At 36.4% G+C, this 72,089-nt stretch overlaps 2 protein-coding genes across 2 annotated transcripts in view; both read left to right on the top strand.

Annotated features, from left to right (window-relative positions):
* The window catches only part of LOC132604972 (transcription factor MYB4-like), a 9,505-nt gene extending 622 nt beyond the window's left edge, over positions 1–8,883 (top strand). Inside the window, exons 2-4 of the mRNA XM_060318338.1 lie at positions 209–244; positions 8,093–8,186; positions 8,396–8,883. Coding sequence (XP_060174321.1) covers positions 209–244; positions 8,093–8,186; positions 8,396–8,852 — 587 coding nt within the window. The 3' untranslated portion in view covers positions 8,853–8,883. The remainder of the gene's footprint in view (positions 1–208; positions 245–8,092; positions 8,187–8,395) is intronic.
* Positions 8,884–48,697: 39,814 nt separating this feature from the next.
* On the top strand, positions 48,698–50,111 carry LOC132614528 (transcription factor MYB14-like). The gene is made up of 3 exons (XM_060328994.1): positions 48,698–48,833; positions 49,068–49,197; positions 49,616–50,111. Exons 1-3 carry the CDS (start codon positions 48,698–48,700, stop codon positions 50,097–50,099), a joined length of 750 nt encoding a protein of 249 aa, XP_060184977.1. The 3' UTR covers positions 50,100–50,111.
* The last annotated feature ends 21,978 nt before the right edge of the window (positions 50,112–72,089 follow it).

Genomic DNA, 72,089 nt, shown 5'->3' with positions numbered 1-72,089 from the left:
CACTGGTCTTTCTTTAGGGTGCATTTACTCAATTCTCCTTCATTCCCAAAAAAGGGAAAGAATTAAACTAACAAACAAGAAAAAAGCAGAAAATTTTAACCATTTAAAAAAAAAAAAAAAAAACAGATCCTAACTTTTATTGTTGCTTTAGTGCTTTTAGGGTTTCAGTAATGTAGTGCTTAGGCTCATATATATTTGGTTGGTACAGGGCTATCAAGAACTGGAAAGAGTTGCAGACTACGATGGGTCTGTTGCCAAAAAATAATCTGTATAAGTCTAAATAAAGTTTCTGAATCTATAAAACACTTAGTAAAAGCAGATTACACAATCTGTAAAAATTTAAAATCAGTAAATTACAGAAACTGGAAAAATGAACAGAAACAGTGCTGGAAAAAAAATATATTCAGAATATAATCGAGCCACTTAGTTCAAAGTGTGTCCTTAAGGAAATTATTCCCCTCACAGTACTCGAGGTTTGATGGAATATCCCCTCCCAGGATAGAACGATTATCTTACCAGAATAGTAGTACTGCAAATTCTGGTAGCGGCGAACCACTCAATGGCAGTATATCACACAGAAAAGAAACTTTTAAGAAGAGTAGAAGAATAGAGAATATCAGAAAAGTCGTAAAGCATAATCTGAATATTAATTGGAATTTATAGCCATTAACGCACTGGTTGGGAAAAGGTTTGCACCTTTTCAGAAAGGTTTGCAACCTTTCAGAAAATATACGTTTTTTTTTTTTTTTAAAAAAGGAGGGAAATTTAAATTAATCCGGGAAGAAACGGGTCGCGGGTCAGACACGCGGATCCGGGTCACTAACGGGTCAGGATTTGGAAATAATTAATTAATTAATTAATAATTAATTAAATTAAAACTAAAGGAATTTTGGTCCAAAAAGATTATCAATCAATCAGATCATTTGACCAAATCCAAATCCAAAGCCAAAGCCAAAGCCGAGCTGAGCGAGCAACGACGACGGCGCGAGGGGTTCTTTCCCCCTCAACCCTTTTAGCGACTAGAGAAGGTGTAATGTAATATATACACCTCTCTTTTCCTCTATTTTTTTCCTATGTGGGACAAATGCTTTAACAAAAGTACAAGGGACCTTTTACATTCCCCAAAGCAAAAAGGAACCTTTTATATTCCCTTCACTTTTCATCCCATCATTTCCCATTCACCAATATCAAAACCCAACAATCCCCCACATGAATGGGGAATGGCCATAATATAAAAGAATGCGCGGACAAGTGTGATATACAAGCGAAGATTGACTGCATCTGGATAAGTAGGTTTCCCTTTGAACTTTCCGTAGTGAACTTATATCGGATATACTCGATCAATCGGTAGATTTGATATCTTTGAACCGTCGAACTTTGTTGTATACCTAGACAACATAAATCACACAATCAACCTTCAACCATTTATGGTTCTCACGGTTGTGTTCGTTTCAGCCATGAACACCGCCTGGTTTCATGAGTGCATAGAGAATGGGCCTTCACTGTCATTCCCTTTTAAAGCGGCTTACACTTAACACTCACATAGGTGATTTCTAAACATGTGGTCCTATAGCCACATTATCTGGTCATACACTGCCAGATTTAGATAATCATTAAAAATCTTAATGCTTTATTAACTCATTAACAAGCCATAAATTTTTATCCTTATTTCTGAACATTGTCTTCAGCCGAGAATGGGTTGAGTTGTTTGACAATGTTGAACCGTCAGTCATAACTTTGTTTGATCTCCTTGAACCTAGCTCTTGAGATCTCCAGTCTGCTAGGTAGATTTACCGCCATGATGACTTGTCCTCGGCCTTAACCCCATTCCCATTGATGATCTACTAACTCCCTCTCTAGATAAGCCTTTTGTAAGCGGATCCGCTACGTTATCTCTTGAATTTACATAGTTAATCGTGATAACGCCACTAGAGAGGAGTTATCTAACGGTATTGTGTCTTCGTCGTATGTGACGAGATTTTCCGTTATACATTACGCTCCCTGCCCTACCTATTGCTGCTTGACTGTCACAATGTATGCATATAGGAGCCAAAGGTTTGGGCCAAAATGGAATATTTTCTAAGAAATTCCGGAGCCATTCAGCTTCTTCACCGGCCTTGTCTAAAGCTATGAATTCAGATTCCATAGTGGAACGGGCGATGCAAGTCTGTTTGGATGATTTCCAAGACACTGCCCCACTCCCAATTGTGAAAACATACCCACTTGTGGATTTAAATTCAGACGATCCAGTGATCCAATTTGCATCACTATATCCCTCAATCACTTCGGGATATTTATTATAATGCAAAGCATAGTCTTGAGTATGTTTCAGATACCCCAAAACTCGTTTCATTGCCATCCAATGTGTGTAATTGGGATTACTTGTAAACCGACTCAGTTTGCTAATAGCACATGCTATATCTGGTCGTGTACAATTCATGATATACATTAGACTTCCCAACACTTTCGCATAGTCCCCTTGTGATTTACTTTCACCTTCATTCTTTTGAAGTGCGTAACTCACATCAATTGGAGTTCTGACAATCTTGAAATCCAAGTACTTGAACTTGTTAAGTACTTTCTCTATGTAGTGAGACTGTGATAATGCTATACCTTGTGGAGTTCTATGAATTCTAACTCCTAAGATTACATCAGCAACTCCTAAGTCTTTCATATCAAATTTGCTAGCCAGCATGCGCTTTGTAGCATTTATATCTGCCATTTCTTTGCTCATTATCAGCATGTCATCAACATACAAACAAACAATGACTTCGTGACCTGGAGTGTTTTTAATGTAAACACATTTATCACACTCATTGATTTTAAAGCCATTTGCCAACATGGTTTGGTCGAATTTAGCATGCCATTGTTTGGGTGCTTGTTTAAGTCCATAAAACGACTTTACAAGTTTTCACACTTTCTTTTCTTTACCAGGAACCACAAAACCCTCGGGTTGTTCCATGTAAATTTCTTCCTCCAAATCACCATTTAAGGAAGCTGTTTTAACATCCATTTGGTGAATTTCAAGACCATACACGGCTGCCAGAGCCACTAATACCCGAATGGACGTTATTCTTGTTACAGGCGAGTATGTGTCAAAATAATCAAGGCCTTCTTTTTGTCTGTAACCTTTGACCACAAGTCTTGCCTTGTATTTATCAATAGTGCCATCAACTTTCATTTTCCTTTTAAAAATCCATTTAGAACCTAAAGGCTTGTTTCCAGGAGGAAGATTAACCACTTCCCATGTGTGGTTATCTAAGATTGATTGAATCTCACTATTGACTGCCTCTTTCCAAAATGCTGAATCAGAAGAAGACATCGCTGCTTTAAATGTTTGAGGCTCATCTTTAAGCAAGAATGTCACAAAATCTGGTCCAAAGGAAGTAGATGTCCTTTGACGTTTGCTACGCCTTGGATCCTTTTCACTTGGTGTACTTTCCTTTGGTTCTTCCCGCGGTCGTTTAGATCTTTCACTTGACGACTCACATTCAATTTTATACGGATAAATATTTTCAAAGAATTCAACATTATCTGATTCAATTACCGTATTAACATGAATTTCGGGATTGTCGGATTTGTGAACCAAAAACCGACAAGCTTTGCTGTTTGCATATCCAATAAAAACACAATCCACAGTTTTTGGTCCGATTTTTACCCTTTTAGGTAAAGGAACTTGTACCTTTGCTAAACACCCCCACACTTTGAAATATTTCAAGTTGGGTTTTCTTCCTTTCCATAGTTCATATGGAATGGATTGTGTTTTGCTGTGGGGTACTCTGTTGAGTATTCAGTTAGCTGTAAGGATAGCTTCCCCCCACAAGCTCAGCGGTAAACCAGAACTTATTAGTAAAGCATTCATCATTTCTTTCAATGTCCGATTTTTCCTTTCCGCAACTCCATTGGATTGTGGTGTGTAGGGGGCAGTGGTTTGATGAATAATTCCATATTCTAAACATATCTCTGCAAAAGGAGATTCGTATTCTCTACCCCTATCACTTCTAATCATTTTTATCTTTTTATTCAGTTGATTTTCGACTTCATTCTTATATTGCTTAAATGCTTCTATTGCTTCATCCTTACTGTTTAGCAAGTAAACATAACAATATCGAGTGCAATTGTCAATAAAAGTTATGAAATACTTTTTCCCACCGCGAGATGGTATTGACTTCATATCACAAATTTCAGTGTGTATTAAGTCTAAAGGATTTGAATTCTTTTGAACGGACTTATACGAATGCTTAACAAACTTTGATTCAACACATATTTGACATTTAGATATATTACACTCAAATTTAGGCAATATTTCAAGATTAATCATTTTCCGCAAGGTTTTGTAATTGACATGTCCTAAACGAACATGCCATAAATTATTTGACTCCAATAAGTAAGAAGAAGCAGATTTTCCATTAATACTGGCAACAACCATTACATTAAGTTTGAAAAGGCCCTCGGTGAGGTAGCCCTTTCCTACAAACATATCATTCTTACTAAGTACAAATTTATCACTAACCAGCACGCACTTAAACCCATTTTTCACGAGTAGTGCGGCTGAAACTAGGTTCTTCCTAATTGATGGAACATGCATGACGTTGTTGAGAGTCAGCACTTTGCCGGATGTCATCTTCAACAGAACCTTTCCATATCCTTCAACTTTGGCTGTTGCAGTATTTCCCATGTATAGCTCCTCCTCGGGTCCAGCGGGAGTGTAGGTTGTAAATGCTTCCCTAACGGCACACACATGTCGAGTGGCGCCAGAATCAAGCCACCACTCCTTTGGGTTACCAACCAGGTTGCACTCAGACAGCATTGCACACAGGTCATCAACATCTTCCACCATGTTTGCTTGACCCTTGTTTTTCTCTTTGTCCTTCTTGGGGGCACGACAGTCGGGAGCTTTATGGCCTGCTTTACCACAATTATAACAGTTGCCCTTGAACTTTTTCTTGTTAGGATACTTCTCCTTTCCAGAATGCCTCTTCCTTTTATTGTTCTTTTTCGGAGCAGCATCTTCAACGACGTTTGCCCCTTCAATCGGTGAACTCTTACGGTACCTCTTATCAGCGGTTTTGTTATCTTCCTCGATCTTGAGACGAATCACAAGATCCTCCAATTTCATTTCCTTTCTCTTGTGCTTAAGATAATTCTTGAAATCTTTCCATGAGGGTGGCAACTTCTCAATCATTGCAGCCACTTGGAATGCTTCATTCACTACCATACCTTCAGCAATAAGGTCATGGAAGATAAGTTGAAGCTCTTGAACTTGGGTTCCAACAGTTTTTCCATCCACCATTTTGTAGTCTAGGAATTTGGCAACCACAAACTTCTTCAAGCAAGCATCTTCGGTTTTGTACTTCTTTTCCAGTGCACTCCATAATTCTTTGGAGGTCTCTACTGCACTGTAGACGTTGTACAAATCATCTTCTAAGGCACTCAAAATGTAGCCTTTGCACAAAAAATCAGCTTGTTTCCAAGCCTCAGTAACCATGAACTTCTGGTTGTCAGGCATGTCGGCGGCAGGCACGGGAGGTGAACTTTTGCATACCAAGGGTCGTAAGCCAAAAGAACATTCTCTGCTGCCATCCTTTAAAGTTGGCACCGGTGAACTTCGCAGGTTTCTCAGCCGGTGGCACAGCGGTACGGGTTGTAGGAGTAGCCACTGGTGCAATACCCGTAGAGGGAGTTCCAGTCGCAGAGGGAGTTCCAGTCTCAATTGCCATTATTTCTTTGTCACTGTGAAATGGACAAACTGTTTTAGTTAATAAAACCAGAATAGCAATTAAATCACAAACTTTAGCGATGAAGATTTTATTTCTTCAAATCGCAGTATAATTATGAACTTTGGTATTCCAACGAAGTTTTTATAACTTCGAGTCAGAATACTAATATTCATATGGAGTAGAAAACTACACAAGTTTTAATCTCCTTAAACAGAATACAGAATACAGATTATAATATTATATAGATAATTTCCTTAAGATTGTTGCCAAAAAATAATCTGTATAAGTCTAAATAAAGTTTCTGAATCTATAAAACACTTAGTAAAAGCATATTACACAATCTGTAAAAACTTAAAATCAGTAAATTACAGAAACTGAAAAAATGAACAGAAACAGTGTTGGAAAAAAAAATATTCAGAATATAATCGAGCCCACTTAGTTCAAAGTGTGTCCTTAAGGAAATTATTCCCCTCACAGTACTCGAGGTTTGATGGAATATCCCCTCCCAGGATAGAACGATTATCTTACCAGAATAGTAGTACTGCAAATTCTGGTAGCGGCGAACCACTCAATGGCAGTATATCACACAGAAAAGAAACTTTTAAGAAGAGTAGAAGAATAGAGAATATCAGAAAATTCGTAAAGCATAATCTGAATATTAATTGGAATTTATAGCCATTAACGCACTGGTTGGGAAAAGGTTTGCACCTTTTCAGAAAGGTTTGCAACCTTTCAGAAAATATACGTTTTTTTTTTTAAAAAGAGGGAAATTTAAATTAATCCGGGAAGAAACGGGTCGCGGGTCAGACACGCGGATCTGGGTCACTTTTGGTCCAAAAAGATTATCAATCAATCAGATCATTTGACCAAATCCAAATCCAAATCCAAATCCAAATCCAAACCCAAATCCAAATCCAAACCCGAAGCCGAAGCCGAGCCGAGCCGAGCCGAGCCGAGCGAGCGACGACGGCGCGAGGGGTCCTTTCCCCCTCAACCCTTTTAGCGACTAGAGAAGGTGTAATGTAATATATACACCTCTCTTTTCCTCTCTTTTTTCCTATGTGGGACAAATGCTTTAACCAAAGTCAAGGGACCTTTTACAATCCCCAAAGCAAAAAGGGACCTTTTATATTCCCTTCACTTTTCATCCCATCATTTCCCATTCACCAATATCAAAACCCAACAATCCCCCACATGAATGGGGAATGGCCATAATATAAAAGAATGCGCGGACAAGTGTGATATACAAGCGAAGATTGACTGCATCTGGATAAGTAGGTTTCCCTTTGAACTTTCCGTAGTGAACTTATATCGGATATACTCGATCAATCGGTAGATTTGATATCTTTGAACCGTCGAACTTTGTTGTATACCTAGACAACATAAATCACACAATCAACCTTCAACCATTTATGGTTCTCACGGTTGTGTTCGTTTCAGCCATGAACACCGCCTGGTTTCATGAGTGCATAGAGAATGGGCCTTCACTGTCATTCCCTTTTAAAGCGACTTACACTTAACACTCACATAGGTAATTTCTAAACATGTGGTCCTATAGCCACATTATCTGGTCATACACTGCCAGATTTAGATAATCATTAAAAATCTTAATGCTTTATTAACTCATTAACAAGCCATAAAGTTTTATCCTTATTTCTGAACATTGTCTTCATCCGTGAATGGGTTGAGTTGTTTGACAATGTTGAACCGTCAGTCTAACTTTGTTTGATCACCTTGAACCTAGCTCTTGGGATCTCCAGTCTGCTAGGTAGAGTTACCGCCATGATGACTTGTCCTCGGCCTTAACCCCATTCCCATTGATGATCTACTAACTCCCTCTCTAGATAAGCCTTTTGTAAGCGGATCCGCTACGTTATCTCTTGACTTTACATAGTCAATCGTGATAACGCCACTAGAGAGGAGTTGTCTAACGGTATTGTGTCTTCGTCGTATGTGACGAGATTTTCCGTTATACATTACGCTCCCTACCCTACCTATTGTTGCTTGACTGTCACAATGTATGCATATAGGAGCCAAAGGTTTGGGCCAGAATGGAATATCTTCTAAGAAATTCCGAAGCCATTCAGCTTCTTCACCGGCCTTGTCTAAATCCAAATCCAAATCCAAAGCCAAAGCCGAGCGAGCGACAACGGCGGCGCGAGGGGTCCTTTCTCCCTCAACCCTTTTAGCGACTAGAGAAGGTGTAATGTAATATATACACCTCTCTTTTCCTCTCTTTTTTCCTATGTGGGACAAATGCTTTAACCAAAGTACAAGGGACCTTTTACATTCCCCAAAGCAAAAAGGGACCTTTTATATTCCCTTCACTTTTCATCCCATCATTTCTCATTCACCAATATCAAAACCCAACAGGGTCAACTACCTGAGGCCTGATTTAAAGAGAGGACTTCTTAGCATGGAGGAGATGGAAACCGTGATCAGAATGTATCAATCGTTTGGTAGCAGGTGAAAATTAAACCCTAAGTTTTGCATTATTGCAGATTATATTAAGTGGAGTAAATTAATAATCGTATAGTCTCTCTAACAGTTTAGACTTTTTAGATGCTTGAGTCACACGATTCAACATTTTTCAAAATTGATTGACCAGTATTCAAAGTGAACTATTATGTAATTATCTGTCTGACATATATAATTAATGTTTTGTCTTGTTGAAGGTGGTCAGTTATAGCTAAAGAACTTCCTGGAAGGACTGACAACCAAATCAAGAATTTCTACCATACACATTTAAAGAAGCAGCTAGGGACAAAGGTTAATCATGTTCAAGAAAAACCTAAGGCAAGCTCCAAAAAAGCCAAGAAAGTTAAACAAATGAAGATGGGTCAGAAGAAGAAGCCTTTATTAGCTAATAGTAGTCCTCATGAATCTTTTGATTTCACCAAGTCCTCGGCCAGCAACATCACATTTGACCCAGACAACTATGTAAGTAGTTCAATTGTCAATGATCAACAAGTTCCAACTGAAAACAGAGTTGTAGTGGAGAGTAATCCAGACACATCTGCAAATCTTGATTTTTACATACAAGATACTATCATGGATCATGTGAATGTTCATTCAACTAATGTGGATTTCTGGTTTGAGCTATATATGGCAGCAGAAAATGTGAAGATCTAGAAGCTGAATCTACTTTGGAAGGTTCAGTTAAGGAAGTTTAATTATGAATACTTGAGGAGAGTAGTTATATGGCAGCAGACTATGCTCCTTTTGTAGTCTTCTTAACTTTTTGTGTTATTAAATTAGTACTACGAGTTTTTGTTACTATCTGCTGCTTCTTGTACTTCGATTACCAATATTGATGTAGTAACTGTTTAAAATGTTTTGTTATGCTTTCTATAGTATTTTGTCATGGCTTCTTCATTTCTATTATTTCCTTTTTCAAACTGCTTGGAACTGTTTTTCTTGAGTCGAGACCTCTCCACCTCCAAAGTAGGGTAAGGTCTGCATATACTCTATCCTCCCTAGACCCCAGGGATTACACATTTACACTAGGTTTGTTGTTGTATATTTGTAGTACGAGCAACATATATGTGCCTATGTAGTATGCATTTTATGGCCACTATGTTAAGTTTTTATACCATAACTAAGCAATATGAGGTTTCAATAAGCAATGATTCAGAGATATTATACTAGCCAGACAATATTCAGATTGAATCTTAAGTTGAAATTTCATCTCTCATCAAATATAAATGCTGATATGCATTCTCCTCAGTCCTTTTCGACTTCTTTGATGCTTTTAAAATTAGTTTACTCTCCCAAAGCTTAATTTCAACTAAGCAATTAACAATCCATGCTTTTATCACACAAAAATTATCACATGGAGTTTCATGTATGTTAGGATTGGGAAGCTGCGTAGTGCGGAGTTAAAGTCAAACAACGTTATAATGACTAAGTTTAAAAAATAAATGAGGCGCATATTTAACGTGGTTTGATGAATGTGACTTACGTCTACAAGCGGAGAGGAGCAAATTTATTATAACAATTGATAAACAAAAGAGAGTACAAAATTTGAGATAAACTCCAATTAATTCCAAAATATCCCTAGAGAATATACCTCAACATTATCACTCCAAAAAAGAGGTTCACTCAAAGTATTTCACAATACGAACTGTATTGAATATAAAACACTCTCTATTGCAAAAAAGAAAAAAAAGTTACTGAAGTCGAGTTTCTTACAAAAGATGGGATCATTCAAATGAAGAAAAAAAACCAATATTTATTGGGGAAAGTTCTTGGTCCCCTAGTAAAGAAAAAAGAATCAAAGAAAATACTTTTATTCTTTGGCTCCAAGAACACTTGGTCATCACGCAAGTATTTTGCACATTATCAAATTTAGGTCATATCAAAATACTTTTATTCTTTGGCTCCAAAATATTTTACTTTGGCTCCAAGAACACTTGGTCATCACACAAGTATTTTGCACATTATCAAAGTTAGGTCATATCTTGCCATGTATATGTTAATTATATATGATTATCCAAATTAAGATCTAATGTGTTTAAAACAACTTCAGTTGAATTTCTTTCAAATCTTTACTGATGAACGCATATAACGAAGAGGGAAGAAGTTGCATGCTGGTTACTCACAAGCCCCACACCTTTCGAATTAGTCTTCCTTCTTGTTTATCGTTTTCTTTTCCTTTTGGTGAGACGTACTTTTCCCTATTATTATTATTACTTCCTCTATCCCAATTTACGTGGCGGGTCTCGGACTACGAGAATCAAAACATTTGATATTTTTTGTGAACTCTGGCATAGTTTTTAAAATAAAGTTAAAATAAAATTTACAAATCTGAATCTATACAAAAAATATCACAAATCAACATAGCTAATGATTCAAAATATTCTTAAAAAAAATTGAGAAAATTATATTAAAAAAAAAACTATTCGACTCCCCCAATCAGTAACACCTTCACATAAAATGAAATAAAGAAATTATTTATTATGTACGGGTTGGATAATAGAATCTTCCTTCAGCCTATTTTCCTTGTTTATCAATCTATACCATGTTATAATTTGAAAGATTGTAAAGACAATGTTTCCCGATATAATCATTGCGTTTCGAAGCCTTTAGGACCAACTAATCATATTTATGTTGGATAAATTAAGGGAATAAAGCGTTTTTTGTAAAAAATAAATAAAACAAAATGAAGAATTTGAATTGAAGACCTCCAATAATTAAAGTTGAACGAATCCTAACTATCCCTCGCACCCCTTGAATTGGTGTTTATAAAGATATTCTTCTATATGCTAGAATATGACCCAAAGGCCAAAGGTAACTTATCTACTACTGGTAAAAGTTAATTCCTCTGTATTCGAGACTTCCTGAAATAGGGGTGCGCAAAAACCCATTTAATCGATAAATTGAACCAATAAAAATGATATTGGTTTATTGATATCGGATTATTGGGTTAACGGTTTGTAAACGGTTTTGTAAATTTTTTTATTGGGTTATCGGTTCGATTTTCAATTTTATTTAGTTAATGGTTAAACTGATAACGCAATAAGCTTATATTAAAATTACCTTTTTATCCCTAATTATTATTAGTGGCTTTAAATTTAAATTTTTAAATACAAAACTATTTCTATATTACTTTATGCTTATTCTGTCAATTCTCATACGGAAACTAGGGCTTGCGCCTTCCGATGCCTATCAGTCTGCTGCTTATTACTTTCTTTTTCATTTTATAGTTTTTGTCTTGCTGCTGATGTCTTCCTTATAAAGAAGTTGGCCTTGTTTATGAACAAATTAACTATGAACTGGAATTGTTTTGTTTTTGAAAGATTGCTAAAGTGCATTTCATAATTTTTTGTCGTGTAACTTTTGTAGACTTTATGTATGAAAGCAGTGTATATATAACAAATGAAAATAAGAGAAAGCAAAAAAAAATAAAAATTAGCGGAGCATTTTCTTATTGGTTAAACCGAAAACCGAACCGTTAAGGACCAAAAATCGATAAATCGAAAACCGATAACGAATATCTTATCGATTGGATTTCAGTTTAGCATATTTACAAATCGAAAACCGATAAAACGAACCGATAATTCACAAAACCGAACCGAACTGACCGATAAGCACCCCTATCCTGAAATGCTTATTTCAGCATCAATAAGAATTTCAAGGAAAACTCTCTCTCTCTCTCTATCTCTCTCTCTCTCTCTACTTTAACGGCTAGAGAACGCTCCCTTCATCTCAGATTATCTGTCATAATTCTCTTTTATGTGCCTTTTAAGAAATATTAATTAGGAGGAGTTTAAATATGTTATCCTTTATTGGTATTTGAATAATCATAACATTGCCCAGCAATGAAGATGTTTGTAATTTTCAAGAACAATAGTTACTAAAGGCGAAATGGCTGGAAAAATATAATCAATTTTCTCTTGAACTTCTAAAATGATAAATAATTTGAGACAACTATTTAAAAAAAATCACGATGGATAATTTGAGACGGAACAAAGTCAACGAAATAGCTTGTAGCTAACAAAATTATTTGATAATCAGTCACTAATTTGTTACTCTACTAAATAGAATTAGCAATGGATTGTGTTGTTTAGGTATTGCATTTGTTCGTCACTAATTCCTGTTTTTTTAGTAGTGTCACGTCTCTTACAAATGTGCCAAATACTAGTGCAATAAAACCGTTAAAATCGAGTCAGGGACGATAATTTAGAGAGATACCAGAATAATGAGAGAATTCTTTCTGCTTTATATTCATCATCATGACCTCCTAATATACAAGTAAGGTCCTCCTTACCCTAGTCTAATAAGGTAACTCTATTCTAGTAGAACTACAAATTCTTTATTACCATAATTACAAATTCACCATAAATAGACCAAACCTATTACAATTAGACTAGAATAGGGTTCCCGCCGACTCACCTATAAATCCGGTCTTAATACCCCCTCAAGTTGGAGCATGAGGGTTCCGAGTGCCCCACTTGCCAAGCAAATATTGATGTTGCAATTTTCCAAAGCCGTAGACGCATCGGCAAATTGCTCACTAGTTACCACATAAATAAGAAGTATTATACCGGATTGGAGTGAGTCCAGGAGATAGTGACAGTCGACTTCAATGTGCTTAGTCCATTCATGAAACACCGGATTTCGTGCAATATATAATGCTGCTTGACTATCACAGTACAATTTCACCAGAGATTTATGTTCAACGCCCAACCTATGTAAAATTCCCTTTGACCATTTTAATTTACAAACTATCATTAACATTGATCGGTATTTCGCCTCCGCTGACGAGTGAGATACAATGTGCTGCTTCTTAGTTTTCCATGATATGGGTGACATCTCGAGGGAGAAAAACCAACCGGTAAGTGATTTTCGAGTCAACGGACATCCGTCCCAGTCTGAATCACACCATCCATGCAGCTGGAGATCACAATCTTTTCTCATAACAATGCCTTGTCCTGAGTTCTTCTTCAAGTAGCGCACCACATGGAGAGCCGTATTCCAGTATGTTTCCTTTGGTTGCTGTATGAATTGAGAAAGAACATGCACGCAATATGACAACTCAAGTCGCGTAAAACTGAGGTATATCATTCTACCGACGAGATGTCAGTATGGTTTCGGATCTCCCAAATTGGCTCTTTCGGCCAACGCCAAATCGTGATTCTGTTCCATGGGAGTATAGATTGGTTTAGCTCCCAGTAATCTGAACTCGGAGATTATATCAAAGGCATATTTCCGTTGACAGAGAAATAACCCAGTTGGTGCACATGCAACTTCAACTCTTAGAAAATACTTCAGAGGGCCCAAATCCTTCATGTTAAAACGTGCGCAGAGATAGTCTTTAAATCGTTCAATGGCACTATGATCGTTTCCGGAAATAATCAAGTCATCCACATAGACTAAGACGTTAAGTTGCATACCTATTTGATGCATCATGATGAGAGAATAATCCGAGTACAACTTTTTGGACCCATATTTCATCAAAGTACTTGATAATTTCCCAAACTAGCATCGCGGGGCTTGTTTCAAACCATACAAATATTTTCGAAGTCGACATACTTGGCTCGCACAAGGAACACGAAATCCCTATTGAAATTTCATATAAACTTCATCCGTAATGTCACCATGCAAGAAGGAATTATGAACATCCATTTGATACAACTCCAATTTCGCGCAACGGCAACTACCGGGAAGGTCCGAACGATTACTACCTTAGCAACCGGAGAAAATGTTTCATTGTAGTCAATTCCTTCCTCTTGTTTATTTTCGAAAATGACTAACCGAGCTTTATATCGCTCGATTGTGCTATCACAGTTGTACTTGATCTTATACACCCATTGACATCCGAGCTCTTTCTTATCTGGTGGCAATGTTTCTAATGTCCACGTTCCATTGTCCTCCAATGCTTGGATCTCTTGCTGCATGGTTTTTCTCCAATATTCCTTTTTTATTGCCTCTGAGAAGATTTTTGGCTCGGTTCCTGTGGTGATTGCTGCAAGGAATCTTTGGTCTTGCGAGGAAAACTTATGACAAGATATATAGTGAGCTAAAAGATAAGGTGCACCTGAGGATTGGGCGGACGCGTTGATGGACTTTCTTTCCGGAATGTTTCAGTGACGTAGTCGTGCAATCGAATTGATTCATTCTTTTGACGTTTACCCTGACCCAATGCATTCCGGTGGTATTTCATTGGTTCCGGACACCTTCCGTCTGTACTGCCTCCATGTTCTTACATCTCCTTTTTGATTTCCTGACCACCAATCCAGATAGCCAATGAGTCGAAAACATCTGTCCACAACGTGTCCGGATCTCTTGCAATGTGTGCAGAATGCACCATCATTTTCCCGTCACCTTGTTCATTGTAAGAATTTCTCCCTTGTATGGCAAAAGTCATGGTTTCACTCCGATCTTCCGTTTTTCGTGTGATTTCTCTCACACGCTCTTCTTGCACCAGCTTCGAATAGGCCTTGTTCAATGATGGCAACGGTTCCTGGGCTAATATGTTCGACCTCACCGTTCCATACATTGTTTCATCCAATCCCATAAGGAAAAATGCACTTTTTCTTCTTATCTTTTAGCTTCTAGGATTGTTCCTAGATTTCACGTGCACTTTCTGCACTTACTAGTTGGAATTTGTTCGTAATTCGCTAATTCCTCCCATAGCATAGTGGGTTTTCCATAGTAATCCACTATGGTCCTTCTCTTCTTCTTGCACTCAGTAAGTTCTACTTTTAGTTGTTTCATTCGAGTGCCGTTAATAACGGCGAACCACTCTCGGATGCTCGTCCATTATTTTTTCGCTTCCTCTTTATTGAAATTGTTGAGCGAAGTGTTGGTTCTATGGTGTTGCGAATTCATGACACAACAGTGAGTTTAGAGTCCACTAGTCTTCCAAGTCCGGCGACTCTTCTTCCGGCTTCTTCATCGTACCATCAATGAAGCTGAATTTCTTCCTTGCTCTTAGGGTTGTCCTCATGGATCTAGCCCATTCTTCATAATTTTCACCTTTCAATTGGATTTGTGTCACCACAATTCCAGGGTTATCATTCGATGTAATGTCATAGGGTGAGATTGTTTTTCTTTGGGTTTTGTTTTCTTCACCGGCAATTCCTTTGCCTTTATCGCCGGTTCTCTGTCACCTGCCATTGTTTTAGCTTTTTTGTGTTCTTTCTAACGTGGATCTGATACCATGTTAAAATCGAGACAGGGACGAGAATTTAGAGCGAGCCAATAATAATGGGAGAATTGTTTCCTCTTTATATTCATCATAATGATCTCCTTATCTATAAGTAAGGTCTCCCTTACCCTAGTCTAATAAGGTAACCCTATTATAATAGAACTATAAATTTTATATTATCATAATTACAAATTCACTATAAATAGACTAGAATAGGGTTCCCATGACTTAGGGATTCTCCGACTCACTTCGTGATCGGACAAACTGGTCTGATCATATCCGATCTCAATAAAAACCAAGCTTCACAATGATGGTGCGATACCTACAATCCACAATGGCAACGCGATACATATAATCCACAATGGCATACTGACAGGCATATCCCAGACTTCCGACTACTATGGGTGTAATGGCAGGTGAGTGCAAATTAACAGGGTAAATTCATAGATGGAAGGCCTCTAATTGAAAAAATTAGGCCAAAATTCTTGAAACAAACTCCATTAAAAGAAAAGTATGAATCGGGGCCTAAGATTATATTCATGTATTCATTGTTTTCAATCATAAAATATATTTCAGTGAGGTGTATTTCAAGCATTCATGAGCATCACAGGCTCAAAAATCAGGATGTTTAAGTAGTCGCCAAACTTCGATCGAAATGGAGAAGAGTTAGTATCTAAAAGTCCCCCTAAACTATCTATATTTTGTCTGTTTAATACTTAAACCAATTCTTGTTGTTCTTATCCCCTTGAATTATAATATTTCATATCTAGAACCCTCATGCAGTGCTAAGTCGCATCGAGAGTGGCTTCAGTTCTCTCTTTGTAGGATGTGAGAGCTATAAAAAGTAGGCCAAAAAGAGCATCCATATGACATTTTATATTCTTTAAAAAAAATTATTTATGTTTTTTTCTCTTATTTATTATTCCATTAGTCCAAATTTAAGTGTCTTAGTTTGATTGGCCAAGAAGTTTAAGAAATAAAGGGAGACTTTTGAATCTTGTAGTCTTAAATTAAAGATATATGTAGCCCTTTAAATCTTGTGATCTTAAACTTTCCATGTAGAATGTTGAAATTGGAAAACTTACTAAATATAGAAAGAAACATTATTTTTAGAACAGACCAAAAAGGAAAGTAAGACACTTTAATTGGGACGGATGAAGTATTTATTATTTATTACTTTTTCTTGTGTAAAAAAAGAAATATTATTTTGACCTGGCTCAACATGTACATTGTCCAACCCACAAAATCAAGGGAATTTTACATAGTGTAGAGATTATATAAGAGATATTTATATTTAGTAACTACACTTTATTTTAATTACATCTAGCAGCTAAATGTTGCATTTCAGTTACACAAGCTAACTAATACAATAACTCCTCTACTTCTTCTCTTTTCACTGGTCTCTTCCCTCTTCTCTCTCCTTCTCTCTCGTCCATCTTCTCTCGCCCATGAAGATAAGCAACTACTCCGGCAAATAACTTGTCGCATACCCTATCCACATCTACCAATAATATCAATCAACTAAATCTCTAGTAGCAATCAGCTTATAAATAATGTACCCCTTCCGTTCTTGAAAAATTCAGCATCATTATATCACTCCTAATCGTTAACACAAGAGCAACCATCCTTCGTCATCCAACATAATTAGATTACTCATATGCTCAACTCTAATTTTGTGTAAAGCAAAATAATAATATGGACTCGTTTCCTCTCCATCTTCTCCGGCGAGTTCTAACCGCGGTCAGTAAGGCCCAGATCTGACCGGAACAGTGGGCCCCTATGATCTCCGACGTATTTTATGCCTTGTATCTCAGATTTGAGCGCATTTTATTTCTTGTATCTCAGATCTGAATGTATTCATTATTTTTTTAGTGTAAAATTCAGCGTTTCTTTATGTATTTTTTGCCTGTATTTCGCAGGAGATTTTCTTTGTGTACAAATAAATACAATGAATTTTGAATACAGCTGAATATCTCTGTATTCTTTTGCATTATTGTTGTTTGAATGCAACTGAATTTAAATACAATAAGTTGAATACAATGTAAAAGCAGCTACAAATGAATACAACCGAATTGAATATAGCGAATATAGCCGAATTTGAATACACGCTACTGTAGCTACGAAATGTAATTAGCAAAAGTGTAGCTATGCCTAAATAAACTTTAAAGTGTAGTCATTTATGTAAGTTGCCCCAAAATCAATGCGAACTATTTGGCCCAATTAGTAATATCTAAAAATCATTTAGATCATTTTCTCAAAACAATTTTACAGGTCAGATTTGCCCCTTTACTCTCACAAATAAGCTATATTTGCCCTTCGTTATATTTTTTGGATATATTTGCCCTTGTCATCCAACTTTAGAGCCATATTTGCCCCTGTACTCTATTTTCAGGTCATATATACCCTACGTCCGTTAAATCTCCTTGTCCTCATCTTTATTTTCCTATGTGGCGCCTATGTAGAATGTTTTTCTCCCAATTTAAATTAAAAATAACCCCCCCCCCCCCCCGGGTCGGTTGTCTTCTCCACTTATTTTATTGAACAGTCTTTTCTCCATGGCAAAAAGAAAAAAAAATGTGTTTCAGCGCTGAAAAAAGTGCTGAAGGAAAAGTCTTGTGTGGGTTCTGAACTTCCCTGCCAAAGTACTCACATTATTCCTAAATTTCAAATGCCAAGACAGAGAATTGAAGAACAATGATACATAGATTAAACCGGTACACCACTATAGAAATGTTTATTTTTAATTTAAATTGGGAGAAAAAAATTCCACGTAGGCGCCACGTAGAAAATAAAGGTGGAGGCAAGGAGATTTAACAGAGGGAGGGCAAATATGACCCGAAAATAGAGTACAGGGTAAATATGGTCCTAAAGTTGGATGACAAGGATAAATATATCAAAAAAGTAAAACGAAGGGCAAATATAACTTATTTGTGAGAGTACAGGGGCAAATCTGACCCTTTTCCGTAATTAAAAAGTATGTCTCTTTTCTTTTTTGACAACACTTTAATTCTAACTTTTCAAATGACATATTTAAGACCACCAGATTGAAGGGCATTTTGGTATATTTTACATATTTCTAATTTAAAGCCACAAGATTAAAAAAATTTCTTCATCTCCATACCAAATCAAAACCGGACAAACAAATTGAAACTGAGGGAATAGCAAAATATCACATGAATCAACAATTCAACAAAATAAGGAAAGCAACGAAGAGAATTTTGCAAAGCAAACAAAAAGGTCAAGCCGCGTTAAAGATAAATTAGAGACCTTCCCCTGATTAATACCCTTAATCAGTGTTTAAAAAGACTCTTTAGTATTTACTTTGACTTAATAATTATTTATGGGAGGACAGACAGAGAAGGACAACCTTTTTTTCATCCATTCATTTTTTTTTTTTTTACCCCAGCAGACGAAACACAAGGTATTACAATCACAAATTTAATCCTTGTTAAAGATATCACTGGATCTTTCATTAGTTTAATAAAAAATGCTGAAAGACAGTTGGCTTTTGTAGGAATATAGATATATTTGGTTAAAGTTGAAAAAATAATATGTGAAATTGAAGTTGAAAAAAACATTTTGGCGGAAGATGGTGTTACCAGAAACTCTTGTAGGATAAACAATTGTTTCACTTCAAATATTTCTCAAACCAATGTCTCAACTTGTTTATCAATATTTCAAATATTGAAGTTCTCATATTTGCAAATAGGCCAAATCAATATTCAGAATACTGAAATTTTGGTATTTGAAAGATTGAAATGATATTTGATGGCCAAATGTGACCTTTAGAAAAGGTTTAGAAACAAATGGTTAAACTTTAGTACTTCCGTGGAGATGCATGATACGGCAGGTATATTGCTATTTTTGCAAATAGGCCAAATCAATATATCGACTTTACATAGGTTCACATGTTCTTGCTTATGTAGAACTTTTAATATCTTATAATATATCTGAACATTATTTTAGAGTAATTGTTCAAGACGAGGTATTTTTCTATCATGATCAGAGCGTTAGCCGGGAGGCGAGGTTTAATTCGAGTCCGAGTCCCAACTTGTTTCCTTAGTAAATCACTTTTTATTACTAGTGTGTATGCATATATATACTAGTGTATTTGTCTGCGCTTGGCACCGTTATAAAGAAAATAAAAAATAATTAAATAGTTACGTTATAATTTCTAAATACAAATATGTTTGCTAATCATACATGTTTTTACATGATATTACCATATTTTCATGTTTCATTTCAAACCTTACATAAGTTTTTGATAATGAAATCTTTCTTTGGTTCTTTTTGATTAAACTCTATATAAAACTTTTTGATAGAAAGAAATTATAAGAATTATTCAGGTTAATATGAAACAACTCATTTAGTTCAATATATGTGAAATTGAATTGTAAAATATAAAATAAGAATAAAAACTAATGAAAAAGAGAAAAAACGATAATGTAAAAATCTTGAAATCTACCCTAACATTTTCTTTCTCAAAGGCCTTTTTCTTACTAATACTAGACGGAATATGCCTGTGCTACGCACGGGCCCAACACTTTAGATTATAGTGCATCTATGTGTATGTAGTTGTCTTTGAATAGTGATATATATATATATATATATTATGTTCAAAACACGATTAATATAACATTGTAGTTTGTGCTCCGTATCTAAAATTTTTTTTACTTTTTTTTTTAATATTGGTTGGTGTTTTTATAATTTGACTAATTTACCTTATTCATTATTTGATCTCCATTTGATATATATTTTTTACGACATTAATCTCTTTTCACATTTATTAGAGTAAGAATAAAAATAAAAAAGTAATTAAATTCTATCTTATTTTAAAATATAAATATTTTAAGTATACTTATTTTAGTAAACATAACAAATAAATGACATGGCGGAATAGCAAATACAACAGTTTAATATCTAGATTAGATCTCAGGCTAATATAAAAAAAGAAAAAAATTATATGGTTTGACTACTTAACCTTTTGAAGAAAAGCAATTTCATTTGCTCCCATTAATGGATTGATATGAACGTGGTAATGAATCCATCATTATTGACTTAATGAGATACTTTGGAAATTACATGAATATTGGTTGATTTTTTAATATGTGGTGCACTTTTTTTTGACATTATTAATTTGCACTATATATACTATGTTCAAAACACGATTAATATTGTAGTTTGTACTCCGTATCTAAAACTTTATTATATTAGTGTTTACTACGAATACAAAGTCTGCACTTTTTTTTTGACATTATTTTTTTTTAATATGGGGTTCACTTTTTTTTTTTTTTTTGATATTGCTTGATTTTGTTAATATGGGATCCACTTTTTTTAAGCGTGAGTTTAGAGATGGTGGATTCCACTTTTTTTTTTTTTTTTTAATACGGCAAAGGCTCAAATATGCCCCTGAACTATACGAAATTGCACACATTTGCCCGTCGTTAAAAGGTTGGTGCAAAGATGCCCCTAACGTTTTTTTTTTTTTTTTTGCCATACATGCCATTGAGTTAACGGAAAATATTGGAGGGCATATTTGTTCAATTCGCATAGTATAGGGGCATATTTGAGCCTTTGAAATTCCAGAATATTATGGCACAAAATATCATTGCATTCCAAAACATAAAAAAACATTTGTAATTACAATCCATCCACCATTGTATTACATCAAAATGATACAACTAAAAGAGCAGATGCAATTACAAACATCTTTTAAAGACTGTTTTCACAACAAGAGCTTCATTTTCCCTTTTCAAAAGATTTTTTTTACTAATGATAATACCATTTTTATTTTTCAATTTATTGTTCTTTCTGGATATTTTGTCTTCTCAGTCCCAATATCTACACAATAATGGATGCAACAATTACCGCAATAAAACATAAACATAAAAAAGGAGATAACTTATATTAGACTTATGACATATGAAAAAATGTTTCTCGCAGTGCTCAAAATTTTGATAATAATAATAGAAAGAGTATCACATCTTAAGCATTTATATAGTTTCTTACATAACATTCAATGTGGTTTGGCTCTTTCGTGAATTTCACGCATAACCGAAATTTAGTAGAATTATTTGAAGCTCATAAGTGAGATGGAGTGCAGTAACTCCACATCCACAAACCCTTCCATAGCTATTTGAAGAACTCGAAGCTTCCGACATTTCATAAGCAAGTGAAAGAATAAGAGAGAAAAGTGAGGGGTTGTACGATAAGTGTGGAGTTTCAAAATGCAGTTGCAATAAATTATTGGCAAGCATAAAGTGCACTACGAAAAAATCTGAGAACTATTTGTGCCGTAATATTCAGGAATTTCAAAGGCTCAAATATGCCCTTAATGTTTGTGAAACTGAACAAATATGCCCTCCAATATTTTCCATTAACTCAAGGGCATGTATGGCAAAAAAAAAACGTTAAGGGCATCTTTGCACCAACCTTTTAACGACGGGCAAATGTGTGCAATTTCGTATAGTTCAGGGGCATATTTGAGCCTTTGCCGTTTTTAATATTGCTTGATGTTATGTAGTATGGGGTCCACCCTTTATGGGGTGCACTTTTTTTTTTTTTTTTGGGACATTATTAGTTTGCACTATTTTTATGCATATAATATATATACATATACTATGTTCAAAACACGATTAATATAACATTGTAATTTGTGTTCCGTATCTAAAACTTTATTATATTAGTGTTTGCTACGAATACAAAGTCTGCACTATTTTTTTTAGCATTATATATTTTTTTAATATGAGGTTCACATTTTTTTTTTTGATATTGCTTGATTTTGTTAATATGGGGTTCACTTTTTTCCCATGAGTTTGGAGATGGTGAGTTCCACTTTTTTTCTTCCTTTTTTTTTATTGCTCGGTGTTATTTAGTATGGGGCCTACCCTTTTTTTTAAGGGATAGCGGACGACGAAGCATGGGTCTAAATCCATGCTTTATATAATTTTTTTTTATTTTATTTTTTATATTGCATGGTGTTGTTTAGTATGGGGCCCACCTTTTTAGACATTATTAGTTGCACTATTTTTATGCATATATATATATATATATATATATATATATATATATACTATGTTCAAAACACTATTAATATAATATTGTAGTTTGTGCTCCGTATCTAAAATGTTGTTATATTAGTGTTTGCTACGAATACAAAGTATGCACTTTTTTTTTTACATTGCTTTTTTTTTAATATGGGATTCACTTTTTTTTTTTATATTGCTTGATTTTGTCAATATGGAATACTATGTACAAAATACGATTAATATAACATTGTAGTTTGTGCTTCGTATCTAAAACTTTATTATATTAGTGTTTGCTACGAATACAAAGTCTGCACTTTCTTTTTTTGACATTGTTTGTTTTTTTAATATGGGATTCACTTTTTTATATATTGCTTGATTTTATTAATATGGGGTCCACTTTTTTTTTTCCTGTAAGTTTGGAGATGGGGGGTTCCACTTTTTTCTTTAAATATTGGTTGGTATTTTTTTTTAATATTGGTTAGTGTTTTTTTTTAATATTGATTGGTGTTTAATATGAGGACCACACTTTTTTTTAATGCATTAACGGACGACTGCAGAATTGCACCGACGAATTCTAGAAGAAGCACATTGTTCTCGGTATTCTATTCATCCAGGTGCAACCAAAATGTATCATGATCTCAAGGTGATTCTTCTCGTCTTCATTTTTAGCTGTAATTTTCACAGATCTCTCTTTGGACTAAGTCCCCCATCTGTTGAATTATAGTTTCTGGCAGAGTCAAGGTTTTTGTTTGTAGTTTTGTCTCTTTGTACTTGTAGTCAAACACAAAGAATCTTGAAAAAGCATGGGTTTATATATAGTAGCAATAGCAAAACCGGAACATTAATTTACAAATGAGTTTCTTGAGGACAAACGAAAAGTTGTAGTAATTCAGATTAGCTCAGTCATTTTATTCTACAATAAATAAACATCAAATTAAGAGTAAAATAAAAAAGGAAACTATATGTGTCATTACTACTCTACACGTGGAAGTATTTCAGTATAATAAATTGTTATGTGTTACTACAAAAAGTCAAAAGGGACAACACAAATGAAAAGTAAATAGAGCAACCAGAATAAATTATATGTGCAACCAATGGGAAACCACAAGTTGGAGCAGGACGACGACGATCCTATGACGACGAAAAAGTGCCAAACCCACCTTTCTATACAGTAGTAATTTTATTTGTTACTGTTAATTGTTCACTCACATGTTACATAAAGTTGACAGTTTCTCATTTCTCTCAAATTAAAATTAAGCAAAAACTAAAAGAAAGGACGCAAAAAAGAATAGGGAAAAAGAGAAGAAACTGAAAAGAAGAAATAAATGGAAGAAAAGTACATAAAAGAATATAATAAGAATTTCATTTTTATAATTTCAATTTTTTTTAAAGAATATCTTTATTTCCGTTCCATTATGTTGCTCCTTTTGTCGCGGAGTGCAGACAATTTGATTAATTTGATCCAATTTTGCATTATCCGATTGCCTAAACTTCCAAGGAAAACATAAGAAAGCAAAATTAGTGTTAGCGTGAGATGTTTCAGAAGTAACACCAAGACAAAATAATATTTAGATGGTTAATTGAGATAGCAAAAGAAAAATAATATAAAAATTGAGGTGAAATCCTATGAGAAATTCTAGTACAATTTTTACAACCAAAGTGGAGTTTTAAATAATTTTATTGCTGGTCCTCCCATAGATTCATATATTGCTAGTGAGAAATTAAAATTAAAATTAAAATACAGAGAATAAGACAGGGCACAAAAAGTAATTTTCTTGGTACTCAATATTGAGAATGAAACCTCCTTACCACTTACCACTATGCTGCACTAAAACATATTAAGCAAATTAGTATTAAGACAAGGAAAAAAAGAAATGATCATACCTTCATGAATGTAAAAGGTCACAGAAAATTCTTAAAGATAAGCTAACACTAAACCAGAAACCCAATTAATATTCAGTACAATTCAAGTCATTCCAAATAAGTTTAAACTCAAGAAACAGAAAAAAAAGAAAAAAAAGGAATAAATTAAAAAGCGAAAAACACAAATTGAACTACATAAAGCAAAAACTTTGAAGACTTATTAGTTCCAAACCGGATATTATTATAAAATAATAATATCCAGAACCTAGGTTGTTGGTGGGCCGAATTACCGGGCTAAATGACATGTCCGGCCCAACCCCCTAATTTTTTTCACTAGCCCAGCCCACCACCCTCTTATTAGGTTGGGGGCCGGGCCGGTTATGGGCAGGGTTAGGTGGGCCGGTCCCGGGTCGACCCGACCCAATTGACAGGCTTAGTTTAATCTCTCTCTTTGTTAAGCATTATATTCAACCATTCCCTCTAAAAGGTGTGATGGAAATGACTTACGTTATGTTATTCTTAATTAGAGGTATATATCGATTTCGAACCTGACTGAAAGAAAAAACTCTTTATAGAATAATAGAAAGTGTTTTATTCGTGAGCCTACCTATGGATTAGTGTGTATTAAATACCAAATATACCGACCTTGTTACTGGTAGCGTTAAATTCTTTTGGCTAGTTATTCGTTGCTATCTTTTTTTATTCTACAATTCAGTATTTAATTATTTTCCTCTGCTCGTTATGATTATTTTCGAGGAAGCAAAATTAAAATTACAACTTTTTTGGGTATTCGTAGTGTTAAGTAAAATGAAACGATGTACATTTTTTTTTTGTCGTCCCTTAACGTGAAATAAAGTGATTTTGTTATCTTTCTGTATTGAAGCAAATAAACATATAAAGGAACGACGAGTTAGTTATATAAAATTAATTTTCGAGCCTACAAATTGTACTGTCTCCTTAAGGAATTTAATTTCCTCATTGTTGTTTTAGGTTTTGGATTAATTCCTCCCAAGATAGAACGGTAAATTGTTTTGTAATAGCGGCACTCCGAATTACAGAACTTCGGCGAACTCAAAGAACGGAGAGAATCACACTTGACACTTACTTTTATTTTCGAAAGTAATGGAGAAGAAGAGGGGAAGATGAACTCGTTTTCAGTGTGTAAAATTTGAGGCAAGGCCGATAAAGTTATAGCCAACGAATTTTGGAATTTGGTGTCTGTTCGGGAAACCATTGGTGTCTTTACTGGAAACGGGAAGTGTCTTTTATAATAACAATGCAAAAATTAAAAAAAAAAATCAATCAAATCATTAATTTGTTCAAAGCCGAAGTCAAGGGAGTGACGATGAAGACGCGAGGGTTTGCCATCTTCACAACTCTTTAAGCCAGAGTAAAAGTGATTTTTATTACCCAACAAATTATTTTCTTCTTTTTATGTGGGACAGAAGTCCCTTCATTTCCCACTCCCACCTAAACCAAAAGTCATGGGATTGAACCTCATTCACATAAAAAAAAAATGAATTTTCATAATTTATAATTTAAAGGAAATCTATGCAAGGTGAGGCTCTTCGAGGGTTAATCATGTGTTTGAATTGACTTTTTAAAATAGTTTATAAGTTAAAAGATAAAAGTCATAAGTAATTGAGACTACCCAACTTTTGACTTTTAGCTTATTTTTATACTTTTTTGCCTAAAAGTAAATGCTTAAAAGTACGTTTTATCTTTTTTTCTAGAACACCATAAAAAGTAGAAAAGGAGCTTAAAAGCCAAAAAAACATTTAAATAAGCCAATCCAAACACCCCAAGTGCACCCTCAACACACGTTTCCATCCTTACCAAAATCGTTGCTTGCATGATCTTGAAAGGCCGCAATGACTTGTAGGCCTTTATTTTTGGATTCAAGGACATCAGCCATCACAAAATTTCACTGGCGATAGAACGGGGACAATGACATTTATATTATAGGTCATATACTTTGACCTTTTCACGGTTTCATGAGCTTGTGGAATTCAAGTTTGGAGTGTCTTTCGTAGTAATCGAATGTGAAGGATTAAAATAATTGGATTGTTAAGACACAGAGATTAATTAAGCTGGTAAAAGTTCAGTAAATAGATATGTCTGGCCTTAGTTGTATGTACATATACTATTTAACAAATGGATCGACTCTGCCTTTTTGAGATGTACTTCCTCGGCTGTATGAACAATTTGGGATCAGTTCCGGGTTCATAACTTATAAGAACCTTCATTCGAACATTTAACCGAGCAACTTGTGGGCATGAGTTCGTAGGCTTCTTATTAGTTCAATTTCCCATAGAACGCTATCATTTTCTACTTTTCTACTCCTAATCCTCATCATAATTCATCCAACATCCTCATAGATTCAATTCATACTCTTAAACCGTGTAAAACAGCCCACACAACTAGCCATGATCATAAGAGTTCTTAAAGATTTATAAGAACTTGTTCTATGGAATTTCTTCTTCAATTTCTATGTTTAAACACTTGTAAAAGCTTAAGGAGATTATGAGAAGGGTAAAACATACCTTAATTTTCAAGAATCATTCCAGAATAGAAGTTGCTTCAAGTTGAAGATTTTTTTCGAAAGGTGAGGCGACGAAGAAATGACGATTCTACGAGTACCACGGGATTCCCTATGATAAAAAGGACTTGATTAGCTTTTGGGTTTAGTCTTGATTCATGGAGAATTGTTTGAGTGTATTCAAGGGCTGTTTAGGGTTTGAAAGGTTGAAGAAATGAAGGTTCAATTCATTTGGGGGTGATTTTATAAGTTTGGGAAAGCTGTCCACTGACCAGGCCTCTCTTGGCCTCGCGGCAGCTCGCACCCTCCGACGAAAATGCTAATATCTCTCTACTCTGATATCGTATCGACGAACGGTTAAATGCGATAGAAACTAGACTCGTAGACCTTCAATTTGGTGTATCAATCACCACGTAACTCCAAGTAGATTGAGAGAAAAGCTATGCGACATCTGACCCTAAATTTCAGCAATTTTATAAACTTAACTTGCGGCGACCTTTGTCGACTTCCGTATTATAATCCGTTTGACTTCAAAACTTAACATACGACTATCATATTATTTAAATACCTCAGGGCATTACCTTCTTAGCATATTATCCATCTTATGATACGATGACGCATGAAAACACAAGGTGTAACATCCTCCCCCTCTTAAGAACATTCGTCCTCGAATGTGGAGGGATATCCTGACTACTAGGATTTCTAAAAATTTCGGCAGAGTTTTCTCTGTAAACAGGACTGTCTAAAACCTTCCAAACAGCACAAACTAATATCCAAAGCCACGCAGGGCTACACAACAACATGATAATTATCAATTTGGCCTCACACGACCATCTAACTATGCAGAAATCAAAATAAGTTAGCCATAACTCACCTCAATTATCATCTGCTGCGGTCTGGAATGTATTCGCCTCATCAGACTCAGCAATAGCACCTAACACAATTATATGGTGTAAGTTCAATAGATAGAGATAGGAAGAGAGGTATCGTATCGGACAAATATCACTATAAACCTGAGGACTGAAACAAATAAGGGTATCGAGCTTTCATATCTTCTTCTGCCTCCCATGTCATCTCCTCCACATTATTATTCCGCCAAAGTACTTTGACTGAAGCTACCTCTTTGATTCTCCACTTACGGACTTGACGATCTAGGATGGCGATAGGAACCTCCTCATATGAAAGGCCCTCATTAACCTAAATATCCTCAATAGGAGTGATGCGAGAAGGATCGCCTAAGAATTTATGAAGCATAGAATACCGGATGGACCGTTTCTAGTTCTAGTGGCAAGTTAAGTTTATAAGCTACCTGGCCAATTCTCTGCACGATCTGATACAGCCCGACATACCTGGGCTAAGGTTTCCCTTCTTGCCAAATCTCACTACACCCTTCATAAGCGATACTTTCAAGAACACCCAGTCTCCCACAACAAACTTTAAATCTCGACGCCGATTATCTAAATATGACTTCTGCAGACTCTAAGCTGTTAGCAAACTTTCTTGAATAACTTCACCTTTTCTACGGCCTGCTGCACTAACTCGGGTCCTAACAACTTTGTCTCACCGACACCAAAACAACCAATAGGGGACCTAAACTTTCACCCGTATAAAGCTTCATATGGTGCCATATGAATGCTAGAGTGATAGCTATTATTGTAGGCGAACTCAATAAGTGGCAGATGATCTTCCCAGCTTCCCTTGAAATCTAGAACACAGGCTCGTAACATATCCTCGAGCGTCTGAATAGTGTGCTCGTCCTGCCCGTATGTTTGTGAATGGAAAGCTATACTGAGACTGATATGAGTGCCCAAGCCCTTTTGAAAGGACCTCCAGAAATTAGCTGTGAACTGCGCACCTCTGTCAAATATAATAGAAATCGGGACTCTAGGCAGTCGAACTATTTCCTTGATATACAATCTGGTATAATCGTAGTTCTGACAGGTAAAAAGTGAGCTGACTTTGTGAGCCTATCCACAATGACCCATATAGAATCGAACTTCCGACGAGAACTAGGAAACCCTGTGATGAAGTCCATATTAATAGCCTCCTATTTCCATATTGGGATCTCGATGTTCTGCAGTAACCCACCAGGTTTCTGATGTTCAACTTTAACCTGCTGATAATTTGGACACTGAGCTACGAACGTAGCAATATCCTTCTTCATATCATTCCACCAATATAACTGCTGAAGATCGTGGTATATCTTAGTGGAACCAGGATGAATCGAGTATCTGGATTGATGAATTACTGTCATAACTTTCTTGTGAAGTGCCCCAACATTAGGTACACACCATCGTCCCCTATATTTAAGAATCCCATCATCTGATAGCTCGAATAATTGCTTCTTCTGTAAAGAGATGCATTCTTTAATTTTGACTAACTCGGGATCCTCAAACTGCCGTGCTTTTACTTCGGCCACTAATGATGACTCTGCGGCATTCTAAACTACGTCGCCCTCATCAGCTGTGTCAAGTAGCCGCACACTCAAACTGGCCAATCGACATAGATCCTTGGTCATCTCTAACATATCAGCTCTCACATGCTTTAGCCTGCCCATGGACTTGCGACTCAAAGCATCAGCTACAATATTTGCCTTGTCAGGATGGTATAGGATATCAACATCATAATCCTTTAGTAATTCAAGCCACCTCTGTTGTCTCAGGTTCAACTTTTTCTGCTTGAATATATATTGTAAGCTCTTGTGATCTATAAACAAATCAACATGAACTCCGTATAGATAATGACGCCATATCTTCACGCAAATATCACAGCGGCCAACTCAAGATCATAAGTCGGATAATTTTGCTCGTGCTTTCTCAGTTGCCTTGAAGCATATGCAATAACCTTACTATGTGGCATTAAAACACATCCCAATCCAACTCTGGACGCGTCATAATATACCACATAACCCTCAGATCCTTCAGGAAGTGCTAGAACAGGCGTTGATGTTAGTCGATTCTTTAACTCCTGAAAACTCTTCTCACAAGTTTCTGACCACTGAAATTTAGCTACTTCGTGCATCAACTTCATTAAGGGAGCGGCAATAAAAGAGAAATTCTCCACAAACCTCCGATAATATCCTGCTAAGCCCAAGAAACTACGAACTTCTGTAGGAGTTGTGGGCCTCGGCCAATTCTTTACTACCTCAATTTTTTGACCATCCACTTTGATACCTTCATCTGAAATGATATGCCCAAGGAAAGCCACCGATTTCAACCAGAGCTCGCACTTAGAGAATTTAGCATACAACTTACGATCTTGCAGCGTTTACAATACTACTCGCAAATGATCTGTGTGCTCTGATTCTGACCGAGAGTATATCAGAATATCATCAATGAACACAATCATGAAGATGTTGAGAAATGGCTTGAAGACCTAATTCATTAAATACATAAAAGCCGCTGGAGCATTAATGAGATCGAAGGACATGACAAGAAATTCATAATGGTCATATCTGGTCCGGAAAGCCGTCTTCGGGATATCTTTCTCTCTGACTCGCAACTGGTGATACCCAGATCGAAGATCGATCTTAGAAAAGTACTTCGCGCCCTGTAACTGATCAAATAAATCGTCGATCCTGGAAAGGGGATACTTGTTTTTGATAGTTACTTTGTTGAGCTTATGGTAATCGATGCACATTCTCAATGAACCGTCCTTCTTACGAACAAACAGCACTGGTGCACCCCACGGAGAAGTACTGAGCCTAATGAAGCCCTTATCCAGAAGATCCTTTAACTGAGGTTTCAATTCTTTTAATTCAGCAGGGGTCATTCTATACGGAGGAATAGATATAGGTTGAGTATCTGGAAGTACATCAATATCAAAGTCAATTTCCCTTTCGAGAGGAAGAACAGGAAGTTCATTAGGAAATACATCGGGGAATTCAATGACAATAGGAACTGATTGAAGAGTAGGAGGTTTCGCCTCTATATCCTGCACTCACAGCAGATGATAAATATACCCTTTTGCAATCATCTTCCGAACCTTAAGGTAAGAAATAAACTTCCCTTTAGGCGCTGCACTATTACCCTTCCATTCAATAACAGGCTCGCCTGGAAAATTAAAATGAACAATCTTCATCCAGCAATCTACATTAGCATAACAAGAAGCCAGCCAATACATACCCCTGATAATATCAAAATCGACCATCTCCAGTTCATGCAAATCAGCTAACTTATGCGGTCATGAATCATCATATCACAATCTCGATATACCCGTCTAACTATCACAGGTTCACCTACGGGCGTAGATACCTCAAATGGCTTACGCAATAATTCAGGCTCTTTATTGCACTTGCCAGCAACGAAGGGGGAAATATACGATAATGTAGAATCGGGATCTATCAAGGCATACATATCAATGGAAAAGACGGATAATATACCTGTAACTACATCTCGAGATGACTTTAAGTCCTGACGACCCGATAGTGCATATATGGGATTTTGCTGATGTCCTGAACTAGATGCTCCCTCTCTGCCTTTGGCTCTACCAGCCGATGTCTACATACTCTTCCAAGGGTGAAGAAGAAGAAGAAGAAGAAGAAGAAGAAGAAGAAGAAGAAGAAGAAGAAGAAGAAGAAGAAGTCGCTGCAGATGCTTTCGATTATGCCACACTACCTCAGTCTCTCGTCGGACAATATCGCATAATATGACCCAGCTGTCCACACACATAACACATATCAGAACCCTGACGACACTGCCCTAGATGATTCCTACCACATAGATCACAACGGGGTAACAGAGGCCTCATCTGATTGAACTCTCCTCTGAATTGCGGGCCTGATGTCCGCGAACTCTGACCCTGACCAGAATAAGTGGTGCGATCGCGTCGCTAGCCCTGAAACTGTTGTACCGCACTGGCTACCAGATAAGATGGCATCTAGAGAACTGCGGCCTAGGTCTACCTCTGAAATCTCCCGAATCACCTGCAGACTAGGCCCTCTTATGCTGATCTCTATCCCTCTCTCGATAAACCCGCTGCTGCCTCTTACGATCCTTTAAGTTTTGGGCATAGTCCTGAATGCGAGCAATATCCATTCCCGGATTCAGAGCAGCTGTAGTACATTCATTAATCAAGTGTGGTCCCAAGCTACCCATAAACCTTTACACCCGATCGGTCATCTCGGCTACAACAGTAGGAGCATATCTAGCCAAGGAGTTAAACTGAATGCTATACTCTCGAACACTCATGTTGCCCTGCTCCAAGCTAAGAAACCTATCCTGTTTGGCTCGGCGGATCTCAATAGGTAAATACTGCTGTAAGAATGCCTCAGAAAACTCTCTTCATCCTGCTGGTGGGGCGGGAGGTCCCTTAGACTGCTCCCAGGTCTCATACCAATCCACAACAATAGCCTACAATCTATAAGAAGCCAGCTCTATCTGCTCAGTATTGGTAGCGTGCATAACTCGTAAGGTCCGCTGCATCCGATCTAGAAAAATCTGTGGATCCGCATTTGGATCAGTCCCTCTGAACACCGGAGGGTCCAGGTTGATGAAATCCTGGACTCTTGCACTAATAGCTCTATCAGAAAAACCAGGAGCCTGACGTTGGGCCTAAGAGGCCACTAATCGAGTCAATAGTTGTACAGCACTCCGCATGTCCAAATCCTGATCTAGAGCAACCAGGGGAGGAACTAAAGGTACATTAGCTCCCCTATGCTCCTCTGGTGGCGGTGGTGCTGCTCCGGAGGCTTGAGAATCTGCCTCATTCTGAAGCTCGTGCTGATCTACATTAGCGGGTGGCGCTCGACTGGTGCTTTCCCTCGCCTCAGTCCCTAACCTTAGGGTACTCTTTTGTCATCTAATCGTAGGCATCGCTGGAAATATAAACTAAATAAAGGTTAAGAGTGAATAGTTATGACTTGGTTTTGTCGCACGATCTAGATAAAAAAAAAAGGTAACCATCCTAAATGCCCTATAGCCTCTTATTTATAAGTGTAGTGCACAACAAACCCATAAACAAAACACTACTAGACACGGCTTGCAGACTCCCATGGAAAGCCCTGCGCTAATACCAAGTTTGTCACACCTCAACCTTCGGGGGTGTGGCCGGCACCCGGCTTCGAAGGCCCGAGCCAACAACCATGGCATTTATAACCTAAGACATGAACATTGGGACGACAAGGCCACTAAATGACAATAGTAAGGACTAAATATGGAAACCTACAAACAGAAGAAGCCTAATAACTTATATATACATATTCAAAGCTGACAAAGCCATAACGAAAATGACATCGACTATCCAGAAGGCCGGCGAGGCCAGACAAAATAAATATACACTGACTGCAAGTCTGCAAGTTTCTAAGAGTATTGTACGACATCTACTAGTCGGGAAAGGGCCCCGTCATACCTAAACCATATATACACTTATGCAGTTGTACCTAAAGACTCAGAACCAGCAACTCCAGAGAAGTGGAGTGCGACACCCATCAAATGATCTCGGTATCCTACAGAGAAGGCGTGCCGACCTACTTATCTGCACTTGTGGGAATGAACACAACGCACAAAAGGGACGTTGGTACAAAATATATACTGAGTATGTAAGGTGGTAAGTATAAGCATAACGAATGTAATAACATAAGAAAGAGGTGCAGAAACTACCTAAACTTAGAATAAGGCCACTGCAGGCATCTAGAGAATACAACATGACTATAAATACATGAACATAAAATTATTCCTCACTGTGGAGGCATATACAATATCATTTAATAATAAATCCCTCTTTGGAGTGAACTCATCGTAACTGCCCGACCATAAAGGACGCGGTAAATATCTGCCCAGCTGATCAACGGTATGCACAGCTACATCCCTGCCCGATTGTCTATGACACGATGCGAAAATGAAAGAAATACATCTAGGTGCACATCTACGTGCCTGCCCAGCCGACTATAGCTCGGCGCGGTAATGAAATAAATAAATACATATATATATATATATATATATATATATATATATAAGTGCAGTGCAAGACCGACCTCAAAGGGATATCATAGAAGGAGTCGGAGTGACCTATCGTCGTTATCCTCTGACTAACGTTATTGTCACTATGTCTTTTATCTTCAATTCAAGAGACAATAGACATGGAGAACATGTAAGATATTTGACATGAATTACACATAAAGAAGAGTTCAACTCAATCGGATAGTAGATGGTCAATTCAAGTTTAGCGGAAACATTACAATTGATGGCTACAAGAGATATAGAAGCATGAAAGGTGCGTGAGAGAAATAATACATATAGGGCAGAACTTAGTTTAATCATGATGAGGCGTGTTCATCTCATATTTATCGGAAATGTTTCAATGGAAAGTTTGTCGAGTTCTAGTCATGCCACAAAGAAGAAGGAAAGCCCTACATATCTTGTCGATAAAGCTATATATGTTTCCCAAGTCCGTGGACACCTTACGAATGGCTACCTACAGTATATGAACAATTCGGGATCATGTTTATAAGTGTGGCGCGCTTCACACCCATAACCAAGACTCTACTAGACACGGCTCGTAGACATTCCCTAGGACGAACTGCTCTGATACCAATTTGTCACACCCCTACCAGGAGTATGACGGGCTTCGACCCGTAGGCCGGGAACCACCTGACTTATTCGTTACTTTGAATATTATAAACCATAACTCAAGAACACCTGCACGCAGAAAAGGTCTAAAATAGGAATATCCGCTCATTCAGCACATGTGTACATATGCGGACCGACAAGGTCGCCACAACATAACGTATATCATAAAGCCGTCAAGGCTAACAGTAAAGCGCCAAGAGCTCACAATAAGGCCGACAAGGCCACTAATATATATATATATATATATATATATATATATATATATATATATATTATACAACATCATGAATCGGTGGAGCTATAAAACATCTGACTGTACACACACACGTCTACGAGCCTCTACATGGAATACAAATGATCATAAGGACAATACCAAGTAGACTGCAGCTCCGAAGAAAGTGGAGTGCTCATGAGAATCCGCTGATAGAAGACCTACGGGTCTGATCCGTCTCTCTGCCTACCTGCGGGCATGAGCGCAGCGTCCACAAAAAGGGACATCAATACGACTAATGTACTGAGTATGTAAGGCATGAAATAACAACATAATATAGATATGAAAGGTAACATGGAATAAGAGAGATAACCTGTACATCTGAATGCCTCATATGGCGGATGTCATGCATGCTTAGCCTTTAAAAAAAACATTTCTATACATATACATAGTACCATGCCCGGCCATTAAGGCTCGGTGTCATATATATAGTATCATGCCCGGCCATTAAGGCTCGGTGTTATCATCATTAGCCCGCGTCCGGGGCAATATCATAACATGCCCACTGTAGTGGTGTGCACATCTACGTGCCATGCCCGACCGACTATAGCACTGCGCGGTGTGAGAAAATACATACATATATATAAATCATGCATGAGAGCCAAATAAAAGCTATAAGTACATCGGAGTGACGTAAGGTCGGTAACCTCCGATTTTCATTATGGAATTATCATCATCGCTATATATCACCTTGAAGGAACAATTATTATAAGGTGAGATCAACAACAATGAATAAAATCGACATAATCATGAAATAAGCTCAATAATCTCATAAAAGCATTGATCTCATAACTTGAGACTTTTAACCCTAAAATCATCATCATAATCATCATAGAAAATATCCTCATCTTTGACATCATCATTATCATCATAAAAACATGTTCATCGCTGTTATCATAAGAGCTCACAGAATCATAAATCTCTGGTTTGGAAAATACGGCATTTTGGAAAAACATTTATGGATTATCGGGAAAGGAATCATGCCTTGGAGTCATCAACTTCTAACTTTTAAAAACAAAGAATTTACGGAAACATTTATGAAATCGTACCATAGGAATCATGCCTTTGAAAGAAAGGGACAAGCCTTAACATACCTGGAAGATAATTTCTCGACTTCCAACTTACTTCATGTCTTGCAATTCACTTAAGATTATTCGTAGCCTCGTAATCTACATATACAACCAATCATACTATTGTTAGGATCATCATACGCTCGTCTTAAGCCCTTAATTAAAATCCTTTTAGATTCTGTCGAAATTCGGGCAGCATTTCCCCTGTTTATATGCCTAGCCCGAAATTCTAATTCAGCAGCCAACAACATCAACAACAATATCCTCAACATTCTACAAGATAAATATATGTATTTTCATCCAATATTCTCTTCAAACATCAATCCATAAGCCAACACATCAACACAACAAACTATAACTTTTATTCTTGTAAATATTCCTTAATCAATGTTGACAAAGAAAGAAATTCAATGATTCATACCTTGTATTTACTAAAGTAACAAGATCTTCAATATTTACTTGTTCCCAAGCTACTCTAACACAAAAATGAAATTATAATCGCGTCTACACGTTGTCCGGACTTCGATTAGTATTCCGTAGCTTGAATTTTGCTCAAGATCCTCACTTCTATGTGAGATTTAAGAGCCCTTTTTGTTGCTGAAATTTCTAGAAAAATTTGGAGAATTATGATGATGAAAAAAGAGGGTTTTTAGCCCTTTTATAGTGAGTTGGGTCGGCAGTACTGTAGCAGTACTGTAGCGGTATTGTAGAGGTACTGTAGCAGTCCTGTTTCTGCTTTTGTCAGCTCAGTTTGTAACGTTCGTAATTCTCTACTCCGATGTCCTATCGATGAGAGGTTTATTGCGTTAGAAACTAGACTCGGCGAACTTCATTTTAGGCTTTTGAAACACCTTAAAACTCCTAATATACTAGGAGATATACCCCTCCGAAGTTGATTAAAAATCTACCCAACATTTCTCAAATTTTCGTCAAACTTATTTTCTTCAATTTGCTTGGTCTCGAAACCTTCCGAAACTCTCCATACATGATATTTATCATTTATTATACATGATAATGGCCATGTTCTTGTGTTTCAAAATAGTCTTTCCCGATTGCGACTTACGAGATCATAATCATCCTTTACTTAAACAATATACTTAATAATGCCTCGTTCCTCATACTCCAAAGTTGTTTTACCTCGCCATAACTCGACATACTTACATTCAAATTTAACCAGTGCTTCTCTGAGGTACGGGGTGTAACATATTCCATGTTACCTTTTATGTCTATATTATGTTGTTATTCATGCCTTACATACTCAATACATTATTTGTACTGACGTCCCTTCTTGTCGACGCTGCGCTCATGCCCGCAGGTACGTAGGAAGACGGATCAGACCCGTAGGTGTTCTATCAGCGGATTCTCAGGAGCACTCCACTTACTTCGGAGCTGCAGTCTATTTGGTATTGTCCTTATGATCATTTGTATTCTATGTTGAGGCTCGTAGACGTGTGTGTATAGTTAGATGTTTTATAGCTCCACCGGTTCATATTGTTGTATAATACATTGGTGGCCTTGTCGGCCTTATTTTGAGCTCTTGATACTTTACTGTTAGCCTTGCCGGCTTTATGAAATACATTATGTTATGGCGACCTTGTCAGTCTGCATATGTACATATGTGCTGAATGAGCGAATATTCCTATGTTGGGCCTTTTTTGCGTGCAGATATTCTTTGAGTTATGGTTTATAATGTTCAAAGTCACGAATGAGTCAGGTGGTTCCCGGCCTACGAGTCGGAGCCCGTCATACTCCTAGTAGGGGTGTGACAAATTGGTATCAGAGCAGTTCGTCCTAGGGAATGTCTACGAGCCGTGTCCAGTAGAGTCTTGTTTATGGGTGTGAAGCACGCCACACTTATAAACAAGAGGCTGCAGGGCATTTAGGAACCATTTACCTTTCTTTCTTATCTTAGATCATGCCATAGAGCTAAATCACAGGATATGATGTCTGTTACATTCGACATTTTTGAATATTCGGAGAAATTCGAGATAACTTGACTTGTAATGAATGAGGTTATATTTGGATCTTACTTAGTATGAATGTGTTGGCTATGACAACATTGGTGTGGAAATACGAGAGGAGGCCAAGGGCAAAATTGGAATTTTGGAAATTAGTTTCGGAAGTTACAAAATAAGATTTATAGTCAATTGGGCTAAAAAAAAAGAAAATGAGGCCCAACAAAGGGAAGCCCAACCGGCCAAATAATGGCCCAAATCCATGGAGAAAATTTATTTTCCATGTGATAATTAAGAATAAGGGACCATATTATATATATATATGCATCATTATCCTTAGATCTTTCAAGAAACAAGGAGAAAGAACAAACCAAAAACAAGAACAAACACAAGGGACCATTCAGCCCTCCCTTGGAAATTCAAGACCAAAATTTAGCCATCAAGAAATTTAGTTCTTCAAGTAAACTTGCTAATTCAAGGGTGCTAAGTAACGTGGAGTCGTTGTTTCGGACAATCGGCGGTTCGTTTTATCTAGCTACCAACTTGGGTCAAGTTAAGAAGTGAAGAAGAAAGGTGAGTTTGAATCTTGTTTTATGTGTTATGCATGGTTTGGAGATGTTGTAGTAAGCTAAAAAGGAAGAAATTCATGATAAAAATAATGTTGAAGTTTGGCCGTGTGTGAGGTTTTGACCGTGTGTGTGTGTGTGTGTTGTATGCTTATGATGGGTTGAATTTATGTTATAGTCTAGTTGTGGTGATGGTGGAATTTGTATTAGAAATGAAAGTTGAATGAATTAGTGGAAGTTGGAAAATATAGGAATGTGGCCGTGTGATGTAGGGATTGAAATGGAAGTGAATTAAATTTCTTTAGTATGTTAATTGTGTTATTGTGAAGTGAATGAAAGAATAATGGTTCTTGTTGTCATGGAAACCTTGTTGTTAAGTTGTTGTAGGAAATTATGCAACTTTATCGTAGTTTATGTAAATGTGGAAATGAAAGTAGAAAGATGCAAATTATGATTATCATTGATGAAGTTGGAAGATAGAAATATGTCATGAACATGTTTGCTAAAGATTAGAAGTTGTGGGTAAATTATGCCTTTGGTAGGAAGCTTGTATATTGTGTATACCTTATGAATATTTTGTGGAAATGATATGATATGCCTCCGAATCATGTTGTAATGATCTTGATGAGTAACGAATATGAAAATAGTAAGATTGGTTTGGAAGTGTAAGGTCGGAATGAAAGATATTGTGTTATGTCGGAAAGATGGCTAGTTATGCCATATTGTGTATTTTGTAGTACTTGTTGTTGTTGTTAATGTTGTTGTTGGATTGTTGGGTTGTTGCTGTTGATATATTAAGCCGAGCTAAGTCTCGGGGATGTTATATGTATAGGGGAAATGCTGCCGAAATTTCGATAGGCAATTATGTGATTAAGTATGGATTCTTAAAGGCTTGAATTTGACAATTGGTAAACATGACCATTTGTAGATTCTGGGCGAAATTGGAATTGAAGCTAAGCGAGCGTAAGGCGCAACTGAGGTATGTAAAGCCTACCCCTTCATTCTTAGGCATGTTCTAAACGTAATAGGCTCGGCCGCGAGCCTTAGATACGACTCCGTTCCTCGGAATTCGAGATTGAAATCCGCCCCAATTCCTTCAGTAAGATTGAATCAATTTCCTTATAACTTGTCTTTAAAGTGAACTTTAAGTATGCAACTTTCCTAAACGGAGTCGGAATACTTCCAAATGATTATGGACGACCTCATAAGGTCTACTATCTGTAATTTACGTACGCCGCCTCGGGTTGGTCCGAGGTGGGCCCACGAAGCCTCGATACCTTTTTTTATGACCTTAATTGTCGTGTTTCTGTCCGATTTTCACAGGCAATATCTGGACTATTATTCTGATCATGATATGACTACTTTTTTTTCTATAAATCTTACAAAATGATTCTGACATCGGGAAATCTGATTCTGGTAATAATCTGTCGTGCCATCCCAAGTGAGATATAGGCGCGAATTATGAATACTGTTCGAATACTTTGGTTTGACTCGCCGTTTGGCCTACTTCAGTTCTATTGAGTCTGTATAATGATCTGTATGTATGTGGTTTCTCATTAATCTGTTCGTGGATGCCTCAACGCTTCCTTCACTACGCCCGGGCCAGGTTCTGTTATCGTGCATATTCCACTGCATTGTTCACCGCGTCCCTCGGTGTGCGGGCCGGGGTCTGTTTACATCTGTATATGATATTATGATGTGTGTATGGGGATGGCGGCCAGGATGGCATATGATCTGATCTGTCTGTCCACCGCGTCCCGTACTAAGAGGGCCGGGTTCTGTTACCGCGTCCCTCATGAGAGGGCCGGGATCTGTATGTATGTATGTATGTATATGCTATCTGCATCTGTATAAGCATATGACTCTGTATGACTCTGCATGCATGATTCTGTCTGTCCGTCTGGATTATGATTCTGTCTGTCCATCTGGATTATGATTCTGTCCGTCCGTCTGGATTATGATTCCGTCCGTCCGTCTGGATTATGATTCTGTCTGTCCGTTTGGATTATGATTCTGTCCGCTATACTTCTGTGCTTCTGGTTTAGACTATGATTATGTTTGTTATATTTTCGCTTTACATACTCGGTACATTTTTCGTACTGACCCCCGGTTCTTCGGGGGCTGCGTTACATGCCCGCAGGTACAGACGCACCCGGTGATACGCCGCCAGTCTAGGGCTCTGATTCTGCTGTTTTGGGAGAGCTCCTTGATCCGGAGCGTGTACTTTTGGTATATATCTTCCGTCATCTACATATTCTGTATATATAGTAACTTGGGGTACGGCGGGACCCTGTCCCGTCATCTGACTCTGTATGTCTGTTAGAGGCCTGTAGATATGTATGTGGGTTACGGATTGCTACTGTTCAGGTAGGTACGTACGATTTTGTGACTCTGTCCGTTATGTTAGCCTCATCAGCTTATGTGTAAGTTTCAGTGTGCTTATGTATGTATATATTTTCGCGCGCGCCGTATTTGTATTGGCTTGAATCTGAGAACACCTATTATGAATTCTCTGTCTGGTTCGCCAACTCTGTTAGGTAGGTACGTATGGGTACCCATTTAGGGTACCAGTCGCGGCCCACGGGGTTGGGTCGTGACAATGTCCCTAATCCTAACCCAAATGTTTTGATCATGGATAAACAATTAATTATGCCGCTACGAGGAAATTGTTGAGAATTGAAGTTGTTCATTCGAAAGGTATGCTTCCTGTTTTATTAATATGGATAGACATTAATATAAGAACTTGAGCAAGATATTATGGCTATTTGGATTGCTCTGTAGGGCATTGGATGTGTTTTTTAGGCTGTGTGCAGGAATGAGGTAGTAAGAATTATAGAGGAAACTCTGCCGAAACTTTTACGAATTGAATTGTTTGCATTTCTATAAAGAAAGAGTAAAAGGGAAACTGTGACCATCAGCTATTTGGTAAGTCATGATTGAAGGAACAACTATGCGATGCTTTCAAAGAGAAGTTTTGGAGTGATTTTTAATTTAATTTAAAGGAGGAACCCTGGAGGGAAAATGATTAATAGTTAAGAAACTGGGATGAGTTGCATCCGAGATTTCGGAGGATTGGGACCTATTGGAAACATAAAGAAAGTTGACATTACGAACTCAAATACAATATTATGGTTTATAGATTAGATTGATAACAAAGAGATATTGATATGGGAAAAGGAAGTTAACGAGTACGGGAAAGTTCCACCCTAGAAATATATATATATATATATATATATATATATATATATATATATATATATATATATATATATATACGAGATCAAGTTTGGTTTGTACTCATAGTGGAATGTTCTGCAATTTTCTAGGTAGATATTATTAAGTGGCAAACGGGAAAGAGAACTTTAAGAGCAAAGGAAATCAAGGAGGACCTTGAGGACAGAAGTACGAGAAAAATGCGGTTATAAATTAATTAAAGGAAATTATGTGATCGGTGACGTTAAGAGGAAGCTTAATAAATTAGTAAGGTTGGTCAAAGGTAGATAGTGATGGCATACGACAGTGGATTTGGAATAGAGATGCGATTATAAAGGAAACAGGACGAATATACGAGGAATAGACATACATACGAGCAAGCTATGGTATCGTAAAGGAAAAAATAAGAAATGAACGAAGGAAGAAAGAAAAGGGCATATTTTTCTATAATTTCATGATGAGAATGAGAATCGACGGGACATTAGAAGTATTATGACGCATGATTATGATACAAACAATTAGTTAAGAGAAACTATGGGACACTATGAGCTAAATTAAGGAAATGGCGAATCATGAGAATGAATGAGAGAGAATATCAACTTTTACAGTATGGTATAAACCTAACTCAGAATCGGGAACCAAGAGTAAGAGAAATCTCAAGGGTACTGGGGGAAGGATGTCTATGAAGGAAAAAAAAATTACAGCCGAAGGAGCATGGTATAGTCGGGCATCCTATAAGGAGCCTAACGAATTCCGATGTAACCATTGATTCATTAACCTAGGGACTATTAAGCATGAAGAAAGGAAGTGGTTTGAGTTGTGTCCAATATGTGTGGACATTTGACTTGATACAAGAATCCAATTAGCAAAAGAGAAATAAGTCAAACCATGCGATGAAAGTAGCTCTGGCATTATATGGACTAGAAGAGTTGAAGGATCGTTAGGCTCGGCCGAATGACTACCAAAGCGGTCAATAATCAAATGTTACTATTATATGAGAACATTCTTAGACGAATTAGAATATTCCCAAGTACAGAAGAAGGAAATGTACTGGTTTAAAGGAGTCGAAATTCGAGATGAACTAATATATCAAGGATGTGCTAAAGAAAAGTGGAAATGGACTAAATGCAAGTATATTATGAGACAGACATGGGAAAGGAGGCATGACAAGATAATGAAGGTTTAGCAAATCAAAGGAAATAAGTTTTGTCAATGCAATACGTTGTGTTCCGGGCTATGATTCGAATCGCTCGTACCAGAGAATTTTTTTGTTACAATTAAATATGCAGCAAACGTACCCCAAAAAGGTAACGGAAGAAGTGACAAGATCTACAAGTGATCAAGGATAAGTATCAGGGACAGACGGGATTACTAAAGAAAAATCGCAACGTTGGAAGAGATGAGAGTTTTAAAAGAGGAATATTTATAGGAATCTCAATGATCGTCAAAAGAAAGAAAGACAGTATGCCTATGGATAGCATGACAACAGTACTACCTAAGATTAGAAAATATCTCCTGCATCGGGAAATTATAAGTCACAGTTTATATCAAATCGTGAGAGTATATGTCATAGGACCATATAAATAATCGTCCTGATAAAATGGCTAGTAAAATAGTGTGGGGACGACAATAAATATTTGAAGAGGAATGGAAGCTAGTTAAGTCTCAATTAGCCGCTGCTATAGGAGAGCCAAGGACTTAAAGAGGGAAGCACACTTGTTTTGAAAGGAAGTTGTGATTAAGTAAGATTTTATTTTAGTCTCCTGCTTATGAGTTATTTTGTAATGATGTTAAGATTAGAGGAGAGGAAATTGGAGGAAAGATTCAAACAAGGATTTGAAAATATTTTGAATAGTGGATTAATATGTTGTAAGTATAATCTTGTGATAGGGGATTACAACGATGATAAGAAAATGTTGTATACAAGTGTATAAGGAATGGTGCTGAAAATTGTTGTATGGGTCGAATTGAGTCTCATTTGAATATAAATCCCTTGGCTATGATATTTTTGACGCATTGGATGAGTAATCTGAAGTAAAGTAATTAATGAGAATAATAACTCATTAGCAAGGAAATGCTATTGCAAACCATATGGGCACTCCCATAGGTGGAACTATGATGACAATGCAAGGAATTAAGGAGTCCGACCAAACAATTGACAAGGAGATGAGATGATATGTATGTAAAATCGATTAGTACTAAGAGGGATAATCTAAAGTAGCACTAGAGAAGCAAGCAAGGAAAAGTGCCACAGCCGAATAAGAAAGTTGTTCACTAGTAGAGAAATAAATGGCTACGAATCAGGAGGGACTAAGTCAACGGAAGGTGAAATCATGGAAGTAGACGAAGATAAGATTGCAGGAAAAGAATTCAAGGACATAAATAAAGGAGATGGATATTTAAGGAATTAAGAGATCCGCTTGATTGATAAACCGAAATGACAGATAATTGCGTCAAACTATGGGAAAGACTTATTAAGTGATAATCGGGTAAAGATTAAAAGTAGAAGGAGAACCCCAAAGGAAATGATCAAAGGATATTGCGTTTGATTAGATCAATCGGGTGACAATGAAACCTCGTGGAACAAGCAACATGATGGCGCTTATTGGAAAAAGAACAAATGAATGTTAAAGACAAAAGAAAGAATGAAAAGATCCGAATTCGCTGCATGACTAGGAATCTTGGTTATTTTTAGACAAACTTCTGAATTCACCCCTAATTTATTAGCCGAACTAAGGATCAGCAACTTTAAGAGTAAATTGAAGGAAAGGAATCATTAAAGAAGAAATTTGAGATGTTTTTGATATAAGTACAAGAATTACCGTTAGTTAGCCAAGTGCCAGAAGTCCAATTGAAGGAAAGAGAAATTAAGCGGGACATTTCGGTGTTAAACTAGTTGAAAGATAAAGTACCGCAAAGATTAATTTGATTGCTATAGAAAGCAAAAGATGCTAAAATGTGACCAATCTTGAATTTATCTTTAAGGGAGGAAGAACAAGAATAAGTAAACTCCAAGAAGACAAAAGGCCTGGGACATCTGTAAAACGTAAGAAAGATACATGGAGATCGAAGAGAACAAGGATCTCTGAATAAAAAGAAGATGGTATCAAAATTGGATAAAAGTATGTGGTAAGTACGGGATGAAAGGGCATACAAGAGTGTAAACAACAAAGGCTGAAGAGGCAATGAGAACGATAAAGCATAAAGAGTTAGTAGACAGACATATAATAAGAAAAGGGACGACCTTGAGTACGAGCGTAAATTTGGCCACAAAATAAGAAGGACAAACTACTTAATTCGGATAAGTTCAGTTTTAAATGAGCAAGTAAGACTGCAAGTAAGTAAAGTAAATACTGACAAATTACCTCGGAGCGAACTCTACCTCAACATTCGAGGACGAATGTTTTTGAAGGGGGGGGGGGGGGAGAATGTTACACCCCGCACTTTCACAGCATGAGCATGCCACGTACATCACCGTATTAATGGAGTATCGGAGACGTCCCATGATGTTTTGGAAGGTACAAGCCATGGGAAGTATGTAACAATGAAGTAAAGGATGAATTACGATCTCGTAAGTCATAATCGGGAAAGACTATTTTGAAACACAAGAACATGGCCATTATCAAGTATAATATATGATAAATATCATGTATGGAAAGTTTCGGAAGATTTCGAGATCAAGCAAATTGAAGAAAATAAGTTTGACGAAAATTTGAGAAATGTCGGCAGGATTTTGGGCAGATTTTTAGTCAACTTTGGAGGGGCATATCTCCTAGTATATTAGGAGTTTTAAGGTGTTTCAAAAGCCTAAAATGAATTTCGCCGAGTCTAGTTTCTAACGCAATAAACCGCTCGTCGATAGGACATCGGAGTAGAGAATTATGAACGTTACAAGTCAGGATGACAGAGCAGAAACACGTGCTACAGTACTGCTACAGTAACCGACCTGCTAGAGTGCTGCTACAGTGAACCCGACCCGAATTTGACCCTTATAAAAAGGGTAAGAACCCTCGTTTTCACCAGATTTTAGCCCAGAAAATTCTACAAAATTTGAAGAGAGAGTGAGGGAATCAAAAAGTAAGCAATTTTCAAGTGACGGAGTATTAATCGAAGCTTGGATAAACGCATAGATGTGATTCTAGTATGGTTTTGCGGCGGATTCAAGGTGGATAGTGAAGATATCGTTGTTTTAACAAAAATAAGGTATGAATCTCTCCTTATTAATATTACTTTTGGTTTATTTACGAAGATAGAGTGATGAAATGGTTGTATAATAATGTTGTTGGTTGAGAAATTGGACAAACATCACGAGGGATGTTTTATGGAATATTTTGGTATTGATGATGATGTTGTTGATGTTGGTGCTGTTGTAGTTGTTGTTTTGTTGGTATTGTGATTTCGGACTGAGCATATAAACAGGGGAGGTGCTGCCCGAATTTCGGCAGATTATAAATGGATTTATTTGAAGGACTAAGACAAGCGTATAACGATGAGTCTAACGATTGTGTGAATCCTCTTAAATGTAGACTCACGAATTCGGATGAATAAGTGTGGATAACTGGAGGTTGAACAGGTATGTTAAGGCTAGTCCCTTTCTTCTAAAGGCATGATTCCTTTCTTATGAATCCAATAGGTGTTTTCCAAATGTCCCATGATCCCTTTATGTGAATCCATAAATATTTTCCAAGAATATTCTTATTCTCAAAAGGTAGAGATTCATGATTCATAGAGTTCTTATGATGCTAAAGATAAACATGTTTTATGATGACGATGATCCTATTTCTAGAAACTCCTATGTTATAATTCCCTACATATGTTTCATAACCTCCTTACTTCCAAAAGTTAGAGTTCATGATTCAAAGGTATGACTTCTTTCTTGATAAATCCATAAATGTTTTCCAAAATGTCCCTATTTTCTGAGTCAAAGATTTATGATTCTATAAGCTTTTATGACAACAACAACAACGGACATGTTTTTACAATGTTAATGACGATGCTAAAGATGAGAATGTTTCTATGATGATTACGACGATGATGATGATTTCATATTTTAAAGTCCCAAGCTTATGAATTCAATGTAAATATGAGAATGTTGAGTTATTTTCATGATTTTCTTGATTTTTATTCATTGTTGTTGATCTCGCCTTATAATATTTGTTCCTTCAAGGTGAGATAGAACGATGATGATTATTCCATAATATAATCGGAGGTTACCGACCTTACGTCACTCCGATGTATTTATAGCTCTTATTTGGCTCTCATGCATGCTTTATGTATATATGTATGTATTTTCTCACACCGCGCCGCGCTATAGTCGGTCGGGCATGGCACGTAGATGTGCACACCACTGCAGTGGGCATGTTATGATATTGCCCCGGACGCGGGAGGCCCGGACGCGGGCTAATGATGATAACACCGAGATTTAATGGCCGGGCATGATACTATATATATGACACCGAGCCTTAGTGGCCGGGCATGATACTATATATATGACACCGAGCCTTAATGGCCGGGCATGATACTATATATATGACACCGAGCCTTAATGGTCGGGCATGATACTACATATATGACACCGAGCCTTAATGGCCAGGCATGGTACTATGTATATGTATAAAAATATTTTTTTTAAAGGCTAAGCATGCATGGCATCCGCCTTATAAGGCATCCAGATGTACAGGTTATCTCTTTTATTCCATGTTACCTTTCATGTCTATATTATGTTGTTATTCATGCCTTACATACTCAGTACATTATTCGTACTGACGTCCTTTCTTGTGGACGCTGCGCTCATGCCCGCAGGTGGGTAGGAAGACGGATCAGACCCGTAGGTGTTCTATCAGCGGATTCTCAGGAGCACTCCACTTACTTCGGAGCTGCAGTCTATTTGGTATTGTCCTTATGATCATTTGTATTCTATGTTGAGGCTCGTAGACGTGTATGTATAGTTAGATGTTTTATAGCTCCACCGGTTCATATTGTTGTATAATATATTGGTGGCCTTGTCGGCCTTATTTTGAGCTCTTGATACTTTATTGTTAGCCTTGCCGGCTTTATGAAATACATTATGTTGTGGCGACCTTGTCGGTCTGCATATGTACATATGTGCTGAATGAGCGGATATTCCTATGTTAGGCCTTTTCTGCGTGCAGATATTCTTTGAGTTATGGTTTATAATGTTCAAAGTCACGGATGAGTCAGGTGGTTCCCGGCCTACGGGTCGGAGCCCGTCATACTCCTGGTAGGAGTGTGACACTTAACACCCTTTGCTTGTCAAATTTAAACATCATGTCTTTCGTCTAGTATTTTCATTGTATAGGAGTTTAGGTATTTGATTTTGAAATATAAAAGGATATATCTGCAATAGAATATCTGCAATAGAGTCACATAAATAGGGCAACATCCTTAATTTTATAATATTGTAAATTATACTCCATCATATAATGAAGGGGTTTGAAATACGAGAATCAAACCTTCAAAATTTTTTTTTAATCTTAATTCGAACATTTCATAATTTTTCTATAATAAAAATATAGACACTTCTTTGTAGGGCTTTACCCTAAAGGAAGCCCTTTAAAAACTTCTCAACGGCCAGAGGCGAACCTTACTTCAACTAGCAATGGTCGCGCCTTGATTAGAATCGCAGTCATTGGCCAAGCACAAAGATAAATAAAATATAGTAGATAATTAGACACTATACAGAAGGTTCTATAGCTTACAACTTTTTCTAATTAAGAATATTTAAATAATATTTTTAAAAGTATTAGTTAAATTTTTTTATTATCCCTTCGTCTCATTTTATGTGATGTATTTTGATAAGACATGAAATTTACGAAAGAATGAATGACTTTTGAAATATGTGATCCTAAATAAGTCAAAGAAACTTGTGTGTCTAAAAGTTTATCTCATTAAGGGTAATTAAATTGAAAAGTTGAACTGTTTTTAAATACAAAAAAGTATTTTTTTTTAATAAATTTAAAAGAAAACTATATCACATAAATTGAGACCGATAGAATAATACTTTTAATAGTAATAGTGTCCTTTTAGAAGGAGAAGGAATAGTAAGTAAATGGAATTTAAAAAGGACAAATTAGGAAGTTGTGAGGCTTGTGGGTGAGGGAGTATGAACTTTCTTGGAAATAGTAGTCTTTGAACTAAATATTCCACAAGCTTGGGCGGAGCCCCCATATATGTATGTAAGCAAATCAAGCTTTTTGTATTAGGTCACTCTTGGTTATTTGAAGCCATAATTATGGCAGAACAGAAACATGACAAAAGCATGAACTATGTCAAGAAGGGGGCATGGTCTCCTCAGGAAGACCAAAAATTGATCTCTTATATCAAGAAATATCGTATTTGCAACTGGAGCCAAATGCCCAAATTTGCAGGTATATCCACCACAACAAACCCCAATTTCATTCACTATCTTCTATAATTCTAGAACAACTCTTTCCCTTTCAAACGGGGCATATAATTAGACAAAAACAACAAGCAAAAAGAAGAAAGTCTTCATCCTTTACTTTTTTTTGTTGCTTTAATACTTTTAGGGTTTCAGCATGTAATATATAGTACTGCTTAAGCTTAAGCTCACATGTGTATTTTTGTTGTTATGGGTGTTGCAGGGCTATCAAGAACTGGAAAGAGTTGCAGATTAAGGTGGCTCAACTACCTGAGGCCTGATCTAAAGAGAGGACCTTTTACCTTGGAAGAAACTCAAACTGTGATCAGAATGTATCATTCACTTGGTAACAGGTGAGAATTATGTACCTTAGTTTCAATTTAATAAATAAAAGTGTATTCTCTTTAACAGTTTATACTTTATAGATGATGCAGTCGTAAATTCTGACATTTCCAGAATCATGAAGTATAAAACTCACTGTATCAGTATAGAAACCAAGTTCCTCCCGGAGACCAGTAGAGTTGTAGTTACGAGTTCGGCAAAACCCAATGGCTTTAGCCAAAAATTTGTATTTGTATTAAGAAATCCACTTAATATCTATAAACAATTTATCTAGAATTCAGTAAACTAACGTTTCTAAAATCTAGAAGTCATAAACTCAAAATTTTGAATCCGCCTCTAGTTCCTTCCTTCCCGAAAATGATTATTAAACAGTAAAATTGAGCTATACTCATAATTATCTGACATTAGTGATGTTATGTTTTGTTGAAGGTGGTCAGCTATAGCTAAAGAACTGCCCGGAAGAACTGATAACGAAATCAAGAATTTCTACCACACACATTTAAAGAAGCAGCTGGGGACAAAGGTTAATCATGATCAAGTGAAACCTAAGGCAATAAGATCCAAAAAGGCCCAGAAAGCTAAACAAATGAAGACGCCTTTATTAGCTACTTGTCCAATTCAAGGTTCTGCCAGTATTTCTCGTGAATCTTTTGATTTCACCAAGTTCTCCTCTAGTGATGTCACATTTGATGAAAACTACCAAATATCGGATTTCTTAGAAATGTTGGATCAAGACAACGATGCTACTTCAGTTGTCAATCAAGTTGAAAACATAGTTATATTGGAAAGCAATCCAGACACATCCTCGAATCTTGATTTTTACATAAAAGATTTCATGGATGTGAGTGTTCATTCGTCTAACGTGGATTTCTGGTTGGAGCTATATATGGCAGCAGACAATGTGAAGATCTAGAAGCTAAATCTATTTTGCAAGGTTCAATATATATACTCTCATATATAGATCAAAGGTTGATGTCCTTTTAACATTTTGGTCTTATTATATTTGATTAGTAATAAGACGTGCAACATATATGTGGTAAATATATATATCATAATGCTATGTATGATTTTCATATTCAGTATGCTAAGTTTAAGTTGATACCATAAGCAAGCAGTATGTTCTTGCAATAAGCATCGATTTGGAGATATAACACTAGCCAGTGCCATTATTCAGATTGAATACTCAGTTTAAATTTCATCTTTGATCATACATTCTCTAATTCTATTAAGTCCTTTTAAAAAAATTTGATGCGTTTAAAGTTACTTTTACTTTACGTCAAAGCCCATTTCAATTAATCGATTAACAAGCCATGTGCTTTTAGACAAATTTTCCTACGGATTTCATGTATATGGTAGTATAGCATTTTATATGGACATCCAAATTAAGCTCTAAAAGTTTTAAAAACAACTTCGTTGAATTTTTCAAGTCTTTATTACTTCAAGCATATGAGGAAAAACGAACAAGTTGCATGCTTCTTTGCAACTTGTATATGGGAGATCCCCCTTGCTTTGTTGTTTTCCTTAGTTGTCCTACATGTATTTTGCAAGGAAGGCAACTTTTTATGACACCTGCTATGTAATGTTGTAGAGTATTATAATAATATACGGGATAGGAATCTGTGCCAAACTACCTACTACCATGGGAGATAAGAGCCTGAGTGAATGATTTTAATTAAAAATAAAGTAAGTTAATGAACTACTAGACATTTTCTTTTTCCTAATTCCCTTTAGAGTGTTTCTGTACTTTCTTGTAGTGAAGTGCTGTGGCACGACTTTGGTTCGACGGTTCTTTATGTGATAGTAAAATCTCTTGGAGAAATAATATCCAAATACATAATCGATCAGGTGAAATTTCCGACAAATTAATTACTAACAACGTACTAATTTTCAATAGGTGGTTAGCGATGGGTAATTATCGTGCGGTGACTAGAGTGATGGTCGTGTGGTGGTGATTGGCTATGGGAATTGTGGCTGTTCGTTGGTGATTGATGATAGTGGGTATGCAGGGGAAGCTGGTACTGAAACCGGTAATGATGTTGATAATAGTAGTCAAAGGTGGTGGTTGTACGGTGAAGATTGATGGTGGAAGTAATTGGTGGTGGAGGTGGTTGGAGTTAAATGATTCTTTTTTTGGTTTAAAATGAAATTTTATTAATAACTAGAACACTACATCCATAGTAGTAGTTACACAAGCACTATCATTGATAGTGAGCACACTAAGATTTAGCCAACTTATTACACATAGAAGTGAGTTAAGTGATTCACTTGAAGTACTCCTCGAATAAATTCTGGAATTCAGCAACTATTAATGCTTTATATTGATGGGATATTTTATTGAACACGATAGTTAAATCTCCAAAAGCATGCACTTACATATAAACCCATGCATGTTTTTATTTACTTGAATCTATAACCATGCAAATCGAAAATAGCTCAAAAGTGTTGATTTGATTCGGTGTCTCTATATGCAGCCAATGTAAAATGATCAACAATTCTGATTAATTAATTTATAATATGTATTTTGCTTTTTAAATAAAGTCGTAACATATTGTTTATTATATGAGAATTATTTGTCATTTTAGTTGTTTTGATCCATGGACCTCTAATACCCTACTAGTATTTCATAAACATCCTACATGAATTAACAATACAAAAATTGTCTTAGAATGTTATAAGAATATTAATTATGCAGGAAAAAAAAATCAAATACTGTACAAATGATATGTATGTAGAGATCAATATCTGTCCTAATGTTACCATTTTATTAGTTGATGAAATTCTTTTTATACCATCATTATATTTAATTACATTAAAACTTTAATCTAGGATAAGAAGAGTAATTATGAATTTAGAAAAGGTAAAAAGGATTAAAGCAGTCGTTCTTTTAATAATATGATGTTTCATGATTGAAGATATAATCAATTAAATAAAAGTGGATTTCTGATTTTTAATGTTTAAACTTTTAGATAAAATTGTCAAATAATTTAATATGATATAAAAATAGGCAGAAATAGACTTATAGGTTATCTCCAATAAATGAAGAGGATTTGAAGATTAATATTAACTAGATAAAAATGTATCAATTTTGGATAAGATGATTATGAAGTCATCGAAATTAATAATTCCTTACGCGTCTCGACATTAGTACATGCATGTCTTCCTCACATATTGAACCGTTCATCCAATTGGACAAAAGGAAGACTTTGGCAAAGATTCTTAGATGTCCTACATACTGAATTACAGATCATCATTATTCAAAGTGGGGTTTTGATAAATTGATAGTAGCATATCTAATTGGACAAAAGGAAGAGGCTTAAATTAGTATTTCAACTTATTCTTAATCATAAAAATGAGTAGTATGTACAAAGAAAAAGAGGCAACGTCATAGAGTCGGCGTCATGCTATGGAAAAAAGGAGAAAAGTATTTTTAGATGTCTAGTACCATGTTTGATAGTATTTTAGTTTCTATGTATAAAATTCAGCATATCACAGTGTTTGGTTACCAGTTACAATCCCCCATAACTATTTGTACAAGTTATGAGTCAATTTATGTATTATTTTGTGCATAGTCGAAGACGGATTAACTAATACATGAATAACTAAATCTTGCATAACTAATTCCTGCATTACTGTATCTTCTTAACTTGGAGTTTAGTTGTCTAAATCTTGTCGTAGGTTTTTTGGGTTGTAACCTTATTCGCTTATTCAAGAAGTGTTGTTGTGAGGTTTTTTAATTAGAGAGAAACTTCAAATTAATTATAGGCTAAGAGTTTAGCTCGGAGATAGTAGCTACAATCTCGTTGATCATAGGTTGTTAAGTGGATAGTATTTGGTCTCTTAGGGTAATTATTTTGTAACCTGAAACTGCTCATTGTTTTAGTGAAGTGTTTGAATGAAATTCTAGAGGTGGGAGCAAGGAGGTTTTTCACGTAAAAACTCCTGCCTTATTTGCATTCCGCACTTGTTATAGAAGTTAGTAAAACCAGTATCAAAAACCTGGTTCTGTGTTGAAGGTTGTACTGCTGGCTGTTTGAAGGGCAAAATTTTAATAGGTCGAAGATTTATTAAGACATTATTCAGCCTCTCTAATGTCTAAGTGGTGTACCAAACTAACAATCAATCATAAATCCCATTTGCTCAGATCAACAAGGCTTTTGAGCTAATGCTAATGAACAAGGTCCTCTATTAATTGACTTTTGAATTAAGACAGTGCAGAGTCCAACTAGTTTCAAGAAGGCTAAATGGTGAACTTGGTTGAATGTTGAGTTATATACCTAGAGAATTAGGGATTAATTCCAGCTTAATACATTTTTTCCTTCTTCTTTTTAGTGGTGCACCCATGTTTTAGAAATCCTAGATTCGCTTTTGTTCGCGACTATCAAGCCTTGGAGATATCACATTCCATAAACATAAGGTCTTGAAACTGGTGGAGTTACCTATCTTATGGTGGAATGCCTTAGAGGAATCTTTTCCCCTGTTCGAAACACTTGTTATAAGAGGTTAGAGGGTGTAACGAGCTTGAGGAGATACCCCTCAGCTTTTCAGAGATCCTATTTTCAATTAGATGCTTGTTTTCTCTTAATTTCTCCATGTTGATCTCAAACTAGCAAGGATGTGTTTGAATTTGACAATTGCTTAGACAATAGCAGCAAAACCACAAGCAGGGTGGATGGAATTCTTTCTTAGCTAATTGTTGTAGCCATGCTCATGCTAAATTCTATTGTACAGCTACTCGAAATGCCTATCCTCTTATTCAATGTTTGTTCAATTACTCTTGTACCTGCAAATGCAATGTAGGCATTGGGGGGTATCGAGGAGTGGAGGAATTTAGGGAAAAATACCAAATGAAAGTAGATCGATTTTTTTCATTACTGAATAGGTGCCTATTTTTACCGGATCTTCTTCCATAATGGTACGGGACACTAGTATCGTTGGGGTAGATAAGGCGTCCTTAGGGTGATCTCGTAGTTCCTACGGGGTGGAGATGATGGGGTGGGTCCATTGATTACTAAGTTTGTTTTGATTGATCAACTGGGACTCATGCCCTCTTCTTCTGTATTTTTTAGATGAATGAAGACCAATAAATAGTGTGATTTCTTGCTCCCTTTTATAAACATCATGCCTTTCTTATGCAGCTTTATAATTTTAGAACCTGTCGTTTGATTTTATAATTTGTGGTTGTTTTCCTCGTTAATTTCCTATAATCCCTTCATCTCACCCCTTCTATGCAGCACCTGAAAATTCAATTAAAGATATATGTACAAATTTCAATTTCTTGGTTGAATATAAGTACACCTCCCAATCATCAACCAGCAAATTTAAAAAATTTGCAGCAAAGAATACTAAGGTGAATTGAAAGATGATACTTCCTGTACAAAAGCTGACTTGATCTATGACAGGTAAATTCAAAGGTTTTGTGCAAAACCTTTTGATTCAGAACCTGATGCTTAATACCAAATGATTTTGGAGCAAAATATCTTTGATCTTATTTTCTTGAACTCTTTTTAATATATAGCTGCCTGGTATAGAAGATCTAAGCTGGGATGGTAGCAAGGAGGTAAGGGTTCCTCACTATTAATAGAAGTTAAGTAGATAGCAGCTAAACACTATTAAAAGTACCAGAAATCAGAAAGCTCTGAGAATTGGCTGTTTCTGGTACTTGGTTATCCCTAGGAAAGGATTTGCGTGTTTATTATTCTCCCAACTTCAAAATGTTTTACATAACAAAGAATTAAACTTGTGGATATGCTTACAAAGTAAATACCTAAGGAAATGTTTAGAAATTCTCAACCAATAGATTGGAGTTTGTCACAAAAAAAATGCCAAAAAGTGTTGAAAAGTTAGCATTTTAGTTATTGTAATGAAGATACTTAGTATATACTTGGCTCAAATATGTGTACATTGAAATCGAAATTAAGATTTTTCACTTTACAAAAAAGCTACAAAAAAGAACGTTAGTTAATTTAACGGCTATATTGTCCCATTCTCAGCGCGTGAGCCCCACGTTCCGTTCCATTGGGACGCCGGCGAGGCTGGAACTGGCGCGTCCGATGGAGAATCAAACATAACCGGCCATGATGAACAAAGAGAATACTTCAATTCCATAAACAAACAACTATGCAAAAGCATTTCAAACTGCTCCCACCCAGATCACCAACAAAAAACGATATGGAAATACGGATGTGAAAGCTTCATATACAAACCATGATGGAAAAACTGCTATCTTATTCAAAACAAGAGAGTTCTATGGAGTCATGGCGGAAGATTGTAGGCTCACTCTAGTGGGCAAATTTATCAAGACTCGGCCTCAAATTGAAAGAATCAGAACTAAATTTGCCGAGAAAATTACCATCAAAGGTAAGGTGCAAATTGGGGTCTTTGATTATCGTATTGTTTTCTTAGATTTCGCAAATAAGGATGATTTTAAATAGTATTGTATAAAAGATCAATTGAAATCAAGGGGCAGGTAATGTGGATTGAGAAGTGGACTTCGAATTTTAAACCAGAGGAAGATTCTCCGATAGTTCCTATGTCACGATCCAACCCCGTGGGCCGTGACTAGTGCCCTAGCTGGACACCCATACTCATTCACTTACCAGATCGACATATCAAAGACTTATTCACATTTAACATACGTTATTTTGCACAGATACTGAGAACAAACGTCGTCTTAAGCGGTCACCTGTAACAGAAATATCATACAAAAGCCGGCAGGCTGGCGGAATGCACATCGCCCGAATATACATACATATACAAACATATGGGCCGTTTCGGCCATAATAACAAACGGGACCGCTTAAGGCACAAGTCACAGACATAACCGAACAAACACGACCCATGAACCACATATATGTCTACAGGCCTCTACAAACCATAACAGAAACATATGACGGGACAGGGCCCCGCCGTACCCCAAATAGTCATACATATACATACAGAAATATGTACAACGAAAGATATGTACCAAAAATATGGGCTCCGGATCAAAGGAGCACTCCAAAGTAGCAGAATATGTATCCTACACTGGCGGGTCACCAGAACGAACGTCTGTACCTGCGGGCATGAAACGCAGCCCCCGAAGAAAGGGGGTCAGTACGAAATAGGTACTGAGTATGTAAAGCATGAAATACAGTAATTCAAACCATAACTGAAATAAGGAGTATGGAAGGCGGTTACAGAATCAGTATATCAAAGCCTGTTTTAAAAACATAAGTAATGCAAATAAAAATCATGCATAAGGCTCAGGAACGTGGTCGCCACTCCGATGCTGGCGCCACAACACATCATACTCTAGAAGGTTTCAAATCTCCGTACAATCCCCGAACATATCATATCATCATAACATATCACAACATCAGAACACATCATATGCCATATCACATCATAACGCCGTATATAAGCGGTACCCGGCCCTATGGCGAGGAACTCGGGAACTCGGGAACCGTAACACATCATATTACCGAATATAACATAGTGCGCACGAAGACAAAACCGGCCCGGGACTCGGCGAACGATATCATAGTAGTATGCACGAGCAGAGTAGTGAGAAACTATATGCATATAAATAAATAAATAAATAAATTCCAAAACTCGATGAACAAATATATTTACCGACATTCGAAGGCTCAGAAACAAGTTTCGGGTCAATCGGAATTAGTATACGAAAGTTACAAACTTTTGAAGTACAGAACTTTCTAAAAGCGTTTCAGAAGCTCTTTTTGGAAATTCAAGTAACAATCATATTGGGTAACTTTCAAATATCCTTATGGATAAAACCAAATAGAGTCTTTAGAACCATATGTGCGAATCAAAATATATATCCACGACTTTAGTCGTATCAATTATCTTTCGAACAACATTCGGAAACATATCAACTGGAATCTTCGAACATCATAAATACATGTCAACCCACATGGAGTAGCTTATGGAAGTCAAAGACATCGGCCATCCTAGTGGCTCTAAGAATAGGATTTTCGTGAAATTATACGTATATGTCGAATGCTTATTTCATAAAGACCATGCCACAAGAAAGAAATGTTAGGCTTTACATATCTCGATCGCCCGCTAAACAAATCTCGACTCAAGTCTCGGGCTCTCCAATATCTACAATAACGTTATTAATTACCAAACATTAGCTACAAGTACTTAGAAATCCAATTCTAACTAGTACTTGTCTACAGAAATTTCGGCAGCATCTCCCCTGTAAATTCAACATCCCCGAGAATTTAACTCGGCCAAATTCATCAACAACCATACCAACAATACCAACAACCATACCAATAACATCAACAATCAATTTAAAACGCATTCTAACATTGTAACCTTCTTCTCTACGTAGCTTATCACATTCAATTCAACTACGTACATCCAAGCCAATATCAACGCTCACATATTCATTACTAATCCGAGATCATTCAAGCACAATTCAAGAACATTTAAAATAATCTATACAATATTCAAACAATTCCACCACACACCATACTCCACCCGAAATCTCCACAAATGCAACAAAACTACAACGTCGCATTTTCTTCTTCCAAATTCATAACTATCACAACAATGCACACTTTAGCAACTCCATTTCCACAATTACATAAAATCATATTAAAATCACATTAATTTCATACAACAACCCACAACAAATTTCAATGCCGACTTGAACCATTAAACCTTCATTTACATCATAAAGGCCACAACAACACAACTATCATACTAAATAAATTAATTCGTCTTCCTTCCACCATATGACACCACACGGCCACAAACACACACACACACATAATATTTCCATGATTTTCATTCAATTCTACTTACTACAACATACCTAAACCTTTCATAGCATGTAAAAGAATGGGAATTCTTACCTTTTTCCACTTGACTAGAATTTTTGGACTTGCCACAAAAGTAGTTTTCATACTTCAATGATTATGCCACGTTAAAGAGGGTCTTGGAATTAGTAGGAATTCAAGAAGAAATAAAAAATTTTGGACCAAAGATGGAAGGCTTCCAATTTTTTTTCCTTTTTTTTCGGCCGAATGGCCCTTTTTGTGCTCTCAATCTCTCTTTCTCTTGAAAGTTCTAGAATGGTGGATAATGGTGGACCTTTGTCTATTTATTTGGTCTATTTAATTTTCTCCATGGGCCTTGGGCCATTGCCCTATGGCCGGCCACCTCTTGGGCTTTTTCTTTTTTTTTTTTTTTATTTTCCAAGCCCACTTACTTATGTTTAATATTTGTAATTCATGAAACCATTTTCCAAAATTTCAATTTTTCCCTTAACCTTCCTCAATATTTCCGCATCCACATTTATCATGAACGACTTATATATTAAATAAGATCAAAATATTGCCTTATCTCTTACTAGTCACAATTATTTCAAATTTTCCGAATATGCAAAATACGGGATATAACATCCCATTTGGGTGTTGTTATCGGAATTACCTTTTCATTGTCACTCATGGAATTATATCAAACAGATTGTAGCTCCACCAGGAACTCCTTTAACGATGGATTATGCTATAGAATACAGAACGAGACCTAGCATGACAAAAGTAAGATTAGAAATAGACTTGACTAAGCCCAAGATTAATTCTATTAGGATGGGATCGGAAGATGAATCTTGTCCTCGAAAAGGATTCACTCAGAAGCTCGAATATGAAAATCCTTCTAAATTTTGTACTTATTGTAGGATTTTGGAGCACTCTATTCTTCAATGTAGGAGAGTTGATCAAAACAAAAGTGAAGAGAGAGATGTTAATGTGGACAAGGAGAAACCTCCAGATCAAGTTGGAACAAGTGCAATGGGAAATAAAGAGGAAGACGAGAAAGAAGGGGACGAAAACAAAGAGAAGCACTCTGAGAAGGAAGAGAATAAAAAGATAAAACAAATCTGAGAATTCTGAAAAAGAAAAAGGGAAATATAAGGGAACAGAAAAGAACAAGGAAAAAAAGGATGAGACGACAAAAAATCAGTCCAAAGGAAAGGATAAAAAATAACAACATGAATAAAAAAAGGTAGAAGAGGAGGACCAACAAGGGGATAGAACTATAAAATTCAAGGCAGGATTCTCACAACAAAAAAAAGTAAGAACATGAAAAAAGGAGGAAAAAAGCAGAAATACAAGAAAAAGAAAATTCCAAAGAAGAAGAATGTTGTCCTTGGTTTCAGTTGCTTTGCCTCAGAATATAGCAAGAAAAAAGAGAAAGACAAGAGAGGAAGGATCAGACAGACAAGAGGATAAGGGTGATATTGAGATAGACAAGAATGCTACTCCTCAATCCACCATTGAGAGAAAAAAGGGAGAGGATATACAAGAAAGTAATTATCACGCCCCGAACTATGGCCTGGGTGTAACACAGCACACGGTGCCTTTCTGTATGTGACCGAGCGAACCACATGGCTTGCTGAACCAATATGGGACATGTACTGATGCAAAATATAGGTTAAATTATGAAACTCTGAATAAACATGAGATTTTGTAATCATAAGTCTGAAAATAATGTTTTAAACCGAAGTACGGAAATCATGATAATGTAGCCGACAAGGCTAAACACAACTGAGTATCTGAGATGACATGCTAGACTAGTCTATGAAATCTCTGAACATGAATCTGAATGCTAAACTATTTACCGGGACAAGGCCCCCGGCATACCTCTACTGCATGACATGGACATAAAATAATAGTAACACCCCGAATGAAGTGGGGCTCACCAATAGCCGATACAAGAAATCCTAATGAGTAGATCCGCTGTCCTGTAAATCAATGGCCCCGGGTAAAAGGGACGTAAGTACAATTGAATTGAACTTGTATGTAAAGTAACTGAATGAAAGAATAATAAGTGGGGTGCTCGGGGAATGGGCAACCCAAATTACTAATATGGATGCATTTAGAAACATCAAACTGCAACTGAAAGTATTAGCTGAGAATGAACATGAATAACATCTGACATGGAAATAATATAACATAAGTAAAACATTTTTAAGAGGGAGAGCCATAGTATAACCGACAACATGAAATCACCACGTGAGTATATGGAGTCTGGTACCTGGCCCGACCAGCAGAGCAATCTTATACTGTGACACCTTGGAAATCTCCCCGTTAGCGTACAATGAATAGGCTAGCGAAGAGTACGAGGTATACGATGATTCGGATAAGTAAGAAGTAGCATTTGATGATCTTAATCGAGACTCGAAGACGTTAGGCGTAAAGAAAGAAGTTTGACGAAGAAAGTAAAGGATATGTTATGTGCCAGGAGAGAATTACGAGTGACGAGTTAATGATGGCATAATGATGTCTTAGAGACATGTGATAACGTCCCTTAGATTGGTATTGAAGTTTTGAACTAGTGTTAAGAAGGTTCCATAAGGATCGGAGGTCAAACGAGTCGACGAAAACAAGTTCCGGAAAGCTGGACATTATACGGCCAGACATACTGGCCGTATAAAATCCATGGACCGTATGTCCAACCGTGGATTCAGCCCAGCATCACATAGCTCACTGGACCAAACATACGGTCCAACATACGGTCAGTGAAAATTATACGGACCGTATGTTGGTCCGTATAATTTGATCCGGCCAGCTTTTGTGATTTAATATAAGGGGCCTTCCTCACTTTATTTTCATTTCACTCCCACTCTCCACAAGTCAAGAGACCTCTAGAACATTCTCTAACATTCATCCACAAGAAAATCAAAGGAAATCCATGATCAATAACACCAAATCCATGAAACAAAGTGCATGAAACCTAGCTAAAGTTCATCTACCTCAAGAAATCCCAAGAGAGGTGAAATAGGGTTTTGGTGCTAGAAGAGTATTTCCATTCAAGGGTTGTTCAACCATCATCTAAGGTAAGTTTCATGACCATATCATGTTGTTTAAGGTATTGGAAGGTTAAGACACTTGAATTGTAGAAAGACATAGAAAATGGGTCATAAATGAGTGAATAGTATCATGGTTGAATGGTAGTTGGATTGAATCATGAATGTTGATATGTTGTGATTATGAATACGTTATAAATGACGTTTAGACCATGAAATAAGTATTATATATGAGAAAACGCGATAATGATTTATGATCATAAATGTGGAGAAATTGAAGAGAAATGGTGAATTGTGGTCAATGTATATAAATGATGATTATTGATTGCAATATTGTGGGTATTGTTGTCAACGTTTGAAGGTTGATATAGAACATGGGAAAAGTAGTATAAACAAAGGAAATGCTGCTCAATTTTCCCTAGAAATAGTAGCGCGATCTTATAGTCGACTAACTAACGTTAGCGTGAATTCTCTCTTGAAGGTAGAAACGTGATATCGAAGGAGAACAAGCAAGCGATAGCTTAGTTAAACGTCAAAGGTATATGAGGCTAGTCCTTTCTTTCTAATGTCATGAATCCTATAGCATGACTTTATTTCCTCTTCATGAGTTCTTGTATCCTGAAAAGTTAAAAGCCTATGTCTATGAATAGCAATATAAGATAAGAGACATGTTATGAGCCCTATAATGATGATGATGAGTTAAAGTATAGAGATTATAAAATGTGTGATATGATGCCATTTATTGCGTACACTCACCTTATATGTTGATTCCTTCAAGGTGAGGCAGAACGTCAAAGAATGCTCCATAATGAAATCGGGGGATCACGACCTTACGTTACCCCGATAGAGTATAGTTGTCTTTGAGCCTTATGCATGTACTATGATAAGCATATTATGATAAGCATATTATGATGAGCATGCTATGATAATGATATACACCGCGCCTATATGGCCGGGCAGTCACCGCTAAGGAGGGCAGCGTATACACCATGGCCAGACGGCATGGACAGACACCACTAGTGGGCGGCATGAGATGATACCCCGGACGCTGGAGGCCTGGACGCAGGCTAATGTTATGATTATCACACCGATCCGATATGGACGGGCAGCTTATACATTACTACACCGTACCTATATGGGCGGGCAGTTTATACATTATGCATATATGATATGATGATGAGTATGAGTAAGACAGTATGACTTAATTCCTTTATACTTGACAGTCAGACATAGATGTTCCATATTGATATTTCCCTTATGTCATTGTCTTATTTCATTGTTTATGCCTCTCATACTCAGTACAATGTTCGTACTGACGTCTGTTTTCTTTGGACGTTGTGTTCATGCCCACGGGTAGACAGGGAGGTGAGCTTGACCCAGATTCGTAGAAGTTGTCAGCTGATTTGAGAGCACTCCATTGTTCCGGAGGTGCTTATGATTATTCTTTTGTGTATATAGTCATGTATATGTATTTTTGGGCATGACGGGGTCTTGTCCCATCCTTATGTTTAGCACTCCAGTAGAGGCTCGTAGATACGCAGTGTGGGTTAGATGGTCTCACGAGATGCTAATATGTATATATATTATTTTGATGGCCGAGAGGCATATGTATATAAAACTATTTATGTTTCAATATGAAATATGATTTTCCTACGATTTGAGTATAAATGTGATAAAAGAGCATTAAATAAGCATGATGAGAAATAGAACGAGCGGTGCTCGGTGGTTAGCCCCGGGTACCCGTCACGGCCCCTAGCTGGGTCGTGATAAATACCTTGTCGGGGTATGAGACATAAACATGACATGAAAGGATCTAATCAATAGTCTGAAGGTATCGTCCTAACTGGGCGAAGCGAGACTTACCCTACGTTGGCATACGTAGTTTCAGGTGGTTTGCACCTTCTCGATAAACCTATACGACTCCCAAAACATGAACATGAATATAGGTGGCATCTGAGCCCATGGTGTTTATAACATGACTTGTAAGTATAATATTACATGTATATAGATATATAACTTGTGCAAAGCATGGAAACATGTAAAATGCATAGAGTAGAGTAATCTTGATTCATGACTTGTAACTGAGAACCCATGAAATTTAAAGCATGGGCATTCAGGGATTATGGATTGGTTCATGACAATAATAATGACGTATCATGAATACAATTAACGAAACTGTAGAAGAAGCATGATATATAGTTATACATGTATTTAGGGTTTTCTTGAACTAAAGCAAAATCCTGATTCTGAAGCGAAACGTGTTTCATGGATTATACGTGGCGTGGGGAAGAACAACAAGGTTCCCACATGTAGATAGAAGCCCTAAATACCTTAGTTGCTCCAAAAATTGAAGAAAAAGTCTAAACTTTTGAAGAAGAACCCCAAGAATCTGAACTTGAAACCTTGAGAAGAAAACCCTAAGATTGTAGTGTAGAATCTTGTTAAGAATCCATGTATAAGTGTTAGAATTACTTAGGAATATATGGGAGAGACTTACCTTGATATGGGAAGATTAGGAGAGGAGAGAAAAGTCATGCTAGGGCTGGAGAACTGAAAAATGGAATAAAAAAATCGAAAAAACGCAATTTTAATGAACCTCGGGTGTGTCTGCGTTGGCATCTGTGCCGCACATGGCCTTCTGCGGTCGCAGATGCTAACACCGTTCCAAAATAGAATGTTGGAAACTTCAGAATGGAAAATTTGACCAAAATGCTACTCAAATGGCAATCTGCATCGTATTTCGCATTTTGCGGTCGCAAATGCGTGTCCAATGGACTGCTCTGCAACCCTTTAGTAAAATAATCATAACTTTTTGTACGGACGTCTGTTCGAATCTCCACCATATATGGATGGAAAGGTATTTCAAAGGGCTACAATTTGATGAAGGAAGTTTTCTCAAATCCCCAACAGAGTTTCACTAAATCAGGCCGGAAGACAGACATATCGAAAACTTAGTGATTCCATCGAATCTTATGCACCTCACTATCCGTCTTGATTCCAAAACAACTATTTCCACCTAAACTCTTCCCGGTGAGACTTCATATGGCTAAAATGTCACGGTGACACACATTTAACCCATTCACACCTAATCCGAATTTAGGGAATGTTACAGTAACATACATGTTGATAAAAAGGATCATGAACAAGAGGAACCTGAAGAAGCTGCAAATAATAATGGGAAAAATTAGCAAGACACCAACAATAAGGATGAGCAGAATGAAGAACTGGACATCAAAGAAATGAAGAAAGAGAATAATATAAATAGATCTGAAGGGGAAGGATATGCTGATAGCTTACCAGCGGAAATCAAAGATATGAAAACCATAGATTTTTATGTGGAGATAAACTGTGAACAAGTTGTTCATAATATAAAAAACTAGAAAGACATTCAAGAAGAGGAAGATCAACATGGAAAAGAAGAATCAGTAGAGTCTAGAACTCAAAGCAACAACAGTGAGCAGACTCAAATCAGTGAAAAAAAACACTAGTAGAAGAAGTAGAAGCAAACACAAAAGTGGAGGAAGGAAACAAAAAGATGGTAATGATGATCAAGAGGAGGACAAGAAAGAACATGAGAAAAGTAAGGAAGCAAGTCCTAGAGGAAGAAGCAAAATAGGAGAGGAGACAATAATGACAGTGACAAAGTTGCTCCACTTTCAAAAAGGGGAATAGCAAACAAAAAGCACATTCCCTAGTTTCTAATGACTAATACATTCTTTTGAAATATTAGGGGAGTGAGGTCCAACAAAGCTATTCATAGACTTAGATTACTTGTCAAAATTAACAAGCTGGTTTTTATAGCAATATTTGAACCTTTTGTTGATAAAACCTAGATAGAAGGATACAAAAAGTTTCTTGGATATCAGCATTGTGTTTCCAACTCAAATGGGAAAATCTGGTGTTTTTGGAATTATATCGATCAAACTGAAACTGTGGACAACAATGAACAAGAAATTACTCTCAATATGAAGGATAAGGATGATTCTGATTCCTTTATTATTGCTATTTATGCAAAATACACATCTGCAGAAAGAAGGGATCTCTAGGATAATATTGATAACCTTAACAACTTTATAGATGGGCTTGGTGCACTGGGGGTGACTTTAATGTCATTATGGATCATGCTGAAAAGATTGGAGGTAAACCTTACAAGGCTAGTAAAAGCTTGGATTTTATTAGCATAATGGAAGCTTGTGGTTTTATGGACATTGGCTACAATGGTCCTAAGTTTGCTTGGTGCAACAATAGAATACCAAGAAAAAGAATCTGGAATAGATTAGACAGAATCTTGATAAATGATCAGTGGGCTCAGTTTCTTAATCACAATGAGGCCAAACACTTCTCTAGAACTGGATCAAGCCATAGACCTCATTTAATGAAGTCTGACAATGATCAACAACAACATATCAAGTACTTTATATTCCTAAATTTCTGGACCAAACAGCCATATTTCATGAAAGTTGTTCAACAAGTGTGGAAAACCAATGTTCAAGGGAATCCCATGCGGATTTTACAAAGCAAATTAAAGCTCCTTAGTACCAAACTAAGCCAATGGTCAAAGGAAAGTATTGGATATATTCATGAAGAAGTCAGCAACTGGGAAGCCAAGATCCTCATTCTGGAGGATATAGATCTTCATAACAATGATGAACAACATAGAGAATAGCTGAATAAAGGGTATGATGAGTATGTAAGATGGTTGGGTCTGCAAGATAACTTACTCAGACAGAAGACTAAGACTAATTGGTTCAAGGAAGGGGATTACAACTCTAAATACTTCCATAGTATTTTAAGAGACAGGAGAAGAAGATTCACATTCATTCTATTAATAATTAAAAGGGTGTATGGGTACAAGAAGATGATGAGATTGCTAAAGCTATTGTCAAGGACTACAAAAGTTTCTTCAATTTACGACAACATGCAAGAGGAAGCAATGTGATAAATTGTATCCCTTCTATCATCAACACTAAGAAAAACCAGAATCTTACCAAATTACCTGATGAAAAGGAGATTAAAGGAGAAATTTTCAGTATGAGCACTGAAAATAGTGCAGGTCCAGATGGTTTTAATGGAATGTTCTATCAACAATGCCGGAATATCATTAAGAAGGATATTATTGCTTTTGTACTGGATTTTTTCAATGGAAAAGGGATAACCAGGTTCTATACTCATACTTGTTTGGCCCTAATCCCAAAAATTGATTCTCCTGTTACTTTTAAATATTTCAGACCAATCAGTCTAAGTAATTGATCCAACAAGATTATTTCTAAGATCCTTGCTAGAAGACTAAACCTTCTTCTCAGAAAACTTGTCTCCCAGAATGAGAGTGGTTTTGTAACTGGCAGGCTAATTACTGAGAATGTTATGCTTGCTCAAGAGATTATGCATGATATTTCAAAGCCTAATCAAAGAGGTAACATGGTTATAAAACTTGATATGGCCAAGGCCCATGACAGGCTATCTTGGTCTTTCCTGTAAAGAGTCCTGCATAGATTTGGTTTCAGTGCAGATTGGATTGAAATTATTATGAGGATCATATCCAATGTATGGTATTCTGTACTTATCAATGGATCAAGATATGGTTTCTTCAGTCTTCACAAGGTTTAAAGAAGGGAGATCCCGTATCTCCAGCTCTATTTATTTTACCAGTTGAAATTCTATCAAGGTCTTTGCATAGTGACAACAGGTTCATTCCTTTTGCAATGAATACGAAGAGGCCTAAGATCAATCATTTGGCTTATGTTGATGACATTGTCATCTTTTCAAGTGGCAATTCTAAGTCAGTAAAGTTAATCAAGAGGCAAATTTGCAAATATGAAAAGGCTTCAGGTCAAAATGTCAATGATGAAATAAGTTTTTTTTTAGTGGGAGCCAAAACTAGTCCTTACAAGATCAACAGGTTGAAACAATAGACAGGATATATGGATAAACCTTTCCCTTTCGCATATCTTGGATGTCCGATATATGCTAGAAGAAAGAAAATTGAATATTTTGATGGACTGATTTCTAAAGTAGTGAAAAGATTAAATGGTGGGCAAGGCAAAATGCGTACTTATGGAGAAAAAGCTATTTTGATAAAGAGTGTTCTTCATTCTCTTCCGACTTATACTCTATCCGCACGTAATCCTCCTAAAGGAACTCTGAACACCATAGAGATGCACATGGCAAGATTTTTCTGGGGATCTTCTACTGAAAGAAGGAAGTATCACTGGAGTTCTTGGTTTAAGTTATGTTCCACAAATGATGACGGTGGCATTGGCACAAGAAGCTTAGTGGATATATCTAACCCCCTTTCTGATAAAAGGTGATGGAGATTGAGAACTAAGCAATCTATGTGCACAGATTATATAAAGAGCAAATATTGTTCCAATAAACATGTGGCACAAAAGAAATGGATTTCTGGAAACTCCAAGGTTGGAAAAGTTTGGTTTGGGCCAGAAGTAAAGCTGAGGAGCATATCAAGGGGCTAATCAACAAGGGAGATAACAACTTTTGGTGGGATATATGGAAAGACCATGTTCCTTTGGTTAAGATCCCAAATATCCAATATGATGGTCTCCTAGCCAAACTTACTGTCAAAGATTTTATGATAAACATGCAATGGGATAAAAGAATATTGTCATGTATTCTTCCTAATCATGTTGTGCAGGATCTAATAAGTAACCATATTGGTCCAGCAGATCAGGAGGATGAAGCTATATGGAGAATCACAAAGGATGGTCACTATTCAAACAAGACTACATGGAATTTGAGTAGAAATATCAACCAAAAGAATGAATTCTTGAACAGTCTTTGGCATAAAGTTGTTCCATTCAAGATTTCATTCTTAGTATGGAGACTGAGCCAAGAAAAACTCCCTTTTAGGGAGGCTATTGCTAGATTTGGTATTCAAACTAATTCTAAGTGTTTATGTTGCAGGAGTCCTATGCCAGATTCGTTGCAACATACTTTCACTCAAGGGGAGGCAGCTATCTACATATGAAAATATTTTGGGGCAGCTATAGGAGTTATACACTAACCAGGAAATATAAGAAGAATTTTCAACAACTGGTGGAGAATAAAAACTGTCAATAGTGTTCACATGATGATGAAACAAGTTATGCCAATTTTCATAAGTTGGGAAATTTGGAAACAATGGACTTCTTGTAAATTTGGAGATCAGAAGAAAATGTACCATAACAAGATGGAATATCAAGTCATGTGGAACAGTCTAATTGCACTGAAGTGTGTATTCCCAACAGTGACAGTTAATGGGAATTGGCTTGAGATGTGTCACCATATTGAAAGACTTCAACCCAAGGTGAACATTCAACAAATAACTTGGAAAAAACCAGATATTGGGAAATACGAAGTGAATGTGGATGGGAGCTTTAATCAGGGGAATGGACAAGCTGGTATTGGGGGGATCATCAGAGACACAATGGTAGCTTCATATTGGCTTTTACAAAACCTGTTCAATCTAGAAGCAATAATCACACAGAGGCAACAGCAGCAAATTTTTGTTGTGCAATGGTGCTTCCAAAAGGGATTTGACAGTTTTACACTAGAGATGGACTCTTTGGTTATTGTGAATATTCTCCAAAACAAGTCCACTAAAATCTCAATTTGAAAAGACTCATACTGGAAACGAAGAACCATATTGGAAATTCCTCAATCAGTATCACTCATAGTCTGAGAGAAGTTAACATGGTAGAAGACTCTTTTGCTAAAATGGCCTCTAGTAGTGGAAGTGAAACATTTTTTCCTCTTCACAACATTTACCACTAGAGGTGAAAGGTTTAATTCAACTAGATAAGTGGCAATTTCCTACTATGAGAAGAAGGTAAGAGAAATGCGATTTCTTTGTAAGTTAGTTGTGTATATTGATGTATAGTTGTCACGCCCCAAAACCCACCCTAGACGTGACCGGCATCCGACGTCATGAACAACATCGGAAGAACCTAAAAGATGCCATAACAACACTTAAACCTGCCAGGTTCAATATTCACCTCCGACAGTTTATAAAATAAATACAATCAAATCATGATATATGAATTAAATCAGCGGAAGTCTTTAATATCATAAAACTTAGTTAAAACGTGAAGAACGCCAAAGAGTTAAACAAAACTCAACAACTACCCACAAGAATGTGTACTATGGAGCTTCTAAGATAAAAGAGTAATTTGTCTGACACATCGGGACGCAGCCCGAAAACTAGAATAGTAAATAAATATGATAAGGGGTGTGTCACACCCCATTTTAACCGGGTTAAATCCAGGGTACAACATTTTGGTGATTTCTATTTATTTTGTTTTAAGGAGTCGCCACCTAATTAATTTAACGGTGAATTAGGACACCTAGAGTTTAACTAAGGCAAAGTTAAAACTAAACCTCAATTAATAGTCTGCTTAACCAGTGTGATTCTAAGTAAGAGCTCTATATTATCCTAAAGGGAAGGGGTTAGGCATCCTTTAGAATCCGTTAACTTACGGTTATCCGACCAACTTAGGTTAATTAATTAAATTAAATGTAGGATAAAATTTTTAGAAAATGACCTTAGAATATTGCTAAAGTTTTAAGAAGAAAATCATGTTAACTAAAGTAATATTTACAGAAAAGAGATAATAATTTGTATAAAGAAAACTTTAGATGCCATTTTAGAATAAAACTCATAAAGGTTATTAAGGCTTTAAATCAAATGTTATTTAGAAATAAAACTTATAAAAGATAGTTTGCATAAAGGAAGACTTTAGATGCTATTTAAATAAAGCTTAAAATGTGGCGGAGAATTTATATGAAATATAGTAAAATGCTATTTAAGATTATACTTGTAGGGAATATAACTATTTTGCCCATAAATAATAGCTTTTAAGAAAAGATTTAAACGATTTTAAACTATGTTACAGGAATATAACGATGTAGAAGAATCTAGACTTATAAATAGGATTCAGCAAGAAATGGGTTCCTTTTATCTTTTTATTACTTCTTATTAAGAGTATGCTAAATTGATTCAAACCTGAGGAATTATTTACAAATTAGACTAGAGTTTGTATTTGCGTATTTGCAATATTTTTTAAATATAATATTTTTAAAATATGATATTTTAAAGTAGCAGAACATGATTTCTTTTACTCCCAAGTATGTTATTGAAAATCAACTATCTTAACAAAATAAATATTATAGATACTTTAAATTGACCACCCGTTATATTAAATTAACTCAACGACTCTACTAAGGTTTATCTAAGTTAAGAAGATAAAACAAAATAAAGAGTTAATCATGCAATACAAAACTAAGTACGCGAAAAGAAAAAAAAAACAAGATAGAAGAAGAAATGAGCTAAATGGGCTCAACCCATTTTAAGGATTGTTGATGCTGTTTTCTTTTTTATTTGGGCCTTAACCCAAAACTCCATCTTTATTCCCCTTGGCTGCGAGCAGAACTGGATACGGAGGAGATGTCGTTGGGCTTTTAGCCCAACATAAAATGTTGGAGAAGAACGAGTCTCTCGGACTCGTATGCGATGATCATGCATAAAACGAAAGGAAAAAGATTAGTACGTAACTGGCAAATAAGGCTAAACACACACAGTGTAAATGAATTGGATCAGTGGAGTATGCTAGCAATATACAAACACCTATCAGATGTAAAGATGTATACTGGCCATGTCATTTGTTCATCAAAATCATCACAGATCACACATAGTAGATCATACCTAAATAGAGCAGTCCTCGGGGCTGATCTGTTTCCATGATTTTTCTTTTAACATGATGTTAGCATTTATGCAGGTAAAGCAACTGGCAAAAGTTCAGCGGGCTAGTACTTAAGCGGATTGGTTTTAACATGTTGTAATTATACTATAATTTAAGAGACCTCTTATGGATGAATGCATATGAAATAAACAGTTTTGGAAAAGAAAGAATTTTCAAATAAGAATATCTCGCTATCCTCAGAGGCTTCCAGAATATGCATGTAGTAGTGGCAACAAAGCATTCCATAGAAATACAGCAGCCCACTTAAAACTTTGACAATGATCCAAAAGGCAGGAACAAGCTAATGAAAGAAGCATGGAAGACTGCTAATAAAAGAAGAAGACTGGTTTTAATAATCTTGTGATGAATCATAAATTCATAAGTCCATGTATGGTCTCACAAGTTGCTATCATAGACAAAAACTTTATTAATCAGGGTACTTTCCTTAAAAATCATTTCTTTCTTTAAACAAGGATTTCCTTATGTGCTAAATATTTATCATGCTACAGGTTAACACCAAAACAGCTCAGTCAGTTACCCCCTTTTTTAAATCCCTACATGGCAATTGACTCCTAAGAGAAGTTTCAACACAGAATATCAATAAGAGCAAGACGGTATCTAGGTTGTAAATTTTGTATCAAATCATACATTTCTAAATATCCTTTCCTCTATTGTTTAGAATAAACAAGCAGGAAGTTTGACATGCAAATGAGAAGAAAGCTTGCACACACCCAGCACCTCACTCTATAGTGTGATGAATTAAACTTAGGCATTCCACAAGGTTTCACTCAAAACGGCCTTAGCATATGGATTAAGAAATAGTTACAAAGTTTAAGTACCACAAACCAGAAAAAAGAGTGAATGTTAAACATAGAATCATCAAGATTTCTAGAATTTAGAAAGAATAAGGATATAAAACATTTATGTTAAATTTAGTGTCAACAAGGTTGCATTTGAAACTCATTTAGGCCCCTATATAAACAGAGTCCTCCCTTTTTTTAAGCCATTTCGTTAAGCCAAATTAATCAAGGCAGCAATTGAACCCCAGACTATATTTTAAAGGGAGCATCACCAGTTCATGCTTCTAATCGAACGAACAGAGTACAGGACTGCAGGCAGCGATATTACAACAAACAAAGAAAAATAAATTAAAATAGTATTGAAGATAGCACAACAGGACCATAACCGAACTAAAATAATGCATAATGATACCAACACAACATCAAACATAATAACACGAAACAGAACTGAAAATATTAATAACACCACAACCAAACTACAAAAAAAATGAGGGAGAATTACCGATTACCAATCAGCAATTTAACATTAAACCTAATTAAATTAATCTAATCAA

This window comes from Lycium barbarum, chromosome 1 (assembly GCF_019175385.1).
Source record: "Lycium barbarum isolate Lr01 chromosome 1, ASM1917538v2, whole genome shotgun sequence".
In the NCBI taxonomy this organism is placed as follows: Eukaryota; Viridiplantae; Streptophyta; class Magnoliopsida; order Solanales; family Solanaceae; genus Lycium; species Lycium barbarum.
The sequence above is the reverse complement of the archived record's forward strand: the minus strand, read 5'-3'. Positions and strand labels throughout refer to the sequence as shown.

What these genes read in the sequence shown, in the direction of transcription:
- LOC132614528 (XM_060328994.1), top strand. Translation starts at nt 48,698, where the DNA reads ATGGCAGAACAGAAACATGACAAAAGCATGAACTATGTCAAGAAGGGG. An exon ending in CCAAATGCCCAAATTTGCAG is followed by an intron (nt 48,834 to 49,067) that starts GTATATCCACCA and finishes TGGGTGTTGCAG; the next exon opens with GGCTATCAAGAACTGGAAAG. An exon ending in TATCATTCACTTGGTAACAG is followed by an intron (nt 49,198 to 49,615) that starts GTGAGAATTATG and finishes GTTTTGTTGAAG; the next exon opens with GTGGTCAGCTATAGCTAAAG.